Source organism: Tamandua tetradactyla, chromosome X (genome assembly GCF_023851605.1).
Source record: "Tamandua tetradactyla isolate mTamTet1 chromosome X, mTamTet1.pri, whole genome shotgun sequence".
In the NCBI taxonomy this organism is placed as follows: domain Eukaryota; kingdom Metazoa; phylum Chordata; class Mammalia; order Pilosa; family Myrmecophagidae; genus Tamandua; species Tamandua tetradactyla.
In genome coordinates, this window is record NC_135353.1 from 78,928,913 (window position 1) to 79,001,001 (window position 72,089).

The following is a 72,089-nucleotide window of genomic DNA, read 5'->3' on the forward strand; positions in this document are numbered from 1 at the left end:
AAGAGTTCTCCTTGGGTCAAGAGAGCAGGCCCACCCATGTGTGTGGGAAGGGCAACTTCACCCCTATATTTGGAGGAAGCAGGCCATTGGCCCTGGTATTTGAAGGGGGCTGGGCTTGCACCCTGCTGTTCAAGGAGAGTGCTGCCACCCCAATGCTTGGAGGGGTGGGGAATATGTCCCAGCTTTTGTGGAGAGACTATCACTCTGGTGCTTGGAGAGGGTGGAGCTTACACCCAAGTGTTTGGTGAGAGCTTGGCCACTGCACAAGTACAAAGGCTTAGAAGGGGAGAGGCTTCACTTCCATCAGGCCCAGAGGACAAAAGATTATTCCATAGATGCTCTCAGATCTTGAAATCTAATGGAGTGTGCTTTGATGGGTTTTGGAATTATTTGGGACCCTTGACCCCTGTTTTCCTTCTAATTTCTCCTTATTGGAAGGGGAATGTTTATCCTATGACTGTCCCTCCATTGTATATAGGAAGCAGATAACTTGTTTTCTAGGTTTTACAGGTCCAAAGACAGAGGAGAATTGTGCCCCACGACAGAACACACACATAAGTGATTTTGATTAGACTTTGTACTGAACCCTGTTACTGAAGTAACTTAAGGTTTTTAGGATGTTGTGATGAAATGAATGTATTTTAAATGTGGGAAAACATGTCTTTTGAGGTCCAAAGGGTGACCTGTCATGGCTTGGATCTATGTATTCCAGGAAAACATGTTCTTAAACTTAATCCATTCCTATGGTGTGATTGCATTTTAAATAGGACCTTTTGATAAGATTTATTCAGTTAAGGTGTGGCTCAACCATATCAGGATGGATATTCATCCTATTTTTATAGGCCTTATAGGGAAAGTTGCCGAAGGAGGAAAAGCCACAGAAAGTGAGAAAGCCACAGGGACAAACCAGAAGCTAGAAGGTCAGCAGAACCCTTAAGAGAAATAGGAAGCCAGGAGAGGTTGTCATGTGCATCGCCATGTGACAGAAAAGCCATGGACCAAGGATCACCAGCCACCAGCCCCAGAATGCCGCAGTCTTCTGGAAGAAAGTGTTGCCTTGAGGATGCCTTGAGTTTTGATTTCTCCCAGTCTCGAAACTGTGAACTAAGAATGCCCATTTTTTGAAGTGAACCCATTGTGTGGTATCTGATTTAGCAACCAGGAAACTAAAACAGGTATGGGCAGGGTTAAGGGAATATACTGGATGTATTTAAACAAGGCTTGGAAGGGCAATAGGAAGAAGAATGATACCAAAAGCCAGTGAGAGTTGGAGCTCAAAAGGAGGGATCATCTGGCAGGAGCTGCAGTTCTAGAGGGAATCAGCTACTGGTAGAGAGAGATATAGCACTGGAAGTTCAAAGGAACAGGAGAAGAAATATGCAGTGTCACTTTCCTGCTAATCCTCTTATTGGTTAAACCCAAGCAGAAGCCAGCTGACAAGGGAGCTTAGATGAAGCAGTTCCCAGGGGTCAGCTTCCTGGGGGAACAGTGCAGAATGGGGAAGAGTAGAGAATGAATCTTGTGAGTGATCAGAATAAAAAGCAGAGGTATTTTGTTTGGTCCATTGCTTTATCTTTCATGCCCAGAACTGTGCCTAGCACAATTTAGGTACTCAATAATCATTTGATGAATAAAATAATAAGATGTTAGTCAAGGATTGGGAGTAAAAGAACTGTGGTATTGATCCAGGTTATCATATAGGGTCTCAGATATTATTTTGTCTTTTGGGGGGGATAATTATCCAAGGCTTATGTTTGGAGAAATTCACAGTTAGCTAAGTTGAAAAGAGGGTCATTCTGGGTCTTTTTAAATTTTTTATCACAGTCTAGTACAGCTTATGTTTAATTTATGGTTTAGACCTTAATATTCAAAGATGGGAGAAATCTTCCAGTAAGAAATTTTGGTAACTACATGGTTGTGTTTCTCTGGTAAAAAAAGGCACTAGATAATAACTAGTGAGTTGCTTTGTTAGTGTTTTAGTTTGTTAATGTTGCTGGAAATACAATATACCAGAAATGGGTTGGCTTTTGAAAAGTGAATTTATTGTTACAAATTTACAGTTCTAAAGGCCATACATATGTCCAAACTAAGGCATTCAGAGAAAGATACCTTGACTTAAAGAAAGGCTGATCTGGGAAGGCACATGGCTGACATCTGCTTGTCGTTTGGTTTTTGTTTTCAAACAGCTTTCCCAGGAACATTTTTTTTCTGCACCTCCAAATGTCTCTGTCTATGTTGGCTCTGAAGCTTTTTCCAAAATGGTTCCCTCTTAAAGAAGGAAAGAAGAGTGAAAATTGTTAGCACAAAAGTGGTAGTTGAAATCATGACAGAGGGAGGATGATATCATACATGGAGAACTTGCAGCTTGGAAGGAAAGAAAGTCTCCCTACCTACCCCCACCTTGGGGTAAACCAGAAAACAATGGGCTGTGTAGCTGGATACTCTCACTGAACATGTGGGTTTGAGATGATGGCTACAAAGCATGGACCTATTTATTTTGTAGGCTTTTAAGTCAGAAGGCAAATGGTAAGAGAAAAGGAAAAAGGAACAGTGGTGCTATTGTATAATTCAGGAGGAAAGTGAAGGTGAGATGAAAGGATCATTTTTGGAGTATGTTAACTATAAAAACATAGTTGAAAATATAGAGTACACTTTGGAATATATGTATATGTATATATGTGTATCTGTGTGTGTCTGTGTGTATGCTAGAATTATACCTTGTGTGGAAAGGTTAACTTACACTGTTGGTAGAAAAAATTACTTCCCCTCACTACTCACTCTGCTTCTGAACAATTTAGACCCAGCAGGGACTAACTTACTCTCACCACAAGATACAACTGCTATTATTTGTATAGATCTCACTGTCTTGGACAAGCATTCAAAAAGGAAATGAATATGTATTATTACTATTTTGACTCCCTTTTGGGATTTTGGAGGCACAGTGGCCTTTGCAAGCTACATTTTCTCCCTGCTGCTAGCATCACATATCACTATACTGAAAGTAAATTCATGAAAAGGAGGGAAAAAATAGTCTTTAGTTTGAAAGAAGCCAGTTATTAACTGAACATTTATTGTTAAATGGCTTACTAGAGCTCAGACTGCAGAAGTGTAGTCCACTCTGAAATATACCATGCAGTCTAACAGTTAAGGATGTCATCATTGCAAGCAGAGAACACAGAGAATTGCTGACTGCTTGGGGACACTTAGGAAAAAATTCCCTTGAAAGAAATTAATTGAGCAAAATACACACCCTAAGGAAAACACCTCTAGCAAATGGAAAATAGCACCAAATTAGTGTTTATACATCTTTGGGGTTTGTCATTTGCAATGTTTTGGGCCATAGAGATATCAGAGCCATAGTGTATCCTCTTTGCCAAACTTCTATTAAGGAAACTAAATTCCATAAGAAATTCTCTCATTATCAGCCTTGGTGAAGTAATTGCTATTGTAATAACATTCCAGCCAGTCTACTTTCTTCAAACATAATTTGTGGTAGATTGAGTTCTGTACCCCAGAAAACATGTTCTTCATAATCTTAATCTGAATTCCAGTGGGTGTATTATAAATAAGACCTCTGGAAGATATTTTTAGTTAAAGTGTGAACCAACTGAATGAGAGTAGATCTTTTTTTTTTTTAACAGGAAAATAAGATTTTATTACATGATTATTTCCAAAGTTGACAAATAGGTGAAATATTCCAATTAGTTGCACTGATTGCAGAAAATGTCTAAAATTATTTCATATAAATTACACTATTTCCTAAACTAACAATATTTGTGATAGGCTTGTCTAAATATTTTAATCCATGAGCATAGAAGATTAACAATCACCAGAGGCAAACTACAATTGAGCCTTAACTCTGGGATATTAAAATGCCTTTTATTCTTTCATTAAAGATGATTTTCCTGTCACTAAGCCAGTGAGAAGTGCTGGCTTTCCTGAGCACATGGTGTCCCGTTCCACCCCGCAGTGCCGCTGTGTGCTGCAGAAGGATCCTGGGTGAGTGGGGGTCCTCATAGGTCCTCATACGTCCTCATACCTTAAGAGCCTGACGAGGTGGGTCACTTCCCATGCAGATGGCCACAGGGGTCTATGGAGTGAGACACTGGGTTTCAATCTTTGATAGGACTTTTTTTTTTTTTGAGAAGAATGAAGTGAAGTGAGCTGTCCGACACACCCACTCACCCACGTGTGCACAGCTGGGCCCCTCGGTTTCCGGAGGCTGCACATGGGCATGCAGAGATGGCCTGTACTGGGTTGGCCATCTGGCTGGGATAGGCCCAACCTCTCTGGGAGGAACTGGCTTAATATACCACAGAGTCACCCTGTTAGATCCGAGTTAAGTGGAAAACCTTTCAGAATCAGCCAGCAAAGTGTAATGTTTCTGGAAATGCAGCAACAAAGGTGTTTCTACTTCCCTGCTGGCTTCTTACTTGAGAAAAAGTCACTGAAATGCGGATCAGTGTCCTTAGCGACATGTGGAGCAGAACCAGACTTTGGAGGTAAAGCCTGAAGGGTCTGGCGAGTCGATGCCCGGAACGGTGTCCTCAGGATCGGGTGATCTTGTCAGGGGGCATGAACCCTGTGTCCCCAAGGGTCCTCAGGGCCACGTGACCACTCGGCCTGATGACAAGATGTGTAATGCTGCCATTGTTGAGGGAGAGGCGGAGCCAGCCTTCCTGGGGGAACTGCAGGGCCCTGCACACGATGTAACGGATGACGTTGGCGTGGCAGATGAAGATCTCGTAACTGTCCTCCTCCTGCTTGGCGTCCGCCCGGTGGATATAGTTCCGACATGCAGCCTCAATTCGGGCTCCATCTTCATAATACTGCACGGCTTCTGGCTTCCAGTGGGACACAGGCGGATCTGGCTCGATGGGGGCACCTTCCCTGAGCAGATCTGTGCTGACTCTGTGGACTCCTGGCAGGTGTTTGCTGATTATGTCTGCTGTTTCTACTGCTCAGGTCATGGAGGAATGTACAATTTTATCAAACTTCAACCCCAAGCTTGCAAGTCGAAGACCAGTTAGTTCAGCTTGTTCACGGCCCAGCAGGGTCAGAGTGCGGTCCTTCTCCAGGGAGCCATCCACGTGGTACTGGGAGTGCCTGATGAGGAAGATGTGTCGTGTGGCCTTGGCTTTGCAGTGGTCCAGTCTGGACGCCAGTTCTTCTTCTCCAGATTCCAGGTTTCTTTTCCGCAGGTTGATGAGAGACAGTGGTTCTCGCCTGTCCCAGTTGGGATCCCAGACCCCGGCCCGGGCCGCACTCCTACGGCCCAACCCGGAGGCTCAGGGGCGCGTGGCCCCGCGTCTCCGCCCCCGCGGGGCTTCCCCACAGCTACCTCCGAGAAGAGCACGGCAGCCGAACCCCCGGCCAGCCCGCAGGCCGCCAGCTTCAGCGCCTGCCGGAACGCCATGCCGACCCGCTCCCGCGCAGAGCGCCCTGAATGATAGTAGATCTTAATCTGGATCATTGGAGGCCTTACAAAACGAGCTCAGAAGTCACAGAAGACAGTAAGGGACATAGCCATGTGACGGAGGAATGCCATCACCCGAATGCTACTGACACCCGGAGAAAGCAGGTCTTGCCTATGCCTTGATTTGGAAGTTCTGGCCTCTAAAACTGTGAGCTAATGGATTCCTGTTGTTTAAGACAACATATTGCATTGTATTTGTCCTAGCAACCTGGCCAACCATGCATTATCCATACTCTAATCCATCCCTCATGCCACTGCTAGATTGACCATTATAAAGCTTTGATAGTCATTAATCCACATTTTACATCTCTGTTTTTGAATAAGAAGCACAGAGCCAATTGTATGCTCTACCATTAATAATTGTATAAGAACTTCTTTATATATTTTTGTTCACTAACTACCTCTGGTGTCATTTGGTTATTTTCTTATTATTCTCTACCATCATCTTAGTCTCTTTACATATTTTATCCTATTTTATTGTCTGAATTTTTGTTGGCTGCTTCAAATTCTTTTTGGAATGTGAAAGGATGAAAATAAACTGATGCATAAATGAATATAGTAAAGTCATTCTCCTTCTCAGAGGCTCCCATTGCTTTTCTTTTGTGCCCGATAATAAACCCTAACTTCTCAGTCTAACTGTGGTCTTCCATGATATAGCCCTCGTGTCTGACCCACTCTCACAGTTTTAGTGTCTACTATCTAAAGATTATACCCTGTGTTCCATTAGACTGGATCATCTGCCTTTCTCCAAACTTGCCATGTGATTTCCTGCCTCCATGACTTTGTGCATACTCTTACTTCCACTTGAATTATTTCACCTTTGGTCTCCGTTTGTTGAAATCCTCTATCAAATTTCCTAGCTCCACCGCTACCTCATCCTGAATCTGTCCCTGATTTGGCCATGATTTGTGATCTGTTCCCCTCTAGAACATTTGCTTTACTGCCAGGTATTCCAGTTGTTTGTGCACTTAGCTTATGCCATCACTCCCTCCATGCCTTGACAAAATTATAAGCTTCTTGCAGACAAGTTCCATGCCCCATTCATCATTGCATCCATCCTACAGTATGTAGCTCAGTCTGTTGTATAGGGGAGGTGCTGAACAAATGTTTGTCGAACTAATTTGTATGAAAAAAATGCAACTTTTTTTCCTGTTTGTGAGAGATCTCATGTTCTAACATCTGGATGTATGTTCAGATGCCTAACCCATTCCCCTACTAGAAAACTCAGCAAAGAGGGTATGTCTTATTGCCTAAGGGTCAATAGCACTAGCCTTTTTATGAAGTACAGTTGGCTTTTTAAAAGATTTAAAACAAATATTAGTCCCTGGGATTGACTAATTCAGGAGAAATAATATAATGAGCATTGAACATGTAGTTCAACATTCACAGAAGAAGATATGGACACACTAACATGACAATTCTAACCTTCAGGCAAAAAATATGAGTATGATTTGTTTGTTCACCTAAGGTGTTGCTATTGGAATGGTTAGATATCTTACTGAGTTGACAAAAATAGCTGGGAAATCACTAGACACCCTGAGTCAGTTTGAAGAACTTGATAGTATGCACTTAGAGACATAAAACAGGATACAGATTCCAAAATTAGCTTTGATGATTGAGTGCAGCAGAATTCTTAGTATGATAAAATCAGGAAGCAGGAACTCATTGAGCAAATACCATAACAGGAAAGCAAAAGACAATGATAATGCTTGATTCTTAAATTGGCTGCTGTTAAATAAATGCTAGCTGCTGAAAGTTTAAAAAGAAATTAATTTTTCCTCTCCTTACCTTTATTTTTATATACCATATTGTCTTTTAAATCATCACTTCTAGGAACTATATTTTGAAAAAAAAATACATTCTCTTGACTAGACTCATCATGCACTTCATATTTACCTAACTGCTAAAAAAAATGGAAAAAAAGAAAGTGCATCAACTGAGGAGCAAATAGAAAAAGAACAAAGAAAACTTCAAAGCAATTATTTGGGAAAGTTTTGTTTAGGCTTGAAAAAAATAGCATTTAGCATGTTGCTACTGAAATAAGGTTCACTCTATGATCCTCAAAATCAAACAGTATGAATAATCCAAAGTTTTCCAGAATCCAAGATTTTTCTTATTAAAGTCATTCTTTATTTCCCTTTTGTTGTATAGCTGCTTTGCTATAGAACAATGAAAACACACGTCCTGCCTATCTTTTCTTTTTTCCTTTCCTTTTTTTTTGATTCAAGAATAAGCTTTAGAGTTCTGCTAAAATTTCTTCAACAAATAAAGTGGGACAGCTGTACTTAGGACCATTTTAATGTTTTTATACATGACTTAGGTCACAGAAGAAGGCTAGCTTTGAAGTCTGAAAAAAAATGGTTTCTTTACTTTTTTATGTATAGAAGAAACCACATGCATCTTTTACATAGTCTGGTAAAGATGCTAAATTTTACATCTTTATATGCCCTCTATTATTTGTGTTTCAAGCAGTAAAATATATTAAATAAAATTGTGCTTTTTATGCAGATGATTGTCAGTGTTCTATTCTAAAGAATCACCTTGCAAAACATTTGTTTTTGCCTTAGATATTAATAAGTCATCTACATTTAGGATACTAAATAACTAAATAGGAAGAGGAGATTTTCTTCATTGCATGTAGGTATACAGATTTTATATATATATATATATATTTTACAAGTTTTTAATTGCTATGGGATTATATTTCAGACTTTTTTCTTACAGTTTTTCTTGCAATAGCCATCTAGGTAGTCTCCCTGCCTGTCTTTCATTAAGCTCCAGTCACCCTCTGTATCACTACCAGATACATTTGCCAAATGCACTGATCAGATAATATCCCTCTTACTCAAAAACCTTCAGTGTCTCCTCATTGTCTGATGAATTACATTGTTTCATTGAATGTTTTTTTTTATTTTCTAGAAAAATTGTGCATTTACAGAACAATCGCACATAAAATACAGGATTCCCATATACCATCCCACTAACAATTTGCATTGGTGTGGAACGTTTGTTACAATTGATGACAGCATATTTTAATAATTGTACTATATAGCTCCATGAACCTTTAAAAAAGTTATTCTGTTACCACATACACAATCTGATCTTTTCCCCTTTTAATTATATTCAGATGCATTTTTCAGTGCTGTCAATTGCATTCACAATGTGCTACCATCATCATCATCCATTACCAAAATATTTCCAACATTACACATAGGAAACTTGTACATTTTAAGCCTCAACTTCCCATTCTCTATCCCTATCCTGTCCCCTGGTAACCTATAGTCTAGATTAGGATTCTGTGAGTTTGCTTATTCTAATTGTTTCAAATCAATGAGATCATACAATATTTTTCCTTTTGCATCTGGCTTATTTCACTCAGCATGATATCATCAAGGTCGATCCATGTTGTCACATGTATCAGAACTTTATTCCTTTTTTACTGCTGAATAATATACCCTTGCATGCATATATCACATTGTATTTATCCATTCATTAATTGATGGACACTTAGGTTGCTTCCATCTTTTGGTGATTGTGAATAATGCCACCATGAACATTGGTGAGTGAATATCTTTTCAAGTCTCTGCTTTCAATTCTTTTGGGTATATACCTAGAAGTGGGATCACCAGGTCACATGACAGTTTGATACTTAGCTTCCTGAGGAATTGCCAAACAATCTTCCACAGAGGCTGCGTCATTTTACATTGCCACCAGCATGAATGAGTGTTTCTATTCTCTGGATCTACTTCATCACTTGTCATTTTTCATTTTTTTAAAATAATAGCCATTCTAATGGTATCTCATGGTTTTGATTTGCATTTCCCTGAAGGCTAATGATATTGAACATCTTTTCACATGCTTTCTGGCCATTTGTATAACTTTGAAGAGATATCTGTTCAAGTATTGCCCATTTTTAAAAAGCAGTTTTATTAAGATATATTCACATATTATCTGATCCATCCAAAGTGTACACTCAATGGCTTTTAGTGTAATTACAGAGTTCTGCATTCATCACTACAATCAATTTTGGAACATTTTCATTACTCCAAAAAGAAAAATCCCATATAATTTAGCAGTCATCTCTCAATCCCTCTGTCTTTTCCCAGTCCTACATAACCACTAATCAAATTCTTTCTCTATAAATCTATTTAAATTTACATTTTATAGAAATGGAATCATACAACATGTTGTACTTTGTTTCTGGTTTCTTTCACTTAGCATAATGTTTTTTTTTAAGTTATTGTACTTTTTTTAATTCGAGAAAATGTAAGTATACTAAAAGTCATGTAAAAAAATTCAGTGTTCCCATATACTCCCCTATTGTTGACACTTTACATTAGTGTAGTACCTTTGTTAGAATTGATGAAAGAATATTAAGATACAGTCCATCGTTTACATTAGGTATACTTATTCCCATTTATCACCCTGCTATTAACACCTTGTAATAGTATCATATATTTGTTACAATTGATGAAAGAACATTCTTATATTTGTACTATTAATCAAAGTCTATTGTCTACAAAAGGGTTCACTGTGTTATACAGTCCCATGTTTTATCTTCTCTCTTTATAATATACATAATATATTATAATATACCAAACCTTCCCCTTTAAACCACATTTATGAACGTAATTCAGTGCTATCAATTACACTCACAATATGTTTCACCATCACCAATATCCATTTCCAGATATTTACAGACAACCTAAATGGAAATTCAGTACAAATTAAGCATCAGCTCCCCATTCACTACCCCCATTTTATCCCATGGTAACCTATAATCTTGGTTCTAACCCTAAGAGTTTGCTTATTGTAGTTCATTCATATCAGTGAGATTTGTTCTTTTATGTCTGGATTTCCCAATGCAGTATAATGTCCCCAAGTTCCATGTTGTCTCATGGATCAGAACTTCAGTCCTTCTTATGGCTGAATAATATTCCATCATATGTATATATCACATTTTGTTTATCCATTCATTGGTTGATGAACATGTGGGTTGCTTCCAACTTTTAGCAATTGTGAGTAGTGCGACCATGAACATCAGTGTGCAAATGTTTGTTGAAGACAGTTCTTCTGGGTGTATACTTATAGCAAGATTGCAGTATTATTTGGCAGTCCTATACTTAACTTCTTGAGGAGTTGCCAAATTGACTTCCACAGTAGCTTTGTCATTTTACATTTCCACCAGCAATGTATTTTTCCACATCCTCCCCAACACTTGTAGTTTTACCTTTTTAAAAAAAATAGCAGCAATTCTAGAAGTTGTGAAATGATATCTCACAGTGGTTTTGATTTGCATTGCTTCAACAGCTAGTGGAGCTGAGCACCTTTTCATGTGCTTTTTGCCATTTGTATTTCCTCTTTGGAAAAATGTCTATTCATGCCTTGCTTATTTTTAAATACAACTGTTCATCTCTTTATTGTTGTAGGATTTCTTTACATATTCTGGATGTCAAACACTGATCATATATGTGGTTTCCAAATGTCTCCTCCCATTGAGTTGGCTGCTGTATTAATTACAGTTCTCTACAGAAACAAAATCAACAGGGAACACACAAATATAAAATACATAAAAGTGTCTTAAGTGACTGTGGGAAGGCAGAGTCCAAAATCTGCAGGGCAGACTGTGAAGCTGATGATTCCGATGGAGGGTCTGGACGAACTCCACAAGAGAGGCTCACCAGCCAAAGGAGGAAGAGAGCCTGTCTCTTCTGAATCCTCCTTAAAAGGCTTCCAGTGATTAGATTGAGCATCACTCATTACAGAAGACACTCCCCTTGGCTGATTACAAATGGAATCAGCTGTGGATGCAGCTGAAGTGATCATGATCTAATTCTATGAAGTGTCCTCATTGCAACAGACAGGCCAGCACTTGCTCAACCAGACAAACAGGTACCACCACTTGGCCAAGTTGACACATGAACCTGACCAAGACAGCTGCCTTTTCACTCTTTTAACAAAGTCCTTTGAAGCACAGAAGTATTCAATTTTGAAGAGTTCACATTTACCTATTGTTTCTTTCATTACTTGTGCTTTGGGTGTAAAGTCTAAGAAACCATTCCCTCCACAAGATCTTGAAGATGCTTCCATAGATTTCTTCTAGGAGTTTTATAGTCTTGGTTCTTATAATTAGGTCTTTCATATGTTTTGAGTTTATTTTTGCCTAAGGTGTGAGATAGGGATCCTCTTTCATTCTTTTGCAAATGGGTATCCAGTTCTCCAAGCACCATTTATTGAAAAGGTGTCTCTGTTCCAATTGAGCTGGGTGACTGCCTTATCAAAGATCAATTGTCCATAGATGAGAGGGTTTATTTCTGAACATTCAATTGTATTCCATTGGGTAGTACATCTATCTTTATGCCAGTATCATGCTCTTTTGACCACTGCTGGTTTGTAATATACTTTAAAGGCAGGGAGTGTGAGTCTTCCAAACTTGTTCTTCTTTTTCAAGGAGTTTTTGGCATTTGGGGCCCTGATGCAGGATTTTTTATATATAGCATCACATCATCTGCAAATAAGGAAAATTTTAATTATTCTTTCTAATTTGCATGCCTCTTGTTTCTTTTTCTAGCTTAACTGCTCTGGTAAGATCTTCCAGTAATATGATGAACAACAGTGGTGATTGTTGGTATCCTTGTCTTGTTCCAGATCTTAGAGGGGAAGATTTTAGTTTTTCATCATTGAGTAAATTATTAGCTGTGGGTTTTTCATAGAGGCCTTCTATCACATTGAGTAAGTTTCCTTCTATTCTTAGTGCTCTCAGAGTTTTTATTAAGAAACCATGCTGAATTTTGTCATATGGCTTTTCTGTAGCAATTGAGATGATCATGTGGTTTATTTCCTTCTTTCTGTCAATGTGGTGTATTACATTAATTGATCTTCTTATGTTGAACCAACCTTGCATACCAGAGATAAATCCCACTTGATCATGGTGCATAATTCTTTTAATATGCTGTTAGATGTAGTTTGCTAGTATTTTGCTGAGGATTTTTGCATCTATATTCATAAGAGTCATTGATCTATAGTTTTCTTTTCTTGTGATATCTTTATCTGATTTTGGTATGAGGGTGATGTCGGTGTCATAGAATGAGTTAAGGAGTGTTTCCTTCTCTTCAATTTTTTTGAAAGTTTGAGCAGAATTGGAGTTAAATTTTCTTGAAATGTTTGGTAGAATTCCCCTGGGAAGCCATCTGGCTTAAGCTTTTCTTTATTAAGAAGTCTTTCTTACTGATTCAATCTCTTTTCTTTATTGGGAAGTTTTTATTACTGATTCAATTTCCTTACTAGTTATTGGTTTGTTGAGACCTTCTATTGCTTCTTGAGTCAATGTGGGTAGTTTATGTTTCTAGGAATTTGTTAATATCCTCTAGCTTATCTAATTTATTGGTGTATAGTTGTTCCTATTATCCTTTAGAGTCTTTTTATTTCAGCAGGGTTGGTAGTAATGTCCCCCTTTTCATTTCTGAATTTGTTGTTTGTGTCCTCTCTCTTTTTTCTTTATCAGTTTAGCTAAACATTGTCAGTTTTTTTTGTTTTTTTTGTTTTGCATTGGCAGGCACTGGGAATCAAACCCAGGTCTCTGGCATGGCAGGCAAGAACTCTGCCTACTACGCCACTGTGGCCTGCCCAACATTGTCAGTTGTTATTGATATTTTCCAAGAACCAAATTTTGGTTTTGTTGATTCTATTTTTTTTTCATTTTCTATTTCATCTATCTCTCCTCTAATATTTATTATTTCTTTACTTCCACTCGTTTTGGGGTTTAGTTTGCTCTTTTTTTCCCTAGTTCTTCCAGTTTTGAGGTTAGGTCTCTGATTTTAAGTCATCCTTCTTTTTTTTTTTTTTTTTTTTGACATGAGCATGCAGCAGGAATTGATTCCAGGTGTCCAGCATGGCGGGTGGGAATTCTACCACTGAGCCACCATCACACCACCTTCTTCTTTTTTAATGTCAGTATTTAAAGCTATAAATTTCCCTCTCAGCACTGCCTTTGCTGCATCCCATAAGCTTTGGTGCATTTTATTTTTGTTTTCATTCTCCTCAAGATAGTTCCTGATTTCACTTCTGATTTCCTCTTTAACTCATTGTTTAAGAGAATGTTGTTGAATTCCTGCATATTTTTAAAATTTTTCCTTCCTTCCTCTGTTACTGATTTCTAGATTCATTCCATTCTGGTCAGAGACTATACATTGTATGATTTCAATATTTTCAATTTATCGAGACTTGTTTTGTTACCCAACATATAGTGTAGCTTAGAGAACAATCCATATGTAGTTGAGAAGAATGCATATTCTCTTTTTCTTGGGTGCAGTGTCCTATATGTGTCTGGTAGAACTAGTTGCTTTGTCTATCACACAAGATCTGTACTTCCTTATTGACCTTCTGACTAGATATTCTATTATTGTGAGTGGTGTGTTAATGTCTCCTACTATTAATGTAGAAACGTCAATTTCTCCCTTCAAATATGTCAGCATTTGCTATATATATTTGGGGGCTCTGTTATTAGGTGCATACATATTTATAATTGTTAAATCTTCCTGTAGAACTGAAGTTTTTATTGGTATATAATGACCATCTTTGCCCTTTGTAACTCTTTTTTACTTAAAGTATATTTTAGCCAATATTAATATAGCCACATCAGTTCCTTTTTGGTTACTACTTTGCATGGTATATTTTATTCTATCTTTTCACCTACAACCTAGTTGTATTTTTGAATTTAAGGTGAGTTTGTTGCAGAAGCATATAGTTGGGTCATGCTATTTTATAAATTCTTTTAATCATTGCTTTTTGACTGGAGAGTTTAATCCTGTTACATTTAAAGTCACTAATGATAATACATGACTCTCTCCTGCCATTTTGCTATTTAACCTTTGTAAATCATACCTTTTTTGTCCCTCACTTTCATTAATGCTTACTTTTATATTTATTTGCTTCTGTGTGACATATCATATTGAGTGGCCTTCTTCTTTCTATTTGGATATATTTTTCATCTATTTTCCTTATGGGTATACTGGGGTTAAAATTTAACATCCAAAAATATATAACAATCATGTCTGGTTTGATACCAACTTAACTTCAATAGCATGCACACATGGTTTTCCTATTACTCTCTGTCCCCCCACCGTTCTTTTCTACTTGTTGCCACTTATATTTTTGTATATTGTATGCCTAAAAACCTAGATTTATCCTTACTTTCTATGCATTTGCATTTTATCACCTGTAGGAAGTATGAAGTGGAGTTACATAGCAAACAATACATTGCAGTAGTACCGGGATGTATAAACATAAAAATGTTTACCTTTATTGAAGGTCTTTATTTCATTATGTTGTTTTGAAACACTGTCGAGTGTTCTTTCTTTTCCATGTGAAGAACTCTTTTAGCATTGCTTGTAGGGCAGGTGTTTATCTGAGAATTTCTTAATCTCTCCCTCATTTTTGAAAGAGAGTTTTACCAGATATAAAATCCTTGGCTTGCAGTTTTCTTTCAGTACTTTAAGTTTCAAGCCTCTGCCTGCTTGCCTCCATGGTTTCTGATGACAAGTTGGCACTCAATCTAATTGGGACCCCATTGTATGCAACGTTTTGCTTTTCAAGTTACATCCAGTCAATATATGTAATCAACATATGTAATTAATATATGATTAAGTATATATAATATATTCATATTAAAAATATATATATAATAATATATATTTTTCTTTATTTTCATCTTTTTTGTTGTCCTCTGAGCTTCATTGAGGTGCATATTCATGTCTTTTGCTAAGTTTGAGAAGTTCTCTGTCATTATTGATTTGACTATTTTATCTGTCCCTTTTTCTCTTTCTTCTCCTTCTGTGACTCCCATAATGCATATATTGGTGCACTTAATAGTATATGATAACTGTCTTAGGCTATTTCCACTTTTAATAGTTGCTTTTTCTTTTTGCTCCTAAGCCTGACTCATTTCAAGTTTCTTGTCTTGTCTTCAAGTTCATTGTTGCATTCTTCTGCCAGCTCCAATTTGCTCTTGAAACCCTCCTAGACACTTTCCATTTCAGTTATTGTGGTCTTCAACTCCAATCATTCTGTTTGGTTCCCTTTTAAATGTCTGCCTTTTTACTCAGACTCTCTTATTGCTCATTCATTACTTTCATGATATTCTTTAGTTCTTGCCCTATATTTCCCTTCATCTCCTTCAGCATTTTTAAGATCATTCAAAAAAATGCTTTGTTATTTCTAAACACTCCAAATAGGCATGGGAAGAGTAGGCACCTTCTGATGTTTCCTGGAGCAAAAAGCCCAGCTTGTGGTTCTTCATGCTATCAGCAAGTAAAAATCACTAGAGGAGCTGAAAAATAGTACAGCATGCCTTCTTACCTCAATTCTCATGGCTGCATCTGTGATGATGATGTTGAATGCTACAGACCTCATTCAGAGACAGTGCTTGTGCTTTCTGACAGGAGTTGACCGCCACAGATTGTTGACTTGTTTGGAGCTTTCAACTCCTCTGTAATTTGCATTCTGTGAAGATGGCAGAATAGGATAGATCTAGTTCAACCCTGCCCTGAGGAATGGCTAAAGAAGGAATGGGAGGGTGAGTGAGACTGTGATTCGAGGGTGTAAGTGACCTGAAAGAGTCTTCTGCACCACATAGGGCAGTCCTTGTTGAAAAAGCCAATGAACTGAGAAGCAGAGAACCAGAGACCATCCCACTGTTGAAAACAGCCTAGTGATGAATCCCAGAGCCCTCATGAGTGCATGGATGGGGAGACAAGGACTAGGAAGTAAGCCAAGCTGCATTCCTTGAATGCACTACCCTCACCAGTGCATCCCCATGACCCACAACTCACCCACGCACACTTCCCACACTTCAAGTGCCCCTGCCCCATCAACCTCATGCATGCATACCCACTCCACAACCCCACCCCAAACACAGGCCAATCCACCTCTCCAGTGCCAGCACAGTCTCACTCCACCCCTCCCAAGCCCTATCTCCCAGTACATGCCCCCTTCAGGCAGTTACCAGTGCATAAAGGATGCTGGAGCTTACCTCCATACTCAGATTACACCCCTCCCCAACCTATGTAGTCACACAGCCCAGCCCCAACCCCCTGAGCTCTGTGCATGCGTTCATCAGTTTATGGCACTCCCAAGTCCACGCATGTGTACAGCCCACAGACATGTTCCCCAGTTCTGAGAAAATGCTGATCTGTGCAGCCAGTCTATCCCCAGCCTATACAGGCATAATGCTGACTCACTGCCCTAACTCTGCACATGCACACAAAGGGCCCCACACCCTAGGCCAGTGCAAACCAGGGCCCTGACCCCAGACCTGTGCACCCACAAAGCTACATCCTCCCTCCCCACTGGGTGTCCACATTGACAAGCATCAGAGTAGCATCCCCAAGCTGCATCTATAGCTGCACTGCAATGCATCACCACACTGTTGTGCCTTGCTGTATGCCCTGCATCCTGTTCTACATCCATCCTACAAATACAAAAGCTTTAGACTATTGAAGGAAATCAACTTCCAAATTAAACCAATCATGATGTTTACATGCCACGAAGACAATAGAAGATCACTAAGCATATCATGACTCAGACAGTTATAGTCCAACCAATCAAATTAAAATACCAGAAGAGACACAGACATTGGAACAACTAATCAAAGATGTTCATATAGTTCTACTAAATAGAATAAATGGGATGACTAATGACATAAAGGAGATCAAGAAGACAGTAGAAGAGCATAAAGAGGAATTTGAAAGAATAAATAGAAAAGTAGCAGATATCACAGAGATTAAAGATGCTGTAGGCCAAATGAAAAACATACTAGAGATACAAAACAGCAGATATGAAAGGGCAGAAAAAAGAATCAGAGGACTAGAGGACAGGAAAACTGATTTCAAGCACTCAAAACAGCAAATGGCAAAAAAGATGAAAATTTTGAATTTGATCTTAGGGAAATGATGGACAAAACAAAGCACACAAATATAAGAATCATTGGTGTCCCCGAAGGAGAAGAGAAGAGTGAAGGACGAGGAAGATTAGTTGAGTATATAATGGGAGAAAAATTCCCAATCTTTATAAAGGACATAAATATACAAATCAAAGAAGCTCAATGAACTCCTAATAGAATAAATCCAAATAGGCCTTCCCCAAGACACATTGTAATCCGTCTGTCAAATGTTGAAGAAAAGCAGAAAATCCTGAAATCAGAAAGAGAAAAACAATCTACTACATACAAGGGAAACCATATAAGACTGAGTTCAGACTACTCAACTGGCACCATGGAGGTGAGAAGACAGGGGTATGATATATTTAAGATCCTGAAAGAGAAAGACTTCCAGCCAAGAATTGTGTACCCAGCTAAATTGTCCTCCAAAACTGAGGGAGAGATTAAAATTTTCACAGACAAACAAATCTTGAAAGAATTTGTCATCAAGAGAATGACCCTACAAGAAATACTAAAAGGTGTTCTGCTGGTTGAAAAAAAAAGACAGGAGATGGAGGTATGAAGGAGAGCACAGAATTTAAGAGTAAACAGTAAGGGTAAATTAAGGATCAAAAAAGAAAGAGGGAAAGAATATAGAGATCTGACAAATAAAATCTGAAAGATAAGATGGTGGATTCAAGAAACACCTTTTTAGTAATAACTTGAATGTTAACAGAATAAACTTACCAATTAAGACAGAGATTGACAAAATGGATGAAGAAATATAATCCAGCTACATGCTGCTTATAAGAGACTCATCTTAGACACAAAGATACGAATAGGTTGAAAGTGAAAAGATAAAAAAAGATGCTCCATGCAAGTTGTAACCAAAAGAAAGAAGCAATAACTGAAGGAAGTGATAGTTATCTCAACAATAATAGCAGGTAACTTCAATACACCACTCTCCTCTATATCTAGAACAACCAGACAAAAGATCAACAAGGAAATAGAGATGTTAAATGACTTGATAAATGAATTAGACCTAACAGACATATATAAGTATTTGCACGCCAAAACACCAGGATATCCAAGTACTCAAGGAATATTCTCCAGGATAGATTATATGCTGGGGCACAAAACAGGTCTTTATAAATTTAAAAAAAATTGAAATTATTCAAAGCACTTTCTCTGATCACAATGGAATGAAGCTGACTCTCAATAACTGCCAAAGAACAAGAACATTAAAAAATACATGGAGATTAAATAACACACTCATAAACAACCAGTGGGTCAAAGAAGAAATTGCTAGAGAAATCAGTAGCTATCTGGAGATGAATGAAAATGAGAATACAACTTATCAGAACTTTATGGGATGCAGCAGAGGCTGTGCTGAGAGGGAAAATTCCCAATCTTTATAAAGGACATAAATATACAAATCAAAGAAGCTCAATGAACTCCTAATAGAATAAATCCAAACAGGCCTTCTCCAAGCCTTAACATGCCTATATTAAGAAAGAAGAGAGAACAAACTTCGAAGACTTTAATGCTCACACGCAGGAACTTGAAACAGAACAGCAAACTAACCCTAAAGCAAATAGAAGAAGAGAAATAACTATGATTAAAGCACAGATAATTAAATGAAGAACAGAAGAACAATAGAATCAATAAAGCCAAAATTTAGTTCTTTGGGAAAATCAACAAAATTATTGGGCCACTAGCAAGACTGAGAAAGAAGAAAGGATGCAAAGAAACAAAATCAGAAATGAGAAGGGATGCATTACGACAGACCATGAAGAAATAAAAGAAATCATAAGAAGATACTATTAACAACTATGTACCAACAAACTAGACAACTTAGATGAAATGGACAAATTCCTGGAAGCACACAAATGAGCTACACTGACTCAGGAAGAAATAGAAGATCTCAACAAATGAATCACAACTAAAGAGATTTGATCAGTCTCAAAAATCTTCCTACTAAGAAAAGCCCAGGGCCAGATAGCTTCACAGGGGGATTTTATCAAACATTCCAAAAAGAACTAATGCCAATCCTGCTCAAACTTTCCAAAAATTGAGGGAAAAGGAACACTACCCAACTTATTTTATGACATTAATATCATTTTAATACCAAAACCAGGTAAAGATGCTAAAAGAAATGAAACTTACAGGTCTATCTCCCTAATGAAAATAAATGCAAAAATATTCCACAAAATATTAGCAAATTGAACCCAACAACACATTAAAAGAACCATGCACCACAATGAAATAGGGTTTATACCAGAAATGCAAGGATGGTTCAACACAAGAAAATCAATTAATGTAATACAGTCCATTAACAAATTGAAAGGGAAAAATCACATGATCATCTTCATTGATGCTGAAAAACATTTGACAAAATTCAACATCCTTTTTTGATAAAAACACTTCAAAACATAGGAATACAAGGTAATTTCCTCACTATGATGAAGGGAATATATGAAAAACTGATAGCCAACATCATACTCAAGGGAGAGAGACTGAAAGCTTTCCCCTTAGGTCACAAAAGAGACAAGAATTCCCATTGTTACCACTATTATTCAACATTGTGCTAGAAGTTCTAGCTAGAGCAGTAAGGCAGGAAACAGAAATAAAAAGCATCCAGATTGGAAAGGAAGAAGTAAAACTCTCATTATTTGCAGATGACATGATACTATACTTGGAAAATCCTGAGAAATCTACAACAAAGTTACTTGAGCTAATGAACAAATTCAACAAAGTGGTGGGATATAAAATTAATGTGAAAAAGCAGTAACATTTCTATATACAAGGAATGACCTAACTGAGGAGTCAGTTAAGAAAAAAGTTACATTCAAAATAGAAACTTAAAGAATCAAGTGCTTATGTATGAACTTAACTAGGTTTGTAAAGGACTTGTTCATAGAAAACTTTATAACATTGCTAAAAGAAATCAAAGAAGATCTAAATAGGTGGAAAGGCACTCCCTGCTCCTGGATAGGAAGGTTAAACATAGTTAAGATGTCAGTTCTATCCAAAATGATCTACAGACTCAATGCAGCACCAATAAAAATTCCAACAACCTACTTTGAAGACTTGGAAAAGCTAGTTATCAAAATCATCTAGAAGGGAAAGAGACCCTGAATAGCTAAAGGCATCCTAAAGGGGAGGAAAAAAAATGGGAAGATTAACACTCCCTGACTTTAAAACCTATCATAAAGTCACAGTGGTCAAAACAGCATGGTACTGGCACAAAGATAGAAGCACTGACCAATGTACCATAGCAACAGCAGGGATAAATAATGGGGGGAGGATCAAGAATTAAGGGGAGGTTTAGACTTCCTATTTGGTGGTGGTGGGTTTATTGGTTAACTTTCTCTTGGGAACAATGAAATTATCTAAAATTGAGAGTTTGATGGACTGTGGACTTTGGGTGTTATACATTATGCCTAATGAAATCAGGTGGCTGAAGGATGCACTGACTAAGAAATAGATTGGCAAATGATTGTGTATATATATAATCAAATATTATGTTGCTACAATATTATGTTGAATCAAATTGAGTGCAGAAATCGACCACCACATCTATGGTCAACTTATTTTTGACAAGGACCACAAATCCACTGAACTGGGACAAAATCGTCTTTTCAACAAATGGTCATATGAGAACTGGATATCAATAGCTAAAATAATGACAGAGGACATTTACCTTACATCCTACACAGAAATCAACTCAAAGTGGATCAAACACCTAAATATAAGAACTAAAGCATAAAGCATCTAGAGGAAAATGTAGCAAACATCTTCAAGACCTAGTAATAGGAGGTAGCTTCCTAAACTTTACACCCTAAGCACAGGCAACAAAAGAAAAAAATAGATAAATGGGAACTCCTCAAAAGCAAATGCTTCTGCACATCAAAAGACTGTCAAAAAGGAGAAGAGGCAGCCAACTCAATGGGAGAAAATACTGGAAATCACACATCATACAAAGGTTTGATACCCTGTATGCATAAAGACATCATACAACTCAACAACAAAAGAACAAACAATGCAATTATAAAATGGGCTAAAGATATGAATAGGCATTTTTCTGCAGAGCAAATACAGATGGCTCAAAAGCACATGAAAAGGTACTCATTTTCATTAGCTATTAGGGAAATACAGATCAAGACTACAATGAAATACCACCTCACACCTATAAGAATGGCTGCTATTAAAGAAACAGGAAACTATAAATGTTGGAGCAGATATGGAGAAATTGGGACACTTATGCACTGCTGGTCAGAATGTACAATAGTGTAACCACTATGGAAGACAGTTTGGTGGTTCCTTAGGAAATTAAATATTGAATTGCCTTATAGACTACTCAGTATATATCCATAAGAGCTGAAAACAGTGTCACAAACAGACATTTGCACACTTATGTTCATAGCAGCATTATTCACAATCACCAAAAGATGGAAACAAACCAAATGCCCATCAACAGATGAGTGGATTAACAAAATGTGGTATATATATATGGTGGAATATTATGCAGCAATAAGATGAAATGATGTCCTGAAGCACATGGCAAGATGGATGAGCTTTGAGGACATAATGCTGAGTGAAATAAGCCAAACACCGAAGATAGATACCGTTTGACTCCACTTTTATGACCATGGTAGAGGTCAAATTGAAGGCTTATAATACAGAATATAGGGGACTTAGAGTTACAAAGAATCTAGAGATGGGTAAATGGTTAGCTAATGAGGTTGTACTCAAATGTAAGGGATAGATAGAAGTGAAGGTGTTTCCCTAGTGGGTCTATAAGTAATATTGAATATGAACAAGATTGGAAGGAGTTGTGTAGACCTACATGTCCCATTGATTAACACTAGAAATATAAATAAGTGCTTGCAAGTACTACTTCAAAAGTATGATTTGTGTACAAAGAGTTTTTAAGTCCAGGGTACAGGGGAGAAACTGCTATTGTATGCTATGTGCTATGCTTAAGAGGAAAGCATCAGCAGTACCATAGCAACAGCAGGGATAAATAATGGGGGGAGGATCAAGAATTAAGGGGAGGTTTAGACTTCCTATTTGGTGGTGGTGGGTTTATTGGTTAACTTTCTCTTGGAAACAATGAAATTATCTAAAATTGACAGTTTGATGGACTGTGGACTTTGGGTGTTATACATTATGCCTAATGAAATCAGGTGGCTGAAGGATGCACTGACTAAGAAATAGATTGGCAAATGATTGTGTATATATATATATATATATATATGATCAAATATTATGTTGCTACAAAAAGGAATGAAGTCATGATGCATGCAAAAATGTGAACTTTGGGATATTAGGTGAAGCAAAATAAGCCAGAAATGAAAGAACAATTATTGTATGGACTCCTTTAGAAAATTCTTGTATGAAAACAGTTGCTTAGACTGTAAGGTCTTATAACAGGCACATTTAGTCCAAAGGGGTAATAAAATTTCTGGATTTTGAAAGGCTCTTTTATATATCTATAACATGGTATTCAGGAATAAGAATGAAGCTGGTCAGGTTGGGATGAAAGTAATTCAGAACACAAGAGTACGGAAGACATTGTCTGTATTTTAGAACCACATCTACTCTTGAGACCAAAGGAAGAAAGGTTTAATTTGTCCAGAACCTAAATTTTATGTAACATATATTCTAACCCAATCTGTCTGGATAGCTCATTGAACAATTGAAACACAGGGGGCCCAAAAATCAGAATGAGGGCCTTTAATCCTCTATAGCTTAATGTAATGCCTGGATACATCCTAGACTATATTGAGAAGATAATTAAAAAGTATTGGCAAAGTCCCTTGAGGGATGGAAGAAAAAAGATGGAACTATTTTCTTTACCATCAGGGAATCCCCAATACTCTGTCAAACATTTTAGACACCCAGATGAATAGGCCAAGCACTTGATCTTTAGGCTTACTCTTGTGACACTTATGCAGGTAGTGGAGAAACTTACCCTACCTATAGGTATGCCTAAGAGTTACTTCTGGAGGACCTCTTTTTTGCTCAAATATAGCCTCTCTCTCTAAGCCCAGCACCGCAAGTGAAACCCTTGCTCTCCCCCTACATGGGACATGACATCCAGGGGTGAAAGTCTCCCTAGCAGCATGGGAGATGACTCTCAGGGATGAGTCTGGCCCTGGCACTATGGGATCAACAATTCTATCCTCACTAAAAGAGGGAAAGAAATGAAAATAATAAATTATCAGTGGCTGTGAGTGTTCAAATAAAGTCAAGAGGATACTCTGAAGGTCACTTATATGGAAGCTTCAGTTAGACATTGCTACCTATCATAACTTGCCAAATTCCAATCAAAACCATTCCAGCCACTCCTAAAGAACACCTAGGGAAATATATAAGATTCTTCAAAGGTTCCATATACTAAGGTAATTTTCCAGAAACCTACACCCTCTAGACAGGTCCCTGAACCAGATAAGTCCTGAAACCTGAAGGGCCCAGCCTCTCCAGAACATCAGCTAGTTCCATCTCCCTACCACATATTATGACAGCCCATGAAAAATTTTTCCAACATGAAAAATTTAGAATGGCCATAGCCCAAATACCCATAAAGAGAGGCCTAGAAACATCAAAGGTGATGATGGAGTTATTCGTGAAGGTAGAGTTTAACAAACAAGTATGATTGCTGAATTTTTGTATTGATATTTCCTTTAGTCTCCAGTATCTTAGCACAGCTAGGAAGAAGAACCTAAAATTGTGGAATTATAACCCATCCAAACTATGAAATCTGTTCTACAAGTAATTGTTGTGCTGTGCTTTGAAATTTTTTTGCTTTTTAGTGTATAAGCTACTTTTCACAAAAAATTAAAAAATGATGTTAAAAATATATATATTCCTTCTAGCCTCCAATGTTCTGGAGCAACTTGAAGGAAAAATCTGAGATGATGGAATTGTAGCCCATGAAAAACTTTGGGATTTGTCCTGTAACTACTTGTTGAAGTATGTTTTGAAAACAGTTGCATTTTTCTTTCTTTGCTTTGCATGTATTTTATGTTATACAATAAAAAACATTTAAAAAGTGTTTTGCTATTTCTTCATTCTCATCTTCTTCATTGTGATCTATGGATTTTTATCCTATTCCTCTGGATAGCCATTATTATTTCCTGTTTCTTTGTTCTTCTTGTGTTCTTTTGTTTCATTTTAATATTTTAAAATGTTAGCACTGGGATTTACTCACTGAGGTGTCTGTTTATTCATTTTATAACCAGTTGGGGATATGACAGAGATTTTGTTGAGCTTCAGTCCTCCTGTAAGAAAGGTCTGTGCAAGGTGAATGCAGTGTTCAGGGATTTCCCTGTCTTTCTGCACCTCTGTCTTGTCCTGGGCTTTTTTTTTTTATAGTTTAAATGCATTTTTATTTTTAGACCACCTACATGAAATTTTTCTTAAGAACAAAGCCACCACTCCAAATAAATCAAGGTCAAAATAAGTGAATTCAAGGTGGCATCAGTCTATCTGTCTAAGTCCTGGGATTGTGTGGATGAAAAGCAGCAGCCAGTTATGATGACAGGTGATGGACCCAGGGAATTGCCAACTTTGTTAACATTTCTCCATTTCTAAACCATCCTTGAAGAAAATAATATATGGGGTCACACCATCCTCATGGTAGTCCAGGAGAGCAATCAAACCATTTGGATTCATGTTTTCACCAATACAGAAGTGATCATTTTTTAAATTTGCAAGGATGTTCTTGATTTGCTCTGCAGCCCCTGTCATAAAAGGTTTTATTCTTTCTGGTTTCTGTTCTTCAAGTTTGCTTTTGATTAATTTCATGTAATCTTTGATGTACTTCTTGTAGGCTTCTTTTGTGAAGCTGATTTCCTGCAAGTGATGGTTCATGGCAATATCACATCAGTAATGACTGTGCTTTTGGTACCTTCACCCTCAGGGCCTTCAGCAGGGGCATTTCCACCAATGAGTGTGTCATCAATACCACCCTCTGTCCTACTGACTATTCTTTCCCTCTACCTCCAGGCACAGCCCATCCATGATCTCCCAGATCTTGTAAATGTCATAGAGATTCACATCATGGCTGATGAGGTCCCAGTAGGTGATCATGATGGCAGCTGGGGGAAGACAAAGGTAGTGGCAGTGGTGGTATAGCAGGAACCTGGAACTTGGAGAGTGTGCGGAGTGGCCAGAGTGGTGCTGAGGGAAGTGGAGAGTGAGCAGAAAAGTTTGTCCTGAGCTTCTGCTTTTAGTTGCTGTGGAGTTCTCCTGTTTCTGGAGTTTCATTGTCCCTTTTGTTTCCCAGGAGTCAGACCTCCCTCTCCTGGGTGTTTGAAGCTGGGAGGCCTTGTCACACTCTGTCTGCCTATATATATTTTTTATACTCCTTTAATTGTCTCAAGATACTATTGCCTTGAGGGCAAATTCTGGTAGGAAGGTCACCCCAGAGAGGATTTTCCCATGTCAGTCTTTTCCAGCTTTGTGACAGGGCCAGGGCCCCACAAAGAGGGTACAGACCAGCTCTAAAGCTCCCTGGTATGCTGATAAAAAAAGGTGCCCAAAGCTTCTCCAATGGCTTTCCTGCCTTACCCAGAAAATTCAGCCCTTCAGGTAACTCTCCCCTGCAGCCCTGAGGAAGCACTGTGTCTTTAAATCTCCAGTGCCTCTGCCTCTGCCCAAGGAAGGTTGAAACAATGGTAGGAATGTTTGTCCAGGCAGGTTGAAACTATAACTGACCTCAGAACTGAGCCCATTAGTGATCCTAATGAAAAACTGTGATCAGTGATCAGCTGTGCCCACACCTGTTCTTGCAGAAGAGGATTTTACATCTCTTTCTGTCACCAGTGCCTAGCCATGGATGGGATCCCATAGCAGCCTGTCATGAGAGTGGGGATGGACACTAGTAACTGCTGCATGGAGAGAGCAATTTACTGTTCTTTGCCATGGTTTGTCAGCCTCTTCCTCCTGCTCTTCCCTGGATGTTTTTCTGGCCTCTGGTGCTTCAAAATAGTTGTTTTAGACAGTTCTTACTTTTTTAATAGTTGTTTTGGTGGAAGGACTGAGTCCTGGAGCTCCTTACTACATTCATCTTTCCTAGACATCATCTACCTATATTTTGACATAGAATTCTACCCTGGTCTGAGGCCCAGTTAAATGACCCATGTTTCACCTTCTCCCATTTGTTATAGTTATTTACATCTTATGTCCCCTCACTAAATTACTAGCTCTTTAGTTGTAGAAACCTACTTTCTGTTCCCATGGCATTGTATCATCTTGCCTTGTGCATGTTGATTACTGATGATCTTTTGTTGAGTGGTGGAATGACTCCTAATGTCTATCACTGGATAGTGGAAGGAAACTCTGAACCTTTATATATTAACTACATTGAAATATGCATGCTTTTCTGATAAAGTGATCTAGTGTCCTAGCAACATTTTTTCCATAAGCTAGGTGAATCTAGTGATTTGTAGTTGATAGTCCTATACATCATCAAAGATGCAATGTTTATCCTGTATGGAGTATTATAAGGTTTGTTGATTGAGAACAATAGTTTGGAGGAGAGCGTTTAGGCTCTGAATCAATATTCAATGTTGCCATAGCACAGTAGGATTTAGTCCCCTTAGACATTTGAAGGAATGACCAAGTCACAAGTTCAGCCTGCAAAATATGTGAGTCTGCATGATACATCAATATGACACCAGCAGACCTGAGAAGACAGTCGTTCCAGCTTCAAGCCAAATTTGCATAATTCTGAGAACTCAAGTCTCAGGTGCCAGCAATAATCAAAATAATTGTTACAATTGCCTCAGGGGTTAACTATATTCCACCGACAAAAATGGTAGTATTTACCATTTCTCAATTCATCATCTAAAAGCAAATAATTCTGGTGAGTTGTATAAAAGCTTGAGAGTGACCCTCATCTTATTTGATTAGTTAAGTTGACAGGCAATCACCAGAAGGAAATTGATGTCTATTAATGCACTGTGTGAGTTTTGCCATCTCTTCATCTGGAAAATGTCCAGATGTCACTGTTTTGAAGTCTGGCTTTCCTTGAAAAAAAAAAAGAAGCAACTGTATTCTGGAATACTGTCACATTGAATTGTAGAGCAGCAAGTCCTGAATACCCTTTAACAACAAAATCTGTCAGCAGCATCACTAATGAAGAAAGCTCGTATAGTGAACTAGCTTTGTTTCCTTCAGTGGTCAGAATTTGTTCTATTCATTGTAACATTTTGTTCTTGCCTTAATAAGCAACAGTGCAACTAGCATAATTCTGCATATCATTGTTTTAGGTCACTCTGAAGTTAATTTACTTATATTTAAAGAAACAGTACAAAACAACATGGCCCATAAGGAACATTCTTTTCTTGAATTTACTTTTAAAGTCTTCATAGAACTAGGATTAAGGAAGACTAAAAGAACATAATTTCTGGAAGGAAAGCTGGGCTTCTAATAGTTTGATGGGCATGATAATTTAGAAAGTCTTTCACTCTGGTGGAGCAGTGATATTGGCTCTTATGCAAATGGCTCCTTTCTGATTCATTCATTCATTTGATAAATATTTATTAAGTACTTACAATGTGTCTAGCACTGTTTTGGGTGTTGGAGATAGACTTGTGAACAAAAATCTCCAAACTCAAGGAGCTTACATTCTGTGAGGGAAGGATATCTGCAAGTAAATAAATAGATGAATAAATGATGTTTTCACAATTTAGCTATTGATATGAAGGAACTAAAATATGGTGATAGGCTAGAGAATGGCTAAAGGGAGTGGGTGTTCTTTATATAAAACATGTGATTTATAATTTGACTTTCTGTTCTAGTTTGCTAGCTGCCAGAATGCAACACACCAGAGATGGATTGGCTTTTAATAGAAGAGAATTTATTTTGTTAGTTATTCAGAGTAAAGGCAGCTAACTTTCCACTGAGGTTCTTTCTTATGAGGGAAGGCACAGGATGGTCTCTGCTGGCCTTCTCTCCAGGCCTCTGGGTTCCAATGACATTCCTTGGGGTGATCTCTTTCTGCATTTCCAAAGGCCTCGGCTGAGCTGCGAGTGCTGAGATGAGGTATGCTGAGCTGATTGGGCTGTGCTGCATTGTGCGCTCTCATTTAAGCACCAGCCAATTAAATCAAACATCATTCATTGCAGCAGGCACACCTCTTAGCCAAATGCAGATGTAATGAGCAACAGACGAGGTTCACGTACCATTGGCTCATGTCCACAGCAACAAAACTAGGCACGTTCACCTGGCCAAGTTGACAAGTGAATCTAACTACCACACTTTCTAATCTCAAGTATGTGTGCCTTATAATGAAATTCTGTAGTAGTAAAATGTATAATCAACCAATCAATAAGAGGTGATAATTGAATGGATGAGCAATAAACTATATGAAGATCTAAAAGAGCAAATTTCCAAGAGGAATTTTAAGGACCCTGAGGTAAGATCCTTGGCTGTTTTTAAGAATTTAAAAAAGAACACTGTGATTGGAATGTACTGAGCAAGGGAATAAATTACTGTGACTTAGTAAGTCAGTGGTTCTTAAAGTTGATCAGGGAACTTAATAGTCATACATAGGCTAGAAAACTGTTCAGTTTAGTTCAAGGTATATGATATGGTGTCCTCAGGCACCCAATTTATGTATAGTTCTCTGATTATGAAAAATCAAGGAGATATTTTTTAGTGCAGTGGTTCTCAAAATATGATCCTGGGCCAGAGACATCAATGTCACCTTGAAAATTGTAAGAAATGCACATTATGTGCTCATTTACTGAAACAGAAACTCAAGAGATGGGTATCAGCAATCTGCATTGTAACAAGCTGAGCAGATGATTCTGATGCCAGACAGAGATAGGGAATCACTGTGTTAAAAAATAACTAGGAGTGACAGTGTGGGGTTAAAGAGTGTCACTTACGACAAGAGTCCTTTTCTTTAAAATCCTCACTTGTCCATTTTTGCTTTTGAACTCATCTCCTTCTGTCAAGGACCTAGCTTAATTAATTCATTAGTTATTTTACCTGTATTAGGAATAAACAAGCAGTGCTGTCAGTGTTGTACATGAATTATTTAATTAAATCTTTATACGAACCCTGTAGGATAGGTACTTTTTTCATCCCCATTTATAGAAGAAATGGAGGCACAGAAAAGAACTTGCCCCAGATCACACAGGTCATAAGAAGAAGGGTATGAATCCAGATATTCTGGTTCCAGAACTATATTCATAAGAAATTCTTTATATTGCCTCTTTGAATATCTGGGCATTCAATCTAAGATAACATTGTTCAAACAATTGCCTTCACTTAAATTTGTTTTTAATTTGGTAACAGTGTCTTAATTTGCCAGGCTGCTATGATTGATACCACACAATGAGTTGGCTTAAGCAATGGGAAGTTATTGGCTCACAGTTTTGAGTCTAAGAGAAGTCCAAAACTGAGGTGTAAGCAATGTAATGCTTTCTCCTGAGAGTCTGTAAGGTGCTGTCCTCCAGTGATCTTTGGGTTTCCTTGTCTTTCCCATCACAGAGCAATGTCTTCTCCTTTCTCTTCCAGGCTTCTGTTACCTTCTGGCTTCTGGCTTCTCCCTGTGGCTTTCTCTAACTATGTCTGAATTTCTTCTGCTTATAAATGATTCCAGTAATCTTGATTAAGATCCACCCTCAAACAGCCTTAACTAAATCTAACATCTTCAAGAGGTCCTATTTCAAAAGATTCACACCCACAAGAACACAGGTGATATTAAGAACATGTCTAAATTGGTATAAATAATTTAATCTACCAGAGTCTAGCTTCTGGAACCAAAATCACATGTTCTCACCACATGCAAAGTTCATTACCCCATCACAATATCCAATGGCTTAAGCCATTTTAATAACAGCTCTTAGCAAAGATTTTTTTAGCAAAATCATTTATGGGTGTGGTTATATATAAATATCACAAAATTTCCCATTGTAACCATTTTGAAGTATAAAATTCAACAGTAATATTTACATTTACAATATTGTGCTACAATTATTATTATATTCATTACTAGAAATTTTCATCAACCCAAACAAAAACTCTATCCATTAAGTAATAACTCCCTATGGATATTCTAGGTATTTCATATAAGTGGAATCGTACAATATTTGTCCTTTCGTGTCTGGCTTATTTCATTCAGCATGATTTCTTCAAGGTTCACTCATGTTGTAGCATGTATCAGAACTTCATTCCTTTGTATGGCTGAATAATATTCCATTGTATGTGTAGGCCACGTTTAGTTTATTCATTAATCTGCTGATGGATACTTGGGTTGCTTCCATCTTTTGGCAATTGTGAATACAGCTGCTATGAACATTGATATACAAGTATCTGTTCAATCCCTAGTCTTCATTTTTCACTTTGAATTAAAGTCAATGAATGATGCTCATAGGGAGTCATCTTGTGAGTATTCTAGTCTAAGGCTTTGAGAGGTAAAGAGCAGCTTGCTTAAAGTTGTATAGTTGGTGAAAGTCAGAGCCCAGGCTTAGAACCCAGGGCCCTAACATTCAACACAATGTTGCCACATTTCAACTGAAAACAAAACTGCTGATCTGATTGCTGTATTAGTTTGTTAAAAGCTGCCAGAATGCAATAAACAAGAAATGGAATGGCTTTTAAAAAGAGAAGTTACAAGTTAAGTTACAAGTTTACAATTCTAAGGCCCTACAAATGTCCAAACTAAGAAATCAACAGAGAGATACCTTGACTCAAGAAAGGCTACTATCTGTCACATGGGAAAACACATGGCTGGTGTCTGTTGGTCCTTGTTCCCAGTTCCATTACTCCCAGCTTCTGATGCCAGTGGTTTCCTTTCTGAGCATCTATGGGCCTTCACTTAGCACCTCTGGGATAAAACTCTAGTTTCTGGCTCACTTAGCATCTCATGGGAAGGCGCATGGCAATATCTGCTGGGCTCTGCATCTCCAAATGTCTGAGTCTAAGCATCTATTCTCTCTGTCAGCACTCCTAGCATCTCCAAATATCTGCATGTCTGTCAGCTCTAAAGCAACTGTTCTCTAAGTGTCTCTGTTGGCTCTGAGCTTTCTCAAAAATGTTTCCTTTCTTAAAGGACTCAGGTACACCTTGAATGGACAGAGTCACATCTCCAGCTTGCCAAAAGGCCATACCCACAATCAGATGTATCACATCTCCATGGAAGTAATCTAATCCAATAAAATTTTCCATCCTAAACAATAGGTGTGGCTCTACAAGATTGGATCAGAATTTGAACATGGCTTTTCTCAGGGTACATAATAGTTTCAAACCAGCACAGGTGCTGAAAACAACAAATCCAGGTCACATATCCAGCAGTTCATATATCCACCAGTCTTAATTTATCTAATTAGTGTAATGCAATCATTTCTTTTCCTGATTTTGGTGACCATGAAGGGTTGTAGGACAGAGTCCTATTGGAACAAAACTTATCTAGCAATAAGAGCAAACATTAAACTCTTCGCACACAAAATCTGTCAGTCTAAGGTATAAGGATAGAATGTTAGCTTCTAAAAAGTAATTTATTTTATTGTCAAATACATGAAAATGACACATCCAAAATAAGCTTACTACTTTTCACTCAGTTCTTTAGCTTTTCCACTTGCTTGCTTGGTTTTATTTGTAGGTGCTTTTCTCATTTTATTTGTGTTGAAATTTTTCCAGGTAAGTGTATAGAAGTTGATGTCCTGAACCCACTTAAAAAAATTATTTTTTACCACAACCTTCCAAGCTTAAGGCTTTATCAAAAAACCCCAGCATTATGTATATTTTGTATATTATATACATTTTGACATATAAACCTGAAGGCAGCCAGCTTTTCTGTCTATACCTTCTGTCCTACATTTATGTAAGTGTGGTGTATAATTTAAGGTTTTAATCTCAAGTATGTTTACTCTTTAATAAAATTCTGTAATAAGAAAACGTAATATCTCAGCTTGATTTTCTTTATAAATATCTTAACTATTCTTGTCATTTTTCCTTTGTCACAGTGAACAAACAAAATAAATTATTAATTCCAATGTAGAATCTACTTCTAACTGGCATGAATTTTTTCCAATAGAGTCATTCAAGATAATGTTTTGGAGGTCTCAGAAAAGTAATGATATTTTAATGAAAGGTCATTTTTCATAGATTAAATGGAATTGTAAAATACATTTTTCCATTTATTATCTGGCCCTCAAACAACTGTTGTCTGCAAAGAAAAGGGAGTGTCTTCAAAACATTTCTTGAATTTTATTTTACATAAAATTAATTTTGTCCTTGGTTGTCCCTAAAACGTACTACCTATGAGAGAGAAAAATTTTCACTTAAAGTTTTCTGAAGGGGAGCTCTTACTTGTAGATGATTTCTCAAGTGTTTCTGAGATGACAGTTTGTGTTGAGAAATAATGCCCACCCCCTTAGTAAGGCTCTGAGGAGAAAGCATTTTACTCAGATATCAGCTCCCACCCATTTTTTTTACCTCCTTCTTTGCTTTCATTAAAATTATGGTTTTAGCAAAGAATGCCCAATGATCAAAGCCAATCATTTTGCTTTAATACTAATACTTGGCCTTCTGAACATTTTAAACTGTTGTAGTTCCTGAGGAATGTGACACAGGGCAGTGCACTACAATATAGAAATTCTGTGTCATATAATTAGTTTTAATTAAGAGCTAGTTAGATTTTCAGGTTTACTGGTATCCTATTTCCCTGACACAGTGTTTTACCAGCGTTACTACAACTTGAGGAGTTATTAGGATGTTTCAACTTTCATTGTGGCTGATTAACAGACCATATACAGTTTAAAGAGTTTGCTTGTATTCCAAGTAGAAGGAATACTTGTGGTAAGATTCAGAGTCTCTCCAGGAGGCTGGGGCAAAAATTTTTTTCACCTGGACGTACTCAGTTTTGTTTCATTAAATAATATGTAGATATACAAACAGTTATGTGGAACCAGACACATACCTCTTTCACTAACAATTTAGAAGTGAACCAGATGCTGCTGTGACCACCCATTGTGGTTTGCCTGGAACTGAGTTGTTCTCAGTGCCCAGACCAGAAAAATCTTGGGAAAATTGAGGTGGTCGGTCACCTGAGTTCAAGAAAGTAGTTCTTTTATGACAGTGCAGATGCTTTATATACCAGAAAAATTACTTCAGGATATACAGGGGAGAGATATGGGAGGATAATTTAATATTTTTAGTACATAAAAACATAGTGAAAATCATCCAATTTAGTCAATAACAGGCAAAAGAACTAGTCATTTGACAAAGTTACAGGTAACAGGAAAAGTATGAGAGTAGGAAACTATTAATAATTATAAACTTTAGATTTTACACCTTTATTCTGAGTCTTAGAATTTACTCTAAGTATTAAATAAGCAGTAGGGTTCACATATTAAGCTGAACAATAATGGAGAGGATTATTAAAAATATGTGAACTATTTATCATTATCTGACATGCAATAAAATGCAACAGGCTGTGAATTATTACATGATAGTTACCATGTAGTGTCATTTCTTGTGAGAACAGATGGCTGAGCTACAGTTAAATACACTGCTGTTTCCAGTCTATAGACTTATATTACAGTTCTGAGAGAGGAAGTGTGCATTAGTGTGTGAAGTTGGGTTGAAACCGAGAGTCTTTGGATTTTTGTTTCTTTGATGTAACACAAAGTTAAGTGCTTGCAGGCAAGTTGCTTAAACTTGGTGGCACAGTTTTCTTACTCTTTGACTTGAGAGAACAAGTGTTAGCTCTCAATTTTTAGGCCAAACAATTTTGGGCAGTCCATAGAAGTAATGGTCATTTGAAGTCAAGGTGGGAGAGCAGCCACCCTTAGTTTCAAAGATATGCTCTATGTGTAGTATAGCCACAATTCTTTTACCGCGCCACTTGTCTGTCAAATGGAAGCTCCTCTGTCTAACTTTCAAAGATGCTCCATTATCTGTGTCCAAACTCCTTATCCAGTTTATTTCCCACTGGGCAGTTCAGCATGGCAGTTAAGCACATGTTTTCTGAAACTATGCTTTTTCCAAAGACTTGCTTTACCAATATTAACTCCATGATCTTGAGCAAATTAATCTCTCTGTGTCTCATTTCCTCATTTCAAAATAGGGCTATTACTAGTAGTATATAATTACCTCTAGGAAGTAATTATATGTAAAACACTAAGGATAGTGCCTGACACATAATGTTTAGTATTTTTATGATTACTGTTGTCATTATTATTATCTTCTTTCTGTATGCTGTGTGGTAGGGGTCACATTTCATTCTTTTTTTCATGTGAGTATCCCATTATTGCAGCATCATTTGCTGAATGTGTTTGTTTATTTCTTTTTGGGATGTGCATGGGCCAGTAATTGAACCCAGATTTCCTGCATGGCAGGCAAGAATTCTACCACTGAACTACCCTTGCACCCCCCCATTATTATCTGTTTATTATATCTTAACATATGTGCTCTGTTCTAGGTTCAATTCTCTCTTTAGCATCCACATGCCATACTAACTTTTTTTCTTCATATTTTTGCTTGTGATGAACTCTCCACATGTCCTAGGATACCTTTTCCTGCTTGTTCAGTTAATTCCAGTTTTCAAAGAACATTTTAATTCTGATCTTCTATGTGAGGCTTTCACAAAACACTCCCTTTGATAAATTTCTTTTAATTTCAACTAGGACCATACAGTTCAACTTTCAAGTATTTGCCATTTGTTGTGTGCTAAAATTGTATCCTTGGCTGATTAGCAATCTTTTTAACAGACGGAACCATGTTGGCTATTTTGCTGTATTTCACAGCCTCAGCAGTTCTCAAGTAAATAAATAGTTGATTGGTTTATGTCAGAGATCTGATACCTAGTTTCTGAGTTCTTAGATTCTCCCACCACTCTTGAGACATAAAGTGATCAATTAAATCATTTCAAGGATAGGTCTTGTAAAAATCTTGCTGATTTTACACTATTTTTCAACAGCTGTTGATGTGCATCAGTGTATCATTTACAGTTCAGTTTTCTCTTATGTTTAGACTCAGAAAAGAATAAAAAATATTTTTAGATAAAGTTCACTTACATTGCTAAACCACATTTAGTAGAGTTAATCCCTAGCATGAAGATAAGATGAATTGTGATAAAAACAATTCTTTAAAATTTATTACAGAAATTTTCACATGCACAAATGGAGGGAATAATATAGTCAGTTTCATTAACCATCACCACTTTATACAATTATTATACTTTTCCACATTTTTGTCACCTACCTCCAACCCCCTCCCCTTTTTTGCTGGAATAATTTTAGAACAAATTCATTGTATTTCATCTGTAAGTAGTTCAGTATGCATCATGAATAGTTGAATAGATACCCAAATAATTTCAGGAAGAACCAGGAAATTGTTCTCAATACTGTACTAAAATGGTCAAGCCTTTTCTTACAATGTTACAACTTTAATAATAAGTAAAAAAAATAGTAGGGTGCACTGGTGATTCAGTGGTAGAATGCTCGCCTTCCATGCAGGAGACCCAGGTTTGATTCCTGGATCACACACCCCCCCAAAATTAAAAAAAAATTAAAAAGAGTTAGTTTTAGTAGGACACCAGTTTGAGCTATATATATAGTGTGTAACTCCTAAGAAACAATGCTTTATAAAAAATCACATTATGGAAAATATTAAGAGCATGGATATTTGTTACAACAAAATTGGATGTCTCTGTTATGTAAACCTGAACCAGACATGTATAAGGCATAAAATTTAGAAGTTAAGAGTTGTCTACTGCAAACTATTATTTATAGATTGTAGTATAGATTGAAAGTCTATATTGTTCATCCTATTTTCTCTGGTTTTGGGCTGAACTTCTGTAGATAGACAGATACACACATCCCCGGTAGTACCATAAATACATGAGGGTTGCATAAGCTCTAACTGACCAGAGTGATATGCACCTGACTGGCTGCAAGGTCTCTTTGTAAGCTCGGGTTCAATGAACTCACATTTTGGAATCTTCTAGGATGAGCAGAATTCAAATAAAAACTATTCTGTAGGCAGTTAAAAACTGAGATAAATCTGTGTCTTTCATTGATCTTGGTTCTGATACTTTTTGCTCACATTTACAACTGGTGCCTCTGTGTATATTTTGACTACAGGTATTTTGATCGATAAACTGCTTGAGTTTGTAACTTGATTTGATGTCATCAATTTGTATTAAAGCTTACATGTATTTATATATGCTTACAGAATTAACTTTAGCTTTTTATTTTCCCTTCCTTATGTGAATTTGATTAAAGCAGAGGTATTCTTCAAAGTGAAAATATTTTATTTGGGAAATTGTTTTGAAACAACCTCTTTATGATAGCATTCTAGAATTGCCAGACTTCAACCATCTTTAGAATATAATTTCCAAGAAATTTCTTCTATCAAAGTGTAGTGTGGGTTGCTGGTACACCTCTGTTTTTGCATGGTCAATAGAAAAAAAAATAAAGAGAACTTTAACCTCAATTTTGAAGGTAAATTGTTCAGTCTGGTGTGCTGAAATTGAATCTTCAGTTGTAGATTATTTGAGTTTAAAAAAAAAACTAGTTCTACTGTTTTATTTTCTGTCTCATATTTCAGGCTCTTGAATATAGTTTTCTTTTGAAATTTTATGCGGAATCTACCCTCTGAGTAATGGTTACTATGAAAACTTAAACACAAATGGCACATCAAGGATAAAAAATAAGGACAGCAACTCAACAGCAGTCTGTCAGAGAGTTGGGTGTTACAGTCTCATGAGAGTAATTTGAAGAGTCAACCATGAAGCAATCTAATCTACATACAAGCCAGGGCTGGGAAAATATTTTGCAGTGGATTTTTTGACCTACAACTTCAGGTCACATTTCCTCTGTGATAGTGGATATTAGATATTTTAATAGACTGGCCAGAAAATGGAGAGTCATTATTCAAATGGAAAGTCAAGGCCATGATAGATAGTACATTTATCCTGTGGCTAGGTCTGCAGCCTATACCAGTTACCTGACTCTAATCAACTCCTATTTTCTCACCACAAAGTATGAGCATTATCTGTTATTGTGATAATAAGATAATATAACTTATGGACAAGTAAGAAAGAGAAAGCAACAAAATTCCAGCTATTTCCATGGGGGGAGTGAAGGCAAGGAGGGAAATGGTATAGTGATTGCTATAGTGCCAGAAATTATCACTGGATAAAGACCTATGATTTATTTTTTTAAGGAATAAAATAGTTCAGGGAGACCCATTAAGTTGGCAATTTCAAAATAAATTTTTCTTTTCCAAAACAGCAACCGTGAAAATAGGTGGACTAGAAGACCTGAAATGTTGGCTTTGTGAAGATGACAACATCAGGTAGGAAACAATATTATAATAAGAAAGGAAATCATCAATGATTTCAAGTTTAATGATGAGCACACATTCTAGCAGGAAACAAACTAACAGCTTTAGTTTTCTTGACAGTAGCACCATCTACTAGATTCACTTGTTTTTAGGGTTATAAACCATTTTGGTTTGTTGGAGATTCTTTTAGTTTGCTAAAAGAATGCAATATACAAGAAATGGAATGACTTTTATAAAGGGGATTTACTAAGTTACAAATTTACAGTTCTAAGGCCTTAAAATGTCCAAACTAACACATTCAGAGAAAGATACATTGACCCAAAGAGAGGCCCAATGGTGTTCAGGATTTCTCTGTCAGCTGGGAAGGCATGTGGCTGATGTCTGAGGTCCTTGCTCCTGGTTCATTGCTTTGTGCTTCTGATTCCAGTGGCTTCCTCTCTAAGCATCTGTGGACCTTCATTTCTCTGGGGAAAAACTCTGGGTTCTGGCTTGCTTAGCATCTCATGGGAAGGCACATGGCAATGTCTGCTGGGCTCCTCTCCTGGCTTCTTGTTTTAAATGGTTTTTGCAGATCTTGTGGGTCCTTTTGGTGTTTTCCTCTGCATCTCCAAATACTTTAATTATCATTAAACCTGAAATCATTGATGATTTCCTTTCTTATTATAATATTGTTTGCTACCTGATGTGTCTATGTCATCTCTGACTTGTCTCTCTCTCTGTGGGCTCTCTTAAGGGCTCCAGTAAACTTATCAAGAGCATCTTGAATGGGCAGAGTCACCTCTCCATCTAATCAAAAGGTTCAACCACAATTGGATATGTCACTCTCCATGGAGGCAATCTAATCAAAAGTTCCCCCCTACAATATTGAATCAGGATTAGAAGAACATGGCTTTTCTGGGTACATAACAATTTCAAACCAGCACAGGGTCTTTCTTGGATTTATCATGAAAAGTTCCACCTCCTGGCAAACCCCTTGGTCCTTGGAAAGCCTGGTATATTGGTCTCCCTACTGGGTCTCCTAGTCATTGGCTCTGAGTTTGACAAGATATACAGTGGGGAATGGGAGTACAGGAGGACTTTTGCCTGTGTGCTTAAATCTGTAATTTTATCTTTTGGTATGCATAGTCTCTGTTAAATATCACTTTTGTAATTTTACATTAAAAGTGTTTGCTGGGTAGGTGAGCATAGCACACCTTGTGCTATATAGTGGATGTTTTCAGAAGTTCTGGGATGAGATTATGCCATACAACCAGTGACCCAGATATGGAGAGGATGTGGAAGAGTGTTAATGATAAAATAGCTGTTTTAGCTTGCTAAAGCTGCCAGAGTACAATATGCCAGAAATGAGCTGGCTTTTATAAAAGGAATTTATTAAGTTACAGGTTTACAGTTCTAAGGCCTTAAAAATGTCCAAACTAAGGCATCAACAGAAAAATATCTTAACTCTGAAGAAAGATTGATGTCTGTCACATGGGAAAGCTTGTGGCTGGCATCTGCTAGTTCTTGTTCCCAATTCCATTGCTTCCAGCTTCTCATTCCAGTGGGCTCCTCTCTAAATGTCTATGGGCTGTCACTTAGCTTCTCCAGGGAAAAACTCTGCATTTCATTGCTTAGCTTAGCATCTCTAGGGGCTGGAGATTTCTTATCTTCAAGTGGTTGTGTCCTGGTTTCATACAGCTTCTCTAAGCATCTCTGTCATCACACCAAGCATCTCCAATGTTACTCCAAATATCTCCAAATGTCTGCATCTGTGTCAGCTCTGAATTGCTCCTCTCTCCATGAGCTCTCTTAAAAACTCCAGTAAACTAGCTAAGATCCACCTTGAATGGGTAGAGTCACATCTCCATTTAATCAAAGGGTCACACCTGCAATTGTGTGTGCTACATCTCCATGGAAACAATCCAGTCAAAAAGTTCCTCCTTATATAGTAAGTCTGCCTCCACAAGATTGAACTAAGATTGAGAGAACATGGCTTTTCTGAGGTATATAATGGTTTGAAACAAGCAAAGTGGCTCTGTGATATAATAGGTATCAAGGTAGTCTGCAAATATTAGGAATTAAACATGCAAGATAATTGCATGCTGTTTATTTTTTTAAGGATGAAAGAATCTATTTGGGGGGATTCAATATCTCCTCCTCTGGATTACTAGGAGATGAGAAATTCATAGTGCAGTTTATCTCTTGGAGGAGACTATAGTATTTTGTTAACATTCAAATTGGCTATTCCCCAAGAAATTAAGTATTAACAGGGCTATTGTGATATCATGAAGAGATATGTTTGAGCACGGAGATTAAAATTTGGACAAAAATGGTCTTTTTCTTCCTATTCCCTTACTTCACTTTAAAAGAGTCTGCCTGCTATAAGAAGGAAAACAGGGGTCATGAAATAAAAAGAAGACACACGATAAACCACCAAAAGGAAACAGGAAATAATTGTTCTGGAATGCTTTCATTCACTCAAAATTAATGAAATAAAACTGAGCCAACTGAAGAATAATCACAGGTCCCTTTTCCTAGACTCCAAATATCTAAAGTCTATTTGACTAGAATGTGTCATCTAGCACCCATAAGAGTCATGTTATGGAGGCGGATAATAAGTGCTACTTGATAAATTTGGGAGACTTTGAAAATTATTTTCCAGAGCAGAGAGAAGAGGTTAGCCCTAGATCTTAAGTCTACTTAGGTGCCAAAAGCTAGATGTAGAATGTTGTGGTAACATGCTTGCTTATATACAGTTGTGTTATGTAAACACCCTATTTTAAATTCTCACTCACATTTTGTTTTGCCCCAAACTTGCATAATAATGTCAAATACATTAACAATGTGACATTTGTGCCTGGATTGTCAAAATATCTTCTTGGCTTTACTCATGGCAAGTTATTTTTTAAAAGGGAGGTGGAAGGTAATATAGTTTTGGAGCTTGAGAATATTTGCTACCTAGCCACTGGCTCTCTGATCCTAAGTGGTCTTGAAAGTCAGTGTATCTTCAATTCTCTAATGCCTACCAAGTGCTTTGTGAAATCTGACCCTGAAATTCTCCTTTTACTTTTATGGCATCCAGTTTGGCCACTGCACCACAGGATTTTGGTTTTCTTTATAGAAACTGTGGAAAGATATATATATATATCTTGAGATGTAGATATAACCTTATATAGACTTACAAATTTATGTAACAGTAGAGAATGTGAGCTATACCCATTTCCCCACAAAGTACGGGAAATCTTCCTTGGAATGTGTTAAGAGGGAAGTTGAATAATTCATCAAATAAGTATCCCAAACATGACCACTACAAGATATTTGGGTTTGTAACCCCAAACTGCATTTTATAATGTTCTTTTAGTAATTACAGATAACATGAGAAAACAGTTTTTGGAAAAGTTATAAAGTTAACAGTTACAAAGTCAGAACCAAGTGCCGAACAAAAATTGTTTTCCAATAAAGGCTATTTCATTTTATTTTTTTCCAATAAAGGCTATTTCATTTTATAATACATTATTAAACAGAATTAAAGTAGAAATTATATATGAATATCATATGCATGTTGTGTTTGGATTTTCTTCTTTATATTTCAGTTAAATTTTTTCTTGTTTCTCATTTTGTAAAGGTAGCTGAAAACCAAATTGCAAGCTTCAAAATTGCCCTGGTTTTCTAGACTAGAAGGCATTTATTAAGGGTCAGTATGTTGAAGTCATAAACCAAGTAATTAAGCATATAATAAGCAAGATATAAAGTTATCTAGTTCATGTTCCTATTGATCAACAGTATTTCTTCTCCTTTGTAGGTTCAGCTTCATTGGATATTTCTTTGAAAAATCATTATTCAGAAAATTGACAAAAATTCTTAAATTAAGCTATGGATAACAGATCATTGTGTGTTTTAAAAAAGCTGTGTGTTCCATAAGTTCATAAAATGAAATTAGTGCTACTCTTGGTTAGACTGCTAATGGAGAGAAAACTAAATAAGACTATAGATTTGGGCCACTCCAGTCACCCCTGTAGCCTCATTAATCTCTTTCTTATGCAGCAATAATTTAAATAATTAGCTGACACTAATTTTAGAACTCTGAATTGCCCATATTTTGTGTGCAGAAACTGATTATGGTTGTCATATGCATGAAGTGATACAGAACTAAGAAATTTCAACTCAAATCTCAAACTTAGTAAGAATGAGTTAATTTGAAATCTGCTTATCAAAAAGTAGTTCCAATGTTACTTAAGCAAAATTGTTTGAAAAGTAGAGTCATGAAATATATGTGAATTTATAATTTTATGTGACTAGTGAAAATTGCAGCTGGTGACCACTCAGGGCTTGAAATAACTGAAGAGAGACAAAAAAATCCATCCTGCTTAGGGCACCATTGGAGGCAGAAACTATTGAACTTGCCATTCAAAGATGTTAAAAAAATTTTTTTGGAGCCAAATTCATGCAAATTATTCCAGTCAGCAGTGGTTTAGTGGTTTTTTACATAAAAACATTAAATATATATTTGACTGACCAGAATCCAAAACCATGTGTTGAATTGTGGTTTAGAATTATTAGAAAAAATGAGATTTCCAGTGGTACCATCTTAGAATTGTATTTTTCTCCTTCAAATCTGGGCTTTGTGGAGTGTGTCTTAAGTGAATTACTCTTCCAGTCTTCTTGAGAGATGGTAGCTTATGACAGTGAGAAAACGATGCACAATTATGATGAACAGAGTCAAAATTTGTGCCTTAAGTTGCTGTTTCCACAATGTGCTGCCAAATTTGAGGCTACCACTTTTGATGAATATGAGGATGTTAGGCTCCCACACAGGTAGATTAATTCATATACAATGATGAAAGAGGCCTCTTGAGCACACTACATTTTCTTTTTATGAAGGGAGATCTTCCTACACTGAAGTCAGTTTGGAAAAAATTTTTTCTCAGGCAATCATTTTTATTTCACCTTGGAAATGATTATAATGTTTGTGCTTATATGAACAAGGTGGGGTAAAGAATTAAGGCATTTAAAGTGACAGTCCGGGCAAATAAAAAGATTATGATGAGGAAGGGGTTTTTGTTTACAGTAGGGAGGAATTATTCTGATTGGGTGTTGTATTTATCAACTCTTACTTTGTATTGCACTCAATTGCCTTTAAATCTGTGCCTCTAAATCTGTGACCCTTGCCTGCAGTGGCAGGCAGGATAATAGTTCTAAATATGTTTTTTTGGATGATGGAGATCATAATGGTTTAGAAGCTTTTACTGTTTTTAATGGGTTATTCCTTCTGTAAAGATCCTGACTTATAGCTAGTCCTTTTGTTGTTCAGAAAATAACTATCCTTGTATGGAGTACATATAATGAAAAGTACCTTATGTTAAGATGGGAAATTTTGAGGTTTTTTTATGTTACTACAATAGAGAGATTTTTAAAGGCTTTTTAAAAAGTTCCTTATGATAAATTTTGCACCATAAGGAAGTTTATAGTTTGACGTCAATGCATTTGAAATCTTTCCATTCAGACAGGAGATACTTCCTTTCAGGTTGTATTTTCCTTCTACTCAATGTAGACTATTAAGAAACCCTTTAATGACCCAGCCATAATCATAGACCCATAGAAAGGGCCATAAAAGTGAGATTGTCCAGCTTTTTCATTTTACTTGTCCAAGGAAATAAAGGTGAATGAAAGAGTGACAACTGCTGACTTACCAAGTGTGCTGGTATGGGGCTATCGTGTACCGTAGAAAGATCATGTTCTTTTGATCCTAATCCAGCCTTGTAGGGTGGACCTTTTGTTTAGGGTGGGACCTTTTGATTGGTTTGTTTCCATAGAGATGTGACAGATTGTAGTTGTTACTTTTTGATAATATTGTTTCCATGGAGTTGTGTCCCACTCATTTGTGGTGGGTCTTAATTGGTTACTGAAGTCTGTAAAAGAGCTCACAGAGAAAGAGCTCAGAGCCAACAGAGAGAGCAGAAAGATGAAGCCAAACACAGATGTTTGGAGATGCAGAAGGAAAGCTCCCAGTACAAACCAGAAAGACCCAAAGAAGCTGAGAGAGTCATTTTGAAACCAACCTAGGAGGGCCAGCAGACATCACCATGTGCTTTCCTGTGTACAGAGGAACCTGGATGCTATCTTTCTTCCAAGAAGGTATCCTCTTTTTGGTGCCTTAATTTTGACATTTCATGGCCTTAGAATGGCAACTTGTAATTTAATACATCTTCTTCATAAAAGCCAATCCATTTCTGTGTATTGCATTCTGGCAGTTTTAGCAAACCAAAACACCAAGTGACTTTTTTTTTTAAAGATGATGCAAGCAGATCTGTAAAAAATAAAGGAAAGATACAGAAAGACAAAAAGTATATAAATTTAGATTTAGGTTGTACATTTATCTTCTTAAAGATAAATTAGTTGAACTTTAGAACCTATGATTAGAACTTTAGAAAACAGATTTGGTCTCACCTTAGTGAAACAAAAGTGACTTTGCACTCATGAGGTGATTCAGGGTTCAGTGATAAATTAGTAACTTTGATAAATGGTACAGCTGCTTTTATACACCTCTTAAATCTAGCATGCTAAGGAGATATATTTTGCAAAGCTCACTAGAGAACTACGAGGATATTTCCTCCTTTATTAAGCAGAAACCACCTACCACAGATATCTGTAGGCAATATTTTAAAAATTTATTTATTAATTAAAAAATTAAGAAACAAAATAGAACATCAACATACATAATCAGTAATTCACAATATCATCACTTAGTTGCATATTCATCATTTCTTAGAACATTTGCATTAGTTCAGAAAAAGAAATAAAAATACAATAGAAAAAGAAATAAAACAAACACAGGAAAGAAAAAAAAAGATTATGCCTATCATACCCCTCACCCCTCGTTTTCATTGATCACTAGCAATAGAAAACAAAATCTTTACAGCATAGGATATAACTTTGTAATAAGTTTATAGTCATTTTATACAGGCATAGCTTGGAGATATTGTAGGTTCAGTTCCAGACTACTGCTGATAAAAATATTAAAATAAAGTGAGTCATATGAATTTTTTGGTTTCCCAATGCATATAAAAGTTATGTTTACACTATACTTTAGTATATTAAGTGTGCAATAGCATTATATATAAAAAACATGTGCATACCTTAATTAAAAAAACTTTATTGCTAGAAAATATGAATCATTGTCTGAGCCTTCAGTGAGTCCTAATATTTTTGCTGGTGAGTGGTTTTGCCTTGATGTTGATGGCTACTGGCTGATCAAGACAGTGGTTGCGAAGGTTGTAGTGACTGTGGAATTTTCTTAAAATAAGATAACAATGAAGTTTGCCACATCAATAGACTCTTCCTTTCAAGAGATATTTCTCTGTAACACGTGATGCTGTTTGATGGCATTTTACCCACAATAGAACTTCTTTCAAAATTAGGATCAATCTTCTAAAACCCTGATGTTGCCTTAACAACTAAGTTCATGTAATATTCTAAATCCTTTGTTGTCATTTGAACACTGTTCACAGCATCTTCACCAGGACTAGTTTCCATCTCAAGAAACCACATACTTCACTCATCTGTAGGAAGCAACTCCTCATCCATTCAGATTTATCATGAGATTGCAGCAATTCAGTCACATCTTCGGCCTCCACTTCTATTTCTAGCTCTCTTGCTAGGTCTACCACATCTGTGATTACTTCCTCCACTGATGTCTTGAACCCCTCAAAGTCATCCATGAGGATTGGAATTAATTTTTACCAAACTCCTGTTAATGTTGGTATTTTTACTTCCTCCCATGAATCACAAATGTTCTTAATGGCACCAAGAATGGTAAATTCTTTCCAGAAGTTTTTCAATTGGCTTTGCCCAGATCCATCATCGGAATCACTATCTATGGCAGCTATAGCCTTAAAAAAATGCATTTCTTAAATAATGAAACTTGAAAGTCAAAATGACTCCTTGATCTATAGGCTGCAGAATAGATGTTGTTTTAACAGACATGAAAACTACATTAATCTCATTGTACCTCTCCATTAGAGCTCTTGGGTGACCAGATGCATTGTCCATAGGCAGTCACATTTTGAAAGGAATCTTTTCTCTTTCTGAATAGGTCTTATTTTGAGTAAGCAGATAGAAAGTTTATTGAATGCACATGTGAGAAGATATGTGGGCATTTTTGCAAGAAAGAAAAATGAAAGATGAGGGGCAATCGGTGATATGGGGCCATTTGCTTTTATAGACTAGCTTTACTTACTTCCCCTCCCCTTTCTTTGTCCAGGGATTTCTCTTTCCCTCCATTCTCTCCAGGGCAGTGAGCAGTAGGTCTTAACAGTGGATTTATAATTTTCAGTAAACCATATTGTAAATAGATGTCTGTCATCCAGGCTTTGTTGTTCCATTTATTGAGCACAGGCAAAGTAGATTTAGCATAATCCTTAAGGACCCTAGATTTTCAAAATGTTAGATGAGCATTGACTTCAGTTTATAGCCACCAGCTGAATTAGCCCCTAACAAGAGATTTAGCCTTTGAAGAAACTGTCCTTTGAAGTTTTGAAGCCAGGCATTGACTTTTTATCTCCACTATGAAAGTCCTGGATGACATCTTCTTCCACTAGAAGGTTGTTTTGTCTTCATTGAAATTCTGTTGTTTAGTCATAGTCACCTTCATCAATTATCTTAGCTTGATTTTCTAGATAACTTGCTGCAGCTTCTACATCGGCACTTGCTACTTCACCTTGCACTTTTATGTTATGGAGATGACTTATTTCCGTAAACCATATGAAGCAACCTCTACTAGCTTCACAACTTTCTTCTGCAGTTTCCTCATCTCTCTCAGCCTTCATAGCATTGAAGAGAGTTAAGGTCTTGGTCTGGATTAGGCTTTGGTTTAAGGGAATGTTGTGATTGGTTTAATCTTCTCCCTGAACTGCTAAAACTTTCTCCTGATCAACAGTAAGACTGTTTTGATTTCTTATCATTTGTGTGTTCACTGCAGTTGCAATTTTAATTCCCTTCAAGTACTTTTCCTTTGCATTCACAGCATGGCTAACTGGTGAAGGAGACCTAGCTTTCAGCCTATTTCAGCTTTTACATGCTTTCCTAACTAAGCTTAATCATTTCTCCTTTTTGATTTAAAGTGAATTACCTGTGAGTCTTCTTTTCACTTGAACATTTACAGGCCATTGTAGGATTATTAAATTGGCCTAATTTTGATATTTTTGAGTCTCAGGGAATAGGGAGGCCTAAAGAGAGGGAGAGAGGGAGGAATAGTTGGTGGAATAATCAGAACACACACAATATTTATTGATTAAGCTCACTGTCTTATATGGGCTTGGTTAATGGCACCCCAAAACAATTAAAATTGTAATGTCAAAGTTCACTGATCACAGATCACCACAAAAGATATAATAATAATGAAAATTTTTGAAATATTATGAGAATTACCAAAATGTGACAGGGACACGAAGTGACCAAATGCTGTTGGAAAAATGGCACCACTCAAATTGCTCAATGCAGGATTGCCACAAATTTTCAGTTAAAAAAAACATAATATGTGCAAAGCTCAATAAAATAAGATATGCCTGTAGTTGTTCATTGAAGATGTTTTGAATTTCTCTTTTTAATTCAAGGATATCTTCAGGATCTAATTTCTGAAAATAATTCTCAAATTATCAGTAAAATATAATTAATTCTTTAGAATATGCTACCCTATGTTTTTACATTCAAGGAAATGACATCCTGTGAAATAAAGTTAATTTTCCTGCTATCTTAATAGAATGTGTTGAGTGGGCATTAAGGATTATTATTATTATTATTATTATTATTATTATTATTATTATTATTATTATCACAACTATTGTCATCACCATTAATTGTATTAGAAGAAACCTTAGGAAGTATAAGTAACCTGCTGGCAAAGATTTCCCACTCTGGAGTGTACAGTGGATAAGTTTTGCTCTTAGCAGTAAGTAGCATTATAATCAATAGAAATTGCCCATATGGGGCTTAAAAGACACTTATAATTAAGTTCACCAGAAAAACACAGAAAGTTTGGGAAGCTTATTGTAAACCATTACTCTGGAAACCTTCTGCATATTTCAATGACCGTTATGTCTAAATCAGAAGATAGAGATGTTTTGTTTTTTATTTTTTTTCACATGCTCAGCAAAATCTGTTAAGCTTTTTTTATGGTATAAATAAGCATTCACTGAGAGTTTCTCATATTCTACTGACTAAATGTTAAACTGCATTTTTTTTTATTTTTGCTAATAGTCATCATCACTTCACATTTTTTGCCCACATGACCATGGTTCAAGTAAACATTCTCTGCTCTCTAGGAAGTTGTAGCTGAAAGTAATGTCAATACTTTCCCTCTTTATACCTCAACAAACCTTTCTGATTGGAGTTTTCAAAAGGCCTTGACTCAGCCTTTACATTAATAAATGTGAGAAATGGAGATTGGGGTTTAGGAAATGCACAGAGTCCCTTTCCAGGCACTGAGGTTATTTTTTAACCCTATAAAAGTCTTGTATGCTGTTATCCTTTGGGAATAAGATGATGTACAAACTTAGCAGATTTGTAATCTTTTGCATAGAAAGGTTAGAAAGACTTGTTTGAGCATCCAAGGAATAACCAAGAATAGATTCTGATACTCCAGAGTACCTAAATCAATGTTTCTCAAATTGTAATGTCCATAAAATAACCTGAGCTGTTTGCTACAAGGAGAGATGCCAAATTCCCTCAATTCCAGGAAATATGATTCAGAGAATCTGGAATGGGAGAATCTGAAATCAAGATTCATACTAAATACTCTGGGAGATTCTCTTGCACCTAGCTTACCTGTTGCTCTTTGAATAATAACATTCTAAAATTTATGTCCTTGTCTTCCACTTTCTTGGTCTGACAGCAGATGCTTTTCCTTATTAGAATTCAAAAGTTTTAGAAATTAAATAGATGAGAAATACAACCTTCAAATCCTTAAATACATCATTTCACATGACTTTAAGGATGATTTTTAGTTGGATGGCTTTCAATATGCTTATTAATTTCATTTACCTTGTAGCTTACAAGAATAATTCATTCTTCCACAAAATTTCTATCTGAGAGAGTGCTTGTGTATGTCTCTTCTCTCTCCAAACTGTCTTAACAGTAGTTTGTTCAAGTAGATGCTATTTCTGACTCATTATAGTACATTGGGTTTAACATTTTCTGATTGGCCAAAATTTCAATATATGTGCTTTGAAGAGGATTTTCTAAAAGTGACTTTTCTACCATGCAAAGAAAGATATTATAGTTAAATAAGGCTGTATTTGTAACATGACAGTCAAAGTTATTTCAATTGGTGGAGTATTGGGGTATTTAGTTACCAGTTTTAGATTATAGGAGATTATTATATTAAATTTTATCTGGAGTTGAAGTAAAATGTGTCAGAAAAAATTTAAAAATAAATCTCAATTTATCCATGATGTGAAAAAAGGAATAGATTGCACTTCTACTTTATGAATTGATTGAATTCATAATGGGACTTTTATTTTTAAAACTGACAAGACAGAATTTTTCCAATGCTGCTGTCATTTATGGTACCATAAACAATTTTCTCCTATGAAGTACTTTCTGGAGTATTAAAAGAACTGCTCCAATAAAATATATCCTCTTAACAGTTGCTGGATTACAGAATCTTGATGGTATAATTATATTTACATTGTTAAAAGAATATTCTTGATTCCCAGGGTGAAATTCCTTTCTTTAGCTACCATAGAATTGACATGTTTCATTTTTTTTGTTTCCTCTGCTTTACAGTTTTGAGACCCTACTGCACAGGCTTGAGCATCTTGTTGATAGCAAGTTTTTTTCCTAATTGCCAGTGGGTCACCTACCTAGGTCTTTATACATTTATGCTTGTTCTAGGTAGCCTTCATAAGCTGAACCACTTCTCTGATTCTTATTTTCTTTGTGTGTCATCAGGAAGATTTACTAAAACAAATAAAGGATTCTCGTAAAACCTAAACACTCAAACTTGCTGGTTCTCCATAAGAGAGTCAATATCTAATTTATTCATTAAGAAACTTTGCCTTGAGTTTCTCCCACTTCTCCTTCTCTTCTTTCTCCTGTGTTTATAGAAAAGCTCATGCAGACTTGTGTGTTGATGGGCAGGGTAGAGTTCTGCCTCTGGGGAAAATTTACTGTGGAAATACACAAGAGACATTTGTTTGGTCTGATTCATCTAGACCACGTTATAAGCTATCTTGTCAAAACAGAAAATACATCTTACATTTTGATGCCTGTTTAGACTAAATTTTGCAAAATACAAACGTGACTACTTCAACCTCTTAATTGACCACTATTGTTTAGCAGTCAATAATATATAGATTTTTAAATTAGAGAAGTTGTACATTTACACAAAAATTGGGCAGAAAGTATAGAGTTCCTATATATCCCCCTCACACATGCAATTTTCCTTATTATTAATACTTTGCATTAATGTGGTACCTTTACTACAATAGATGAGGCAATATTATTATAATTATATTATTAACTGGAGTTAATACTTTACATTAGGGTCCACTGTTTGTGTTGCACAGTTTTACAGCTTTAAAAATTTTTTAATATGATAAGATATATATAATCTAAAATTTCCCACATACCCACTTTGAAATATACAATTCAGTGGTGTTAATTATCTTCAGAATGTTGTGCTACCATCTTCACCTTCCATTACCAAAACTATTCCATTATGCCAAAAAAAACTAACAATTGAGCATTAACAACCTATTCCTTAACCTCACCATAGTCCCTGATAAATTGTATTCTACAATTTATGTGAATAGTGCTGCTATGAACATCAGTGTGCAAATTTGAGTCCCTGCTTCAAATTATTTCAGATGTATGGTAATTCTAGACTTAATTTTCTGAGGGATCATCAAACTGTTTTCACAGTGGCTGCACCATATTATATTCCCACCAACAATTAATGAGTGTCCCTACATCTCCATATCTTCTCCAACATTAATTTTTGTTTTTTTTAAATAGTATCCATTCCAGTGGGTGTGAAATATTACCTCATTGTGGTTTTGATTTGCATTTCTCTAATGGCTACTGATGTAGAGCATCTTTACATGGGCTTTTTGACCATTTGTATATCTTCTTTGGATAAAAGTTCAAGTCTTTTGCCCATTTTTAATTTTGTTGTTTGTCTTTTTGTTGTTGAGTTGTAGAATTTTTATATATTCTGGATAATAGACCTTTATTAGATATGTGGTTTCCAAATATTTTCTCCCATTCTGAAGGTTGTCTTTTTATTTTCATGGTAAAGTCCTTGATGCACAAAAGTTTTTAATGTTGACAAGGTCCCATAATTTATTTTTTCTTTTGTTACTGGTGTTTTTTCTGTAAAGTCTAAGAAACCATTGTCTGAAGATTGTTCCCTATAATTTCTATTAGGGGTTTTATTGTTTTGGTTTGTATATTTAGGATTTTGATGCATTTTGAGATAATTTTTGAATGTTGCATGAGGTAAGAGTCCACCTTTATACTTTTTGTATGGCCATCTGGTTCCCCTGGCAACATTTGTTGAAGTGACTATTTCTTCCCAATTTAGTGGACTTGGCACACTTTTCTAAAATCAATTGGCCATAGATGTGAGGTTTTTTTTCTGAACTCTTAATTTAATTCTGTTGGTTTATGTGTCTGTCCTACCAGTAACATGCTGTTTTGATTACCATGGCTTTTGTAATAAGTTTTTAAGTTGGAAAGTGTGACTCCTCCAACTTTGTTATTATATGGAAGGGCACCATGCCCTTCCATATAAATTCAATGATTGGCTTTTCCTTTCCTACAAAGAAAGCTGTTGGAATTTGATTGGAATTGATTTGAATCTGTAAATCACTTTGGGTAGAATTTACATCTTAACCATATTTAGTTCCTTAATCCATGATCATAAAATATTCTTCCATTTATTTATGTCTTCTTTGATTTTTTTCAGCAACATTTTGTAGTTTTCCCTGTATAAGCCCTTTACATCCTCAGTTAAATATATTCCTAGATATTTGATTCTTTTAGTAGCTATTATAAATGGAATTTCCTCTTCAAATTGTGCATTACTAGTATATAGAAACACTGCTGATTTCCCCCATCCCCCCCACCTCCGACAAGGGATTGTTTTTCATGTGCTTACTTTCTATTTTTTTACATTAAAAAATTTTTTTACATATTTTTTATTTAAGAAAACAAACAATATACTCAGAACCACCAAGAATGGATATCTTAGTTAGCTTAACCATAGGCATATTTAAATAAAAGATCCATACAATCATTGTAAAACCTGTGCTTGCGCAGCAAGTTTCATAAACCAAAATAAAACTAAGGCAACAAGGAAAAAATCTACATATTCAGATAGCCAAGTTCTTAAATTCTAAATAGTAAAAACTAACTTAGATACCATTTGATTAGCTGTCTAAACTATGAGTATTCTCAAAATATCAAGTAGAAAGTTCTTACAAATATCCACATTGCTATAGTAATGACCTACGTTATTAAATATTTTCCTTATTTCAACTAGCAGCTACAGAACAGTTCCCAGAGTTTGTCATGGGCTACTATGCCCTCAACTCAGATTTTTCCTTCTAGCTGCTCCAAAACACTGGCAGCTTTTTCAGAGGCATAATAATGGAATCATACAGTATCTGTCCTTTTGTGTCTGACTTATTTCACTCAGCTTGATGTCCTCAAGGTTCATCCATATTGTCATATGTTTTGGGACATCATTTTGTCTAAATACTGCAAAATATCCCATTGTATGCATATACCACATTTTGTTTATCCATTCATCTGTTGATAGGCACCTGGATTGTTTCCATCTCTTGGCAATTGTAAATAGTGTCACTATGAACATCAGTGTGCAAATGTCTGTGTCACTGCTCTCAACTCTTCTGGGTATATATTAAGTAACGGTATTGCCAGGTGATAGGGCAACTCAATATTTAGTTTTCTGAGGAACTGCCAAACTGAATTCCACAAAATGGAACCATTTTACATTCCCATCAACGGTGAATAAGTACTCCAATTTCTCTGCATCCTCTCCAACATTTATAGTTTCCTTTTTGTTTGATAGCAGCCATTCTTATAGATGTGAGTTGATATATCATTGTTGTCTTAATTTGCATTTCTCTTATAGCAAAGAAGATGAGCAGCTCTTCATATGCTTTTTAGCCTTCTATATTTGCTCTTCAGAAAAAGGCCTATTCATTTCCTCTGCCCATTTTATAATTGACTTGTCCTTTTGTTAGTAAGCTGTATAATTTCTTTATGTACACAAGATATCAAGCCTTTATCCAATATGTGGTTCCCAAATATTTTCTTCCATTGAGCTGGCTGCTTCTTCACCTTTTTAAGAAAGTCCTTTGAGGCACAGAAGCTCTTAATCTTAAGGAGTTCCCATTTGTCTATTTTTCTTTCACAGCTTGTGCTTTAGGTGTAACGTTTAAGAAGCTAGCTCCTATTACTAGATCTTGAAGATGTTTCCTATTTTTTTTAAAAAAGAGTTTTATGGTACTGGCTCTTACATTTAGGTCTTTGATCCATTTTGAATTGGTTTTTGTAAAGGGTATAAGGTAGGGGTCCTCTTTCATTCTTTTGGATATTGAAATCTAGTTCTCCCATGCCCATTTATTGAGAAGATTATTCTGTTCCAATTCAGTGGATTTAGGGCCCTTATCAAAGATCAAATGTCCATAAATTTGGTGGTCAATCTCTGAACTCTTGCTTCTATTCCACTGGTCAGTCCTTCTGTCTTTGTGCCAGTAGCATGCTGTTTTGACCACTGTGGCTTTATAGTAAGCTTTAAAGTCAGGAAGTGATAGACCTCCCAGTTTGCTCTTCTTTTTTGGAATATCTTTAGCTATTCAAGGTCTCTTTCTCTTCTATATAAATTTGATAACCAATTTTTCCAGTCTTCAAAGTAGGTTATTTGGATTTTTATTGGTATTGCATTGAATCTGTAGATCAATTTGGGTAAGATTGACATCTTGACAATATTCAACCTTCCTATCCATGAGTATGGAATATCTTTTCATCTATTTGGGTCATTTTTTAAATTTCTTTTAGCAATTCTTTTGTAATTTTCTGAGTATAAGTCCTTGACATCCCTGGCTAGGCTTATTCCTAGTTACCTAATTCCTTTGGTTGTTATTCTGATTGGAATTTTTCCCATAGTTGTCACCTCAGGTAGGTCCTTATTATGTATAGAAACATTACAGATTTTTGTACATTGATCTCGTATCCTGCCATTTTGCTGAAATTATTTATTAGTTCAAGTAGTTTTACTGTAGATTTCTCAGGGTTTTCTCAGTATAAGATCATGTCATCTGCAAATAATGAAAGTTTTACTTCTTCCCTTCCTATTTGGATGCCTTTTATTTCTTTCTCCTGTCTAATTGCTCCAGCTAGTACTTCTAATACAATATTGAATAATAGTGGTGGCAAAGGGTGTTCTACTCTGCTAGCTGCCGGAATGCAACACACCAGAGACAGTTTGACTTTTAATAAAAGGGGGTTTATTTCATTAGTTCTTCAGAGGAAAAGCAGCTAACTTTCCACTGAGGCTCTTTCTTATGTGGGAAGGCACAGGGTGATCTCCGCTGGCCTTCTCTCCAGGCTTCTGGGATCCAACAACTTTCTCTGGGGTGATTTCTTTCTGCTTCTCCAAAGACCTGGGCTGAGCTGCGAGTGCTGAGATGAGGTATGCTGAACTGCTTGGGCTGTGCTACATAGAGTGCTCTCATTTAAGCCCCAGCCAATTAAATCAAACATCATTCAATGCAGCAGGCATGCCTCCTAGCTGACTGCAGATGCAATCAGCAACAGATGAGGTTTACATGCCCTTGACTCATGTCCACAGCAAAGAACTAAACACCTTCACTTGGTCAAGTTGACAGCTGAATCTAACTACCACAATGTGCATCCTTGTTTCATCCCCAATCTGAACAGGAATGCTTTTAATTTCTCACCATTAAGTATGATGCTGGCACACTACCTATTTTTGCTTGTAGTTCCTATACCTTGCCACTTGGCTGAATTCATGTATTAATGCTAGTAAATTTTTGGTGGATAGTCCACTACTATTTTTCATCTTCCAGGGTTATGAACACAATTCATTCTATAATAGGTTTTTGGTATTTTCCCAAGAAGTTTTTAACCTTTAGGAGTAACCATTTTCAAGCCCTCCCTAGCAACTTGAAAGAATAACATTAATGAAAAATTGAATTGAGGATTTACTCATAACAAAACTGTTCATGTTTTTGTATTGGGGTATATGGGGGCTATGGAAGCAGGGAAAGGTGAGTGATACCTTAACCCTACTTTGTCTCTAAGATCCTATCTTTGCTCTTACTTCTCTATGCAAATATCCTGTGAGAAATCATAACTCAAAGGAATTCTGAGTCCCTGTTCCTGCTTCTGGCCAGAAGTGAAGGGCTATCATCACTCCCATCCACCATCCCAACCCAGAACTAGCCATTGTTCCATGTAAAACAAGGAAAGAACTAGTTGGACAGCTTTTGCAATATTTGTTAACTTCTCAGACTAAACTTAGTAGAAGTCTTCAATTTATTCACTCATTCATTTGTTTAGTCAGTTATTCTTATCTCACCATTTTTAGAGTATAATCACTATATATTCAGTAGTGTGTTAGTTGTAAGAGAGCACAGTGGAGGACTACGTGGGAGCAGCAGTATTGATGAGAAGGGTAAGGAATAAGGCATTTTTCTTTAAAAAAAAGCCTTTGCTACTTTAAAGGTGAGCTGGGAAAAATTACATACCCAGGTGAAATAAGTTAAAAGAATTAAAAAGCAACAGGCCCAAAATAATGCAATGCAAACAGTATATATGATTGCTGATAGGGATGCAATTACTACAAATATTTAATTCATTCAGCATTTGAGTAAACATTGTGTGCCAGAAGTTATATCAAAAACAGCATGATAGAAAATAAAATAATAGAAGTACAAACCTGGTAGTAGAGACAGACACAGATAACTTTATCATAATGTACATTGTGCTTAGTGTCTTAAAATTCTACCATGGGCATACTGTGTAGGAAGAAATTAAGTATGAGTAAGGTACATTAAGGAAGCTTTTTAATAGGAGTTGTGGTTTGAGCTTGGCTGAGAAGGATGAATCTAATATTTTAAAATAGAAATTGTGGTGTAGTGGTAGGGGTGTGGGGAAAGGGCAGGGTGTGGGAGAAATGCAGGGAGTATTCAGTTCCTGGATTGTGTTTCAATCATAAGACATATGTTGGTGCAAAGAACCATGTTAGTGGAAAAACATGTAGAGATATGGAGGTCCTTGAACACAAAATTGAGCACTTGGAAGATTATTTTGTAGACAACGGTGATACTGACAGTTTTTAAGGAAGGAAGGAAGGAGAACAAATCTATCCTTTAGGAGGTGGATTAGCACAGTAGTTCAGAGTTAGTGCTCTGTAATTAGGCAAAACTAGATTCAATCAATGTTTATTGAGCTCCTTCATACCAAGCACTGTTCTAGTCATTGGGGACTATATTAGTGACAAGTATAAGCAAGGCTTCTGCTCTCTTGGAGCTTATCTTTTAGCTGGGAGCAGGGGAAACAGATGACAATAACATCAAAAATATACTTTCAAGATAGTTTTAGTTGGTGGTAAGTGCCATGAGGAAATGAAATGGCAAAGTGACGGTAACTGGTAGGGAGCAGAGAAGCTACTTTATATTGGGTGATCAGAGAAGGTCTTACTGAGGAGGTAAAATCTGAGTTCAGATCTTAATTAAATGATGGGATCAACTAGGTGAATTTCAGGTCAAAGTCCTCCAAGCAAAGGGAATAGCAGATTTAAAGGCCCTTATGCAGGAATGAACTTGGTATGTTCCAGAAACAGATAGAAGGCCAATGTGGCCAAAAATGAAGTGAATGAGGGTAGTTTCTAGAAGGAGGCAGGGGCCTGGTTATGTGTCTTCATAGACCAGGATAAGGTTTTTTTCTTTTGTATTTGCTTCTAGTTGTCATGGGATGCCATTAGAGGCGTTTTTAAGCAGAAATTTGGATAAGATATGATTTATATAAAAAAAACTTACACTGGCTAAATTTGTAAATGATGTAAACAGAAGTGGAGGATTCAGGACATGTTTTAAAGGTAGAGCAGGCAAGACTTGTTCAAGGGCTACTGTTTTCTCATTCTTTGACTTTACACAAACTGCCTAACCCACTTCAGCCTCTATATCCTCATCTGTTAAAAAGAACTAATAATTATACTGATCTTATAGAGTTATTGTGAGGATTAAATTAAAACACTACACTATAAACCTGACCCATCATATGTGCTCATTCAATATAGCAATTATTATTAATATTCTGGTGTTTATAATAACTCTGGATTGGACTTGTGAGGAACTAGACACATGGAAGCTATTTAAGAGAGTCAAAGTGAGAGGCTAGAGTAGAGCAGTGGAAAGGAAAAAAGGGAAAGCATCACATTAATTAAAATTTCATGAATTAGTAAAAACATTTAATTTACATAGGAATACTTACATCTGAATGACTCATAAAGTTTAACATTAATAAGTGCAGTGAGTCAAATCTCATTTCCAGAGTGATACTCAAAATAAAACTGCTAATGGCTTATTTTCTTTAATTTAATCTGTAGTTAACAAGTTAATTTTCTGTATCATAGTTTCCTGTCACATAAAAACATGATCCATTTATAGTGCACTGTTGAGATGTGGTCAAAATACATCAACCAGGACTCTAAATGTTATGATCATACATGAGTTGTATTCTCAACTCCGCACCATAACTAAAATCTTCCTTTACTATATTTGGACTTAAGGTGATTCTCTTGCATTCTTGAATAAAATAAACAGATCTTCCATTTTTTGTTTCATCTTTTGAGTGAACTTTCTTACCCTGGCAGTGGGAATGAATTACTGTATGTATTGATAGTTTTCTTCCAACACTATATGAGTTATAAAGTAAATGAACATCCTTATAATATAAAAGGGTGGTTTTCACTTACTTGTTTCTATTTTCTGGTGTTGATCACTCATAAAAGACTTAGAGAGACTGGGCTTCAAAGAACTCATCTAATATTTATGAAATTTGGTGACAAGATGTTAGTCATAAATGTTAAGGATTATGAATATGAAAACTTTAAGAGCTCTTTGGGAGGAGTGATTTTTTAAAATGCCTCCTTACAGTCAAGTAATGAAAAGTCAGAATTCAAAATATACAAGTCATTGGAAAAAGATAGAATTATTTAAAAATCCTGATTACTCAGCATTGAAATAATTTTCAATTATTAAGATTAATAAGATTAATTTCTAAGGTAACAAGATGGAAATATCAGTTCTGATTCAATTACAGTTAGAAAATAAAATGTTTTAATAAAATTCCTGTATTGGAAATCAAATGATATATTGGGTTATGAGCAAGATTTCAAACAAATAGCAACATGTGCTTTTTAATGTGCTTTCTGTCTCTTAAATGTGCACATTCACAATTGTTACTCTTCATCAAGTACTGGTGCAATCTCAGAAGTCATATTGAAGCCTATAATTTCCCAGTCTCAATCACCACTACTTGCTTAATTGAGTGTAGATATTATAGCCTTTTAATGTACCCATTGTTGGTAGTTAGGCTATCTATCTCTGTGGTTATCCACATCACAGTTTGGGAACAGAGACTGCCTTAGGCTGTGCTATATCAATGTACACCTTTCAAATAGAAACTCACAGGAAGCAAATGGTGAATATCTTAAACCTGTAGTCTGAGACCATTTTATACAGGCAGGTAGAGGTTTATACATGAAAGACAATTTGGGGTTCCTTTTGTTCTTCATTTATATTTCTATCCACTCTGATCTAATCTGTGAAGCTCAATGCTGCTACTAGGGCAACTAATATTCAGTAAAGATGAATTGCCAATCTTTCTGCTTCTGAGAAAGTTCTCAGGTAAGTAAACTGTCAACAATTCTTTTTTATCTTAAGCAGATAAATGACTCCAAAACCCCTTTCTTAACATTTCCCTAAGTATGTTCTTCTCTCATTCAAATCTGCCCTCAAATCTATCAAATTAAGGAGAACTGAGAAAAGAATTCTCATATTCTATTTCTAGAATTACTGAAAGTTTCTCTAAACAAAACCATGTTATTCTACATATGCTGTTTTACTTATGAAGTTTGTGCAAAATATATTTTTAAAATATCACTGGTCAGGTATTTGTGCTAGATAGTTTATACATTATCTTTTTTTTTTTAAAGAATAAGTAGTAAAGTTCATTAGAGAGAGAGTACACATTAAAGATGCTAACATGGACATGCCTAAGGGAGGGATGTGCACTGATTGGAGTGGGCTAGTTTGTTTTATAGGAAACTTTTATTGGTAGCAGGTTTTCACAGTAACCATTGACTACTAGGTGTCTTCTTTGTTCTAGGTGGGTATAGTTAGTGAAAATCATGGTTTGTTGTTACACATATAAAATTTATCTTTGGACAGATGGTTAGTAATCTTCATTACCCTACTGCTTCTTATCATTAAATAAGAATCTGTTTTGCATCCAGAATTTACAAGCTTTTATGGTTTGGGGCAGTTTTGAGGCCATAAGGAAATTTTTGTTCCAGGAAGTTTGCTGCTGGAGTTTGCAGTTTGCATTAGTTCTTTTATAGCTAGATAAGAAACTAAGGACTTGGAATTGTCTGTTAACTCTTTCAGAACTGAATAGGAAACCAGAGATTTATAGTTGTCCTATTTTATCCTGCCTCAATACCCCCCTGAAAGAATTAAATCCCTTTAATTCTAAAGGGAGGTTAAGGGATGAATTTTTTATATTTTCACAGAATTGAGAGAGTACGTGTAGGAATGTGTATACTTGCTGACAATGTTGAAAGGGTTGGGGGATATGGGAAAATGCAAAAATATTATTATACTACAATCCATCCCATCCCACCACTCTTACAATCTTTCTGCCACCTTTTCCATGTAAGTCCCTGGGCCTAGTAACAGGAGGTTATAGGTTTACAGCTTGCAATGTTGAGAGATAAGAATACAGTAACATTTGGAAGAAGACAAGTATGCTCTGGCTCACTTAGAGCTGCCTTGCTCCATTGTTCATTTATTTTGTTATATAATGTCCCAGTCACACTTTAATGTGGACAGGCATCCTATATTCTGATGTGTAGTTGAATTAGAGGATTTCTGATGTCAAGGATGCCACTTCTAGTAATTATCCAGATTAAGATGTTCCAACAGATGCCACAGATGCGCAGGTCCTGTTTAGATGTACTCTGCCAGGTCTAGAGACATTTGGGGCTTCATAACTTTGGTGAAATTCTGGGAGCCATTGGCCCCAGGCCCCTTCAGTCCTGTTTTGGGGCAGCCAATAGGAAAGGATTCACTCCCCCTTGGGGACACAACACACTGTCAGGTCCAGTGTTCTAGGAACCTACTTGATCATGGACAGGGCCCTGGAGGCTCTCAACATCCTCAATGTTACCAATGTCTGTGGATTCTTTTGCCCTTCATGCTCAAAAACCAATTCCCAGTCAGATGTCTGGATATGGAACTGGAAGCAGTTTCTCTCTTTGAAGCTTTTTAAGGTGCCTGAAGTGTCTGTAGTGCTGCCTTACTGGGGCTCCAGAGCCTTGAGCATTCATCCCTTGGGGTCACCAAATTGTTACTGGACAATGGTTGTGGATTCTTTTGCTCAAAGTGGTAATACCCAATTCCTGAGACACCAGGGTTTCAAAAAAAGAGTTTCTTCCTAGACACATAGTAGGAGAGCAGATGCTCTGTTGGTCCAAAATCCATCTCCCCCCACATTATCTTATTGATTCTCATAGGCACCCTTTTGAGACAAGAATTATTAATCATATTTTGCAGATGAGGAAACATAGCTCAAAGTGATTAAATTATTTGCCTAAGTTACAGACCTTGTAGATAGTCAATTCTGGAATTGAATCCTGGTCTGCCTAATTCTAAAGCCTGTTATTTTCTCAGATCTTCAAGTTACTTATAATCATTTGATAAAACTATCATATGATAAAGCTATCTTGTTTATTTCTATCAACCCCCACCCCAGAATGAAAGCTTCATAAGAATAAGAATTTTATCTGTCTTGTTTAATGTGATAACCCTAGACCCCAGAACAGTCTCTGATGTATTTCAGACATTGAATAAATATAGTTGAATGAAAGTAATTATTAAAGGGATTTTTGTTGTTAACTTCAGATTAGATAATTGCATAAGAAATACCAAAACTGCCAATTAAGTTCTGTGGGTGTGTATCAGAAGGAGAGATCACTGGAGGCTAGAGGCTAATACAATAAAGTGGAACAGACCATAGACCTTAAAAGAGGATTGTATATATCACAGGGGTGTGTTCAAACACATGTGGGGATGGGGAAAGAACATGTTAGAACTATTCATTTTTATCTTTTAGCTCATCTTTATTCAATATGTTTCCTATTTTATAATGGACACTTTATTATAGTCGTCTCTCTCTCTCTCTCTCTCTCTCTCTCTCTCTCTCTCTCTCTCTCTCTCTCCCCCTCTGTATGTAGGGGTGAGTGCTGAAGCATATTTATTGCTAGTTGTGTGTGCTTGGAGACCTCTGATCCAAAGGGAGAAATAAATGTAGGAGAATGCCTGTAATTCAGTGTTCTATCAGCTAATAGAGGTCTACAGAAATTACTTCAGGAACAAAGAGAAGGGAATTGCTAATGCATCCTGATTTAATCAAGGTGATGGTGGTGGTCGTTGTGGTGTACATGTTGAGGGAGGTGGTCAGAAAAGTTTCACAGAGAAGGTGATGTTTTAAACAGAATCTATTGGATGGGTGGGTGAAAATATTTACTTGCAAAAGTATAGAGATGTAAGGTTCTTGATATGTTTGAGGAACTATTCAGTATGTCTGGATTGCTGAAGTAGACAAAATAGGAGGGAGAGTGGATACATTAGTACTATATTACACATATCTAATTTATATATACATATATTGAAGGAAGTGCCCATTAAATAACTGGGACACGGGATCAAAGAGTAACTGGAGATTACTCACTGGACCAAACTAAAGGTAATAACATATTCTGAACTTGGGTAGTGGCTAATGGGATGTGAATGAGTGCTATCTTCAAGAGATATTCCAGCAGTAGGATTTAAGGTTTTTGGGTCCATGGAGAGTGAAGGAATAAAAGATAACTTCTTGATTTTAAGTCTAGATGAGGCTATTATAACACTGACATATAAGTTTGCATCAGGAGAGAAGGACAATATTTTGAGGTCAGAGAATTTTGGATATAGCATATTAGGGAAGGAACATTCAAATGTAAATGACCAATAGGGAACTCCAGATATGAGACAGGAACCCTCTCTCAAAAACTCTGAAAAAAATTGAGTAGTAATTGCAATTTGAGGACCATTCTCAGTATTCATTCATTTTTCAAACATTAATTGAACACCTATTCTGTGTCTGGCATTATGGCAGACGTTGTGGCTAGAGTGGGGAATAAGATAGACATAGCACCTACCTTAAAGATGCTTATAGTCAAGAGGGAGATACAGGTAATAAAACAAGTAAAATGTTTATGTATAATTAAAAATCTTGGGAAGTGCTATGAAGGGTGACATACTTTAGATTAGATGGTCAAAGGAAGCCTCTTGGGATGTGTTATTTAACCTGAGAACTGAAAGGCAAGAAAATAACAGTCAGGCAAAGTAGAAAGAATGATTCTAGGAAGAGGGAATATGAAGGATTGGATGTGAAAAAGAGCTTGATATGCTTTACGAAAATAAAGAAGGCTGGAGCTTACTGAGCAATGGACATGGTGGCCCAGTATGAAGCTGGAGTGAAAGGCAGAAGCCAGGTGATGGAGGGGCTTGACAAACATGTACAGGACTTAAAATAATTTTTTTTCTAGAAACAGGAAGTTATTGAAATTTAAATTGAGGTAATGAAATGATCAACTTTACCTTTTAAGTTTCTTTGGACTATATAATACAGATTGTTAAAGCTTTGAAAACAGATGTATTCACAGAAGGAATGTAATACTGGAATAAGAAGGTGAGGGCTGAGTCCTTGGGAGTGTTTATCATTAAGGTATGAGGGAAGAAGAAGGACCCAGTAAAGAAGCAAGAAGAGGAATGTTCAGAGAGATGGGAAAGGTGTCATGTAAGTCTATGTAAAGGAGTGTTTTGAAAAGAGAGTCTGGTCAACATTGTTAAAGGATGGAAAGTTCTTGGGAAAGAATGAGGTCTGAGAAATAGCCTATGTATTTGGAAGTAGGAAGCCATTTTGAAAGTGTGCTGTCTCTAGAGTTAAGAGAACAGAGAAAGTACCAGTGGTGTATAGAAGCCACAGTTCTGAAAATTTGTTAGATAATGGAAATATAAAGTAGCATGATGGGTAGAAGATGTAGTTGTTCATGAAAAGGTATTTTCAGAATAGGTGAAACCTATTGCCAATAGTTAAAGCTAGTGGAAGTTTTGTATCTGGGGTGGGTAAGAGAAGTTGGGGAAATGGATGGGAGACAGGAAAGGAGGCAATTGAGAATTTGAAAACATGCTTGAGAAATTAGAGGATAATTTAAAAGCCAAGAACCTGGAGGCTACTGAAAAGGATGTGGTCAAGATTACAAGTGCTATTATTAAATTTAAAGGAGGAAAGATCTCTTTCCTTTGAGGATGTAGAGAAGGGGGAGGGAGTAACTATAGTAGTGGAGAAACTTTAAAGTGGAGTGGTAAGATGGTTAGGAACTCATAGCAGTTGGAATTGATTTTCATTCAATCAAAAGAAATAATGCACCCACATGTGCTATGTAGGCTCAATAAAACAAAGCCTCTTTAAGGGCAGGAACTGTGGGCTATCTTGTTTGTTTTGTTTTTTAAATCCACCATATTACCTAATAGCATCTTGTTCCTGGTAGGTGCTTATTTAATATAGGCTGGTTTCTTGATCAATGATCACTATCCTCAAGGAACTTACAACTAGAAGCAAATGAGAAACATGTGAAGTATGTAATAAATTCCAAAAGAGTGTAATTGATAATGAATTCTGCAGGATTTAAAAGTAAGTAAATGAGCCTGTAGATTGGGCTGGTATGGGAATGCTTCAGGGAGGAACTAAATCCTTAGCTTGGCCTTAATGCTTGGCTAGGATTTAAAGCAAACTTTGTAATGAATGAGAAGTAGGCACCCTCTCTATATGGGGGTTGGATAATGATTTTATGGCAAATTGAAAAGATCTGACCCCTGTAGGAAACATGCTAGAAAATCTGCAGAAGTTTACGCAAGGATTTTCTGAGATGTCAAAACAGAAGGTTCAAAGTGAAAAAGAGTCTGTAATCTTTGTCAGGAGGTTGGAAGTTTAAGGTCTTTCCATCTTTATGACAGCCTCCTAAATAAATGTGAAATAGGACATTTCAGTCAAATTTTGAAGGAAAATCAAGAAATTCAATTTTGCAACCATTTTCAGATTAATATTTGTAAAGTAAAGTAAAGATACGATTATTATTTTAAAACTTTAACTCGTGTGAGACTAAAGCAAAAATGTTTATTTGGTAAAGAATTTATATTTTGACTAGTGCACTTCCTAATATAAATTACATAGGCAATTTAATTGAACAGCATAAGTACATGGAACCCTGAATAGATCATGAGATTATATAGGTTTTTCCAGAATGATACCCCAATAAAACCCAGAGTGATTTGAACAGTGACTAAAAATGAATTTACAAAGCCCCCTTGGGGGAATGGTGAGAAAGGGGGAAAATTCAACTTTCTCATTTGGAGAAAGCCTGATAGTCTCAAAAGCAGTGAGGACAATCAAATCAGTAGACTGAGCCCTCAATATTGGGGATTGTTCATATGAAACTTATCCCCACAAAGGATAGGATAAGCTTACTTAAAATTAGGTCTTAGACTCACCCCCAGAGAAACTCTTTTGTTGCTCAGATGTGGTCTATCTCTCAGCCAACATGGCAAGCAAACTCACTGCCTGCCCATTCTCTATGTGGGACATGACTCCCAGGGATGTAAATCTCCCAGTCAATGTGGGACAGAAATCCTAGAATGAGCTGGGATTCAGCATCGAGTGATTGAGAAAACCTTCTTGACCAAAAGGGGGAAGAGAGAAATGAGACAAAATAAAGTGTCAGTGGCTGAGGGATTTCAAACTGAGAGAGTCAAGAGGTTATCCTGGATGTTATTCTTGCACATTATATAGATATTCCCTTTTTAGTTTAAGGTGTATTAGAGAGGCTAGAGAGTAGTTCCTGAAACTGTAGAGCTGTATTCCAGTAGCCATGTTTCTTTAAGTTGATTGTATAATGATATAGCTTTCGCAAAGTGACTATGTGATTGTGAAAACCTTGTTCTGATGCTCCTTTTATCTACAGTATGGACAGATGAATAAAAAATATGGATGAAAAATAAATAAATAATAGGGGGAACAAGTTTTAAAATAAATTGGGTAGAGAGAAATACTAGTGGTCAATGAGAGGGAGGAAGGGGTATGGTATGTATGCATTTTTTCTTTTTTCTTTTTCTGGAGTGATACAAATGTTCTAAGAAATGATCATGGTGATGAATATACAACTATGTGATGATATTGTGAGCAATTGATTGCACACCAAGTATGGAATGTTCATATGTTAAGAATGTTTGTGTTTGTATGTTATTTGGTTGTAATGATAAAAAATTTTTAAAAAGATACAATTATTTACTCCCCTTATCAAAAGTACACCATGGTTCCCTAGTGCCTACACAATTAATATATGGACTTAGCCACTTAGCACTGAAGGGAATCCACAGTAAGGTTCTAAATATTTTCAGGACTATTTCCATCCACACTCATATACGTATTGCATATTTTCCCATGTAAACTAGTTTTATGTAACTGTTTTATTGAACATCTTCACTTTGATGAAAGTCAAAATCTTAGCCCCTCCTTACAGATGTATCTTAAATGTGATCACCTCATCCATAAAGACTTTTCTGCATGCCCACCTCTCACAAATGGATTTTCTCTGTTCTATTAATTTCCATAATACTTGGGAACTCAATTTATAATGTACCTTGTATTGTAGTTGTTTATAAGTTCATCTAATTCAAATTCTCATCTTCTAATCTCCAATAAATTTCAGACATTTTGGTGACATGATCTGGCTATTGATCATTGCTATACCTTTTAGAACTTATCATGAGCAATATTTTACATTAATTGATATATAGAATTAGAATGAGGTGAGGGAATGATGTACTTGGGAGACCTTCGTGAAAGTTCATGCTAATGAGTGATAGCTCAGAGAATTTCTGGGGAATATGATGGAGTAGGGAGCTGAAGGACACACTCCTCCTCCAAAAGCAGCTAATGGACAGGCATAAAGTGTCTGAAACAAGGTTCTGGGGCTCTGGTGACCAGGAGAGCATTGTAGAGCATCCCAGGAAAACAGCAGGATGGGGATATTGAGAAGATGTCACAAAAAAACAGTGAGTGAATTGTTCCATGGCAGTGGCTGGCACTTACTCCACATCCTCAATGCAAACAGCCATAGTATGGTCTGGGATAGCTGCTTTAGACAGACAGGGCCATAGAGACCTTTCTCCCTCAGAAAGCAGATGAGATGCATAGTGTTGAATGTAGTTTCTGATTGGTGAGTTTGAAATGCTGGTTTCTGGATCTGAATCATGGTTCTAACCTACCCTGGACAGGATTCCCTGGAGACATTGTTTCAATACTACCTCCACCAAGGGTGGATGGAGCTTGTGGAGGTTGACAAAATACACTCCCACCTTTGATCTAGGGGAATAGTTTCATAAAGAGCACTATCTGCTGGGAAGGCCAGGATAGCACAGCTTCACAGAGTTGACAAAAAAGGCTTTTGGGCCCCTTTTCTGACCCTTTCCCAAGGGCCTTTTCAAATTAGTCTGCATACCCCTCATGGCAGCCTGGCACTGTTATAATCAGGTAAACATGTGTTCTAAGGATCTAAAATAAGAAGAATCTTAACTCAAAGACAATAAAATAATACAACCATAGGCAAGATAGAGAAACTGACCATCAGAGTATACTCATAAAAATAATCAGATGTCCAGATACCAACCAAAATCTATAAGGCATGCTAAGAAACAGGAAGATATGGTCCAGTCAAAGGAACAAATTTAAAAAATGGAGGAGAGACAGAATTTGGAACAACTAATCAAAGATGTTCAAACAAATCCTCTAAATCAAGTCAAGAAGATGAAATAAAATATGGTTTATTGGTTTGTAAGATGCTGGAATGCAGTATACCAGAAATGGAATGGCTTTTAAAAAGGGGAATTTATTAAGTTGCAAGTTTACAGTTCTAAGGCTGTGAAAATGTCCAAACTAAGACAACCAGGGAAAGACACTGTTCTAGTTTGCTAGCTGCCAGAATGCAATATACCAGGAACAGAATGGCTTTTAAAAAGGGGAATTTATTAAGTTTCTAATTTACAGTTCTAAGGCCAAGAAAATGCCCCAATTAAAACAAATCTATAGATATGTCCAATCAAAGGCACCCAGGGAAAGATACCTTGGTTCAAGAAGGCTGATGAAGTTCAGGGTTTCTCTCTCAAGTGAGAAGGCACATGGCAAACACAGTCAGGGTTTCTCCCTCAGCTGGAAGGGCACATGGCGAGCACAGCATCATCTGCTAGCTCCTTCTCCTGGCTTCCTGTTTCATGAAGCTCCCCAGGAAGCATTTTCCTTTTTCATCTCCAAAGGATGCTGGCTGGTAGACTCTCTGCTTCTTGTGGCTATGACACTCTTCTCTCTCAGAATCTCTCCTCTTCTTCAAAATGTTTCCTCTTTTTATAGGATTCCAATAAACTAATCAAGACCCACCCAAATGGGTGGAGACACATCTCTGCCTAATCCATTTTAACAACCACTCTTGATCACTCAAGATTACATAAAGGTCACATCCAGATCACATCAAGATGTGACTCCCTAAGTCACATCTCCGAGAGATGGTCTAATTACAGTTTCAAACATGCTGTACTGAATAGGGATTAGAAGAAATGGTTGCCTTTACAAAATGGGATTGGGATTAACACATGGCTTTTCTAGGGCACATGCATCCTTTCAAATCAGCACAGACACCTTGATTCAAGAAAGGCCAATGGATGCAGAACACCTCTGTCAGCTGGAAAGGCACATGCAATGAATGCTAGCTTTCTCTCCTGGCTTTTCATTTCATAAGGATTCCCCAGGGGTGTTCTCCTTCTGCATCTCCAAAGATCTCTGGCTGTGTGGGCTCTCTCAGCTGTGTTGGTCTAACTATCTCCAAAATGTTTCCTCCTTTAAAGGATTCCAATAAACTAATCAAGATCCACCTGGAATGGGTGGAGTTACATCTCCATCTAATCAAAAGGTCACACCATAATTAGGTGCGTTACATCTTTGTGGAGATAATCTAATCAAGAGTTTCTGTACTACAATGTTGAATCAGGATTAAAAGAAATGGCTGCCCCCACAAGATTGGGCCAGGATTAAAACAGGGCTTTTCAGGGGTACATAGTAGATTCAAACTAGCACATATGTCTAAAGAGATAAAGGGTATTAAGAAGACACAAGGTGAGCCTAAAGAAGAATTTTTAAATGTGCAGAGAAAAATAACAAATTTATGGGAATGAAAAGCAAAATAAATGAGATTAAAAATACATTAGTGGCATAGAACATTGGATTTGAATAAGCAGAAGAAAAGATTGACAAACTGGAAGACAGGTCATCTGAAATCATACAGACAGAAGAACAGATAGAGAAAAGAATGGATAAAATTGAGCAGGTTCTCAGAGAATTGAATGACAACACTAAGTTCACGAATATATGCATCATGGGTGTCCCAGAAGGGGAAGAGAAGGGAAAAGAAATAGAAAGAATATTTGAAGAAAGAATAGCTAAAATTTTCCCAACTTTTATGAAAGTTTTAAATATACATGTCCAAGAAATGCAACCTACTACAAACAGAATAACCCTAGTAGACTTATGCCAAGAAACATACTAATCAGAATGTCAAATGCCAAAGATAAAAAGAGAATTCTGAGAGCAGCAAGGAAAAAGCCATTCATCATATACAAGGGAAACACAATAAGGCTAAATGCCAAATTCTCATCAGAAACTATGGAGGTGAGAAGATATCAGTACAATGTATTTAAGGTACTGAAAGAGGAAAACTGTCCGCCAAGAATTCTTTATCTGGCAAAATGGTCTGTCAAAAATAAGGGAGGATTTCAAATATTCACAGATCAACAGAAGCTTAGAAAGTTTGTCAAAAAGAAAATGGCCCTAAAAGAAATTATAAAGGGAGTTCTGCAGGCTGAAAGGAAAAGACAGGAGAGAGAGGCTTGGAGAAGAGTGTACAAGTGAAGATTATCAGTAAGGGTAACCAAAAGGGTAAAGAGAGATAAAAATAAGATATAACATATAAAAGCCAAAAGATGAAATAGTTGAAATAAGTACTGCCTTCACAGTAATAACATTGAATGCTAATAGATTAAACACCACAATCAAAAGATACAAATTACCAGATTGGATAAAAATATAAGATCCATCTATATGCTGTCTATAAGAGATTCACCTTTGGCCTAAGGATACAAATTGATTGTAAGTGAAAAGTTGGCAAAAGATATTCTACACAAACAGTAGTGAAAAAGGGAGCTGGGGTACCTATTACTAATATTGGATAAATAGACTTTAAATGGAAAATGTTATAAGAGACAAAGAGGGACACTATATATAAATAAAAGGGGAAATTCACCAAGAGGAGATAACCATCATAAATACTTATGCCCCTAACCAGGGTGCCCCAAAATACATCAGGCGAACACTGGTAAAACTGAAAGGAGAAATAGATATCTCTACAATAATAGTTGGAGCCTTCTATACCCCATTCTCATTTAGAGATGAAACATCTAGACAGAGGGTCAATTGAGAAACAGAACTTGAATAATATGATAATTGAACTAGGCCTAACAGACATATACAGAAGATTGCACCCCAAATCAGAACAATATACATTCTTCTCAAGTTCTATGAATCAATCTCCAGGATAGTTAATGTGTTGGATCAGCATATAGGTCTCAATAAATTTCAAAATATTGAAATTATACAAAACCACAATGAGATATCATTTCACACTTACTAGAATGGCCATTATTTTAAAAAAGGCTTCAAGTGTTGGAGAGAATATGGAGAAATAGCATTCGTTCACTGCATGTGGGAATGTAAAATGGTACAGCTGCTGTGGAACACAGTTTGTCAGTTCCTCAGGAAGCTAAGTATGAATTGCCATATGATCTGGCAATCCCACTACTAGGTATATACCCAGAAGTAGTAAAAACAGGGGTGCAAACAGACATTTGTACACCGATGTTCATAGCAGTATTATTTACAATTGCCAAAAAGTTGAAAGCAACCCAAGTGTCTATCAACCAATAAATAGATAAGCAAAATTTGGTTTCTATATAGGATGGAACATTATCCAGCTGTAGAAAGGAATGAAGTCCTCATGCATGTGACAACATGGATCAACCTGGAGAACATTTATCTTGAGTGAAATAAGCCAAGCACAAAAAGACAAACACTGTGTGATCTTACTAATCTGAACTAAATATAATAAGCAAACTCGTAAACTTAGAATCTAGACAGGAGATAGAATGGGGAGCTGATGCTTAATTTGCATAGAAATACTATTTAGGTTGATTGTAAATTTTTGGAAATGACTAGATATGATGGTAACACATTACTGTGAGTATAATTAACAGTGCTGAATTATATGTGTAAATGTGAATGAACAGGGGAGTTTAAGGTTATATATACTACTAGAAGGAAAAGTAGAGGATGAAATGTGGGGCAGTATAACCTAGTGAACCGTGTAGTGGTAATGTCTGTGGTGAATAGTTCAAAATAAGAATTTTTTTAATGAACTATAACAAATATACCCCACTAGTACAAGGTGTTAATGATAGGGTGGTATATGGGGAAAAATATACCTAATGCAATCTATGGACTATAGTTAACAGTACTATTTTAGTATTAGTATTCTTTAAATATAAACAAATCACAGAGACAGAATTAGGTTAGTGGTTATGTAGGTCTGGGGAAAAAACATAGGGATTGAGAGGTGACTGCCAAGGAGAATGGAGTTTTTATTTTTGGGGGGTAATAAAAATGTTCTAAAATGGAATGTAGTGATGAATGCAAACTCTGTGACTATACTAAATGCCATTGATTGTGCACTTTATATAGATTAGATGGTACATGAATATCTCTCAATCAAACTGCTTTTAAAAAAGGAGATGTCTCAACCTTTGATTTGGTAGTCTCTAAAACATTTACTAATTTAAAATTGTGTTAATTTTTTACACATGCTAGTGATTTTATTTATTACTATTTATATCCTGTGTAGCTATTTCCTATTGCTATACTACTTATGGATTTTGTGACTATGTTTCCCTTCAATTTTATTGATGTACAGAACATGAAAGTGTTTGAAGAATTCAAACAGAAAAGGAACATGTACAGCCTCTTAGATATTCAACAGAATACATTTTCTATTCCAACAGATGTGAATTAAATCTCACTATAAAACTTCAAATAAATACCAGTCTTACATTTTATTAAATGCTCTGATAATCCTGTAAAGTGAAGCACAATTTGCATGCCCTCTCATGAGTGCCTTGGAAAGAAGCATGTAGCTGCTGTTTTCCTGTCAGGGAAACCTTTTTTTAAAAAAAACATATTATTGCTGATTGAATCATGTGTCTCAGAAAATGTGTTCAAAACCTGTGCCAGTTTGAATCTGGTGGACCCCAGAAAACCATGTCGTTCAATCCTCATTCAATATTTCTAACTAGGGGCATTTTGATTGTTCTCATGGAGATATGACCCACCTAATTGTTGGTGGTAACTTTTGATCAGATAGCTCCCATGGAGTTGTGACTCCACCCATTAATCCTTTAAAAGAGGAAACATTTTGGAGAAAGTCCCTTTTGTAAAGCCATGAGAAAGCCAGCAGACACTGCCATGTTCTTCATGCACCCTTCCAGCTAAGAGAAATGTCGAACATCATCAGCCTTCCTGATCCAAGTTATCTATCCCTGGATGCCTTAAATTGGACATTACTATAAACTTGTTTTAATTGGGACATTTTCTCAGCCTGAGAACTGTAAACTAGCAACTTATTAAATTCCCCTTTTAAAAAGCCATTCTGTTTTTGGTATACTGCATTCCAGTAGCTAGCAAACCAGGACAAAATCTATGTTTATACTCATTTTTTCACCACAAAAATATTTATAAATGAAAATGTAGCATTGCAGATAGCTAGACTATCTGCCAACAAAATTAAGAACAAATCTGATGTGCTGTAAATTCAAGTCCTCA

General features: G+C 36.4%; 2 pseudogenes; both read right to left on the minus strand.

Moving 5' to 3' along the window:
- Positions 1-4,330: 4,330 nt before the first annotated feature.
- On the minus strand, positions 4,331-5,416 carry LOC143670291 (serine/threonine-protein phosphatase PGAM5, mitochondrial pseudogene; annotated as a pseudogene).
- A 19,552-nt stretch (positions 5,417-24,968) lies between these two features.
- Positions 24,969-25,487, minus strand: LOC143671186 (translationally-controlled tumor protein-like; annotated as a pseudogene).
- Positions 25,488-72,089: the final 46,602 nt, after the last annotated feature.